Genomic DNA, 50,979 nt, shown 5'->3' on the forward strand with positions numbered 1-50,979 from the left:
CTCTCCACCTTTCAAATGCCGATCCGATGTTGATCCTGGTTTTATTACGAGCACGGTCGCTTTCTTTCTTTACTTCTTTCTTTTCAGCAGGTGTTCTCTTTTCCTGTGTTGTTTCTAACCTCCTAGCTCTTGAGGTTAACCGAGGAATTGGAATCTTTTCCACCATCACTCTTCCTTACTGCGCGAACTTCAGGCGTGTGCATGTGAGTGATTGTAATGTGCGCGAAGGGTGGCGTGTGCACGACCTGTAATTGACAGTCAGATGTCACACCCCCCTGCGCTGATTGGACCCGATGATCCGGGACGGGTGGATTTTTGCAAAACAAATCACATGCTCCAGGTGGAGTTAGAAACTCGGTTTTATTTCTAAAACCACTTTATTTATGTTGTTCTGTCGGATTATAGTGTCGAATTTCACTGAATATGTCCAAAAAATTGTTGCCGACGGCAGCTTTAAGATAATGTCTGTACTATGTAATGATTGTACAGTAAAATTAAATACAATCGTTGCTAAGTCTGCAGTCTGAACACACTTACCTCAGAGCGTCCGTTAACTGAATGAATTGAGAATCTCATCTGAAAATCCGATAACATCAGCAATTTTCATTCAAGCAGCTGATTTCTGTAAATAAATGTAAAACTAAATGTATATTGCAGCACAGGTTGAAGTCAGTATATACATTAACGACGATATGAGAGAAATAAATGTAAATTTAATATAAAACGTAAATAGCGCTCTGTGGCGCGGCAGGGTTTTGAACAAGGTCCTGAGCCGTAGCTGGGCGTCGTGGACAGACGCCGAATGGCGCCGCCGGTGTGTGTACACTCATAGAGAATAATGTGTTCGAATTTTTAAGACATGGCGCTGCGCTTCTCGTCCGGTGTGCGACCCCCTTAATGGTGATGTGGTTGTGGAGGAAGTAAGCATTTTCTCTTTTATTTCTAAATGTCTGTGTAATGGTATCTCCCCATATATTAATTAGGTCTAAAACCTCACTCTCCCTCCTTTGACTCGCTCCATCACTGTTCTCCATATCTAGTCAAGTTTTTAAGTTTGCTGTCTGTGTCTGTTGTGTCTAGTGCTAACTCGCCGACACATAAATGAGACAAATGTTGATGTAGATTGACGTAAAAGTCGCATCAAATCTGCCTTGGTTGTTCACACTGCCGACGCATTGAAAAAAATCAGATCTGGGTCTGATTCAGGACCACATATATATGTGGTCTAAATCTGATTTGAAAAAATCAGATCTGGGCAAGATTTGAGTGTTCACACTATCTCTGAAGAAGTCTGACCTGGTCACTTGACCCCAAAAAAATTGGATTTGGGCCACTTTTGCCTGCAGTGTGAACGGGGCCATTGTCTCAGACCAGAGCATGTGAGCGGAGTGGTAATATTTACTCTAGAGCGGAGAGCACATTTCTGAAGATTACGCGCCGCTCGCTCAGAACGCCCACAGTGGCGCACAAAAAAACGGAAAAAGTAATGATTGTGCATTAAACATTTGATTTGTTTATTAATAAACTAGTGTTTTATGAAAGTGTTGTCTGCAAAGATAAAGTTGAGGATTCTGACTCACCATCTTCGCAGTAGTGAACGCGCCTATAGAGAGAAATGCACACTTCATACGGATTAGCCTACATAAGCAGAGAGCAGCCCATTTCTTTTCGTTTTGAATTGTTAAAAAAAAAGACATTTCAGGCTTTCTATAGATATTCTTCTCAGGTCTGTGAGGCAAGTATCTTATACGCTGAGTTTCAGTTCATTTATGAGACGCGCTCCAGTTCACGCACCCGCACCTTCGTGTCCGGATTATATTGTGTACTATATTTGCTTCTCGTTTATTAATCCAGGCAATTTGTTGATGAAACATTGATCAAAATGAAGATACAATTTATACAAAACGAAATTCACTTTAAGAAAGGCTTTCTACAAAACAAAACGTAATATGTAGTCAAAATCAGGTGTCATTATAACTGACGGGAAGCACTGCGGACAAAAAATATCGGGGAAAAACATCTACAGGTACGCTGTAAATCAACCAGTTACCTAGCAGAAATATTAATTGTTAAGCCTTGCAAAATCTAATTTGTTTGTTATTTCTCAAGACCAACCTAGAATGTAAATAGGTTGTATTTTAGGCCTACAGTAGGCCTATTCTTTTCAGTTTTTCTGGGTATATACTTATTTTATTTCTGGTCTGAACAGAAAAATGAGACACAAGGCAACCAAAAACAGTTTTAAAAACCTTTGTAACTTGTCAATAGGAGACTGTTGGGCCCCAGATTTTGAATTGTGTTAGTTCAAAATAAAATACTTTCAGAACAACTTCAGAAAACCAGACACGTTTAACAAATTTGCCTTCAACAAAAATCATTCAACAAGAGTATTTTGTCTGGTAATTATGACATTTAACCAATATTTGAGAAGCGTGAAACACTATTTGACTGAAATGGTTATCAGAAATAATCTCAGAAATAATTTGTTATTTAAAAAAAAAAGAATAAAAGGTTTTGACTAAAACTTGACTAAGATATATTGAGTTTTGTTTTGACTAAAACTAGACTAAAATGAGGAGTCTTTTAGTCGACTAAAACTTGACTAACAAAAAAAGATATGTGAATGAATAAATATGACTAAAACTAACAAGGACATTTGGCACAAGACTAAGACTAAGACTAAATTAAAAATAGGTGCCAAAATTAACACTATATCATTGAGCCAATTACATTTTCAAACTGGGCAGGCCCAATCTTTCCTGTGCTAAAAGAGGATGGTACAGTCCGCACTTGTGGAGACTATAAGCAGACAATCAATCAAGCAGCGAAGGTGGAGACAAACCCTATCCCAAGAGTGGAAGATTTGTTCTCAATGCTGACGGGAGGCAAAACCTTCACTAAGCTTGATATGAGACATGCCTATCAGCAGTTGTTGCTGGAAGAGGAGTCAAAGCAATACGTCACGATCAACACTCACAAGGGGCTGTTTAAATATAACAGGCTGGTGTTTGGGGTGGCGTCTAGCCCGGCCATTTTTCAGAGAACAATGGAAAACCTGTTGCAGGGAATTCCAAACGTGGCAGTATACCTCGATGACATTCTGGTCACAGGGAAGACAGAAGAGGAGCATGTCAGTAACCTCGACCAGGTGCTCAAGAGGATGTCGAAGGCAGGTCTGCGCTAAAAAAATGCAAGTGTACATTCCAGGCAGAGAGTGTAACCTTCATGGGACATCAAATATCAGCCCATGGCATTTTTCCAGTGGCCGAAAAAGTCAGGGCCGTCAAGGAGGCCCGCAAGCCTGGAAATGTGTCAAAGCTTAAGTCATTCCTGGGGATGGTAACGTTGTACAGGCTGTTACATCATGATTGCCAGTGGAAGTGGGGAGGGGAGCAGGAGGCTGCTTTCACCAAAGTCAAAAATCTGCTGCAGTCAGCCAGTGTGTTAGTCCATTTTGACCCCGAGAAGGAGCTTACAGTGCCGTGTGATGCCTCTCCATATGGCATTGGGGCTGTTCTGTCACACATAATGGAGGAGGGCTCAGAGAAACCTATTGCTTACAAAAGCAGTGAAGGGTTATTCTCAACTAGACAAAGAGGGCTTGGCCGTGGTATTTGCTGTGAAGCGTTTTCACCAATATCTCTACGGCCATTCCTTCACAGTTTTCACAGACCATAAGCTGTTGATGAGCCTGTTCAGTGAGCATAAGAGTGTCCCTTCCATGGCGTCGGCTAGTATCCAGAGGGAGGCACTGACATTCTCTGCCTATCAATATCGTATAGTGTACAGAGCGGGGAAGGAGAATGCCAATGCGCATGCACTGAGCCGATTGCCACTTCCAGACACCCCTGTGTCCACTCCTCTGCCTCCTGAAACTGTTTTCTTGCTGGAAAAGTTGAGTGACTCTCCAGTGAGTGCGAAGCAGATCAAAGCTTGGACAGAAAGGGACAAGGTCTTGACAAAAGTCAAAAGATTCGTGCTACAGGGTTGGCCATCCATTGTTGCGGACGCAGAGTTGAAACCTTTTGAGAAAAGGAAAAATGAGCTCTCAATTCAGGATGGTTGCATCTTATGGGGTTCAAGAGTGGTGGTGCCTCTGCCAGGGCGAGCCAGAGTCTTACAGGAGGTCCACATAGCCCATCCTGGGGTTTCACGCATGAAGAGTTTAGCAAGGGCCTATGTCTGGTGGCCAAATATGGATCAAGATATCGAAAACAAGGTCCAACGCTGCAGGGAGTGACAGGAAAACCAGAAAATGCCCCCACCCGTTTCTCTTCAGACCTGGGATTGGTCTAACAGGCCTTGGTCCAGGTTGCACTTGGATTTTGCGGGTCCTTTCATGGGGCGTATGTTTTTGGTCATGGTGGATGCTCGCACCAAATGGCTGGAGGCACACAATTTGAAAAACATTACATCTGCTGTGACAATTGAAACACTGCGCCAAGAGTTTTCAATACACGGACTGCCGGATGTAGTTGTAACTGATAATGGACTGACCTTTACAGGAGAGCTGTTTCAAGAATTTGTCAAGAAGAATGGAATTAGACACATTCGTACAGCACCTTTCCATCCGGCATCGAACGGGCTGGCCGAGAGACCGGTGCAGACGTTGAAAACCGTTTTAAAGAAGATGTCAGGGGCAAATGTTGAAACTAACCTCTCTCGTTTTCTGTTCCAATATTGGATTACTCCGCAGACTACTACCGGCCTGGCGCCCGCGGATATGTTGCTGGGTCGGAAACCGAAATCTCACCTAGATTTGCTGCATCCTGATGTTGGGGAGAAAGTGAGAATCCAGCAAGAGAAGCAGAAAGCTCGGCATGACAAGCATGCAAGAGAACGGAGCTTCGGGGAAGGTGAGACGGTCTCTGTCAGGAATTCCGCCAGAGGTCAGCGCTGGTTGCCGGGAGCCGTTGTGAAAAAAAGGGGTCCCCGCTCATGTGTAGTGAGGCTGTCAGATGGACGTGATGTCCATCCTCATCAGGATGAGGTGAGGAGCCGTCATGTGGAGGAGCAGCAGGAGTGTGAGGATCAAGTGGAAAGGGCTGAAAAACGAGAGAACTCTGACATAACAGCTCTCTCTGTGCCACAGGGGGCACTTGTGCCTCCAGGAAGTGTACCAATCGTCCCTGAGGAAACTTCAGAGACTTTAAGGAGATCAGGACGCCAAATGAAAGCACCTAATAGGCTTAATCTTTAGGTCATAGTAGGGTTAATTGTTAAATAGCCTGTATGGGGATACTGAAAAAGAGACATTCTGTTTGGGCTGTTAAGGGTTGGTAATGTTGATTATTAGGGGGGAGAGATGTTATGATAATGGGTTATGGTACCTTTAAGGAAGGTTCTAGTATATGTTATGCTGTCACTACTCAAACCCTGTCTGAACCCTGTCTGAACCCTGTCTGAACCCTGTCTGAACCCTGTCTGAACCCTGTCTGAGCCCCGTCTGAACCCCGTCTGAGTCCTGTCTGTGTCCTACCGGATCCCTGTTTGGTGATGCCTTTTCTCATTAATTGCTCTTTATCAATTTGATCTGTATTCTGCCCAGTTAATCTGTTGCTGAAGGCTGGTCCTACCCCGCGTCCAGTCTCCCGCTGCCCGCTACTTTAACGTTGACTGCCCGCTGACTTCTGGTGTCCAGTCCGGGGTCTTCTATCTACCTGAGTTATTATTTCAAGAAGAATATTTCTGTTGAACTGCCTTCTGCCCGTTAAGTGGCCAATTACCTTTGTTACATTAAAGAGACATTATTTACCTGCATTTTGCGCTTGGGTCCTCTGTTTTCCATCTGATTCAATAATCTCGCCAGAACGGCCCCAGCGGAGGATAATCCTTTCCAGATGGCGGTCGAGCTTCAAGGAGCCATGCTGGGCAAGCATGAGCAGGAACTCTCTGCTACTCGGCACGCAGTGGACTCTCTGACTGCCCAGATGTCCGATTTGTCTCAGCAATTTTATTGTCTTCGCACAGAGCCTCCGCACTCCCCAAGGACCCCTGACGTTCCCGAGCCCAGGAATAATAATCCTCCCTGTTACGCAGGTGAGCCCACAGAGTGTTATTCATTCCTAACCCAGTGTGAGGTGTTTTTTTTCCCTCCAATCTTTCACTTATGCTAAGGACCGTTGCTTTTGTGGTTTCCCTTCTGACCAGACGGGCTCGTGAGTGGGGAACGGCTGTCTGGGAGGCTGAGGCGGAATGCTGTACTCGCTATGCTATTTTCAAGGAGGAGATGATCTGGGTTTTCGACCACTGCGCTCACGGGGTTGAGGCATCACGTCTTCTCTCAACACTACGTCAGTGAAGACGCTCGGCTGCTGATTTTTCGATTGAGTTCCGAACCCTGGTAACCACGTGCAGCTGGAACGAGCCTGCGCTGATCGCTCGTTTTGTGGAGGGACTCAACGCTGACCCCAAGGACGAGATTCTCTCCCAGGAGCTACCTACTCGTCTAGATCCCCTCATCGACTTGACCATACGCATCGAAAGACGCTTTGACCTACGCCGCTGGGCTCGGAGCATGGAAGCTGGTCTCTTTTCCGTCCCTGTCTCTGGTTCTTCTTATTCCGTGGTCCCTGAGCCGGAACCTATGCAATTGGGGGAAATCGCATCTCCGCCCCTGAACGTGAACGGCGAATCGTCAACCGCCTATGCCTATATTGCAGGTCTGCAAATCATTTCGTCTCACTCTGTCCGTTAAAAGCAAAGGCTCGCCAGTAGAGAGAGGTGTAGCAATGTTCAGGGAAGAAGGAGGCGGGAACCAGCGAACATTTAAACATACTTTATTTAAAATAAAATAAACAAACTAAAATACCGCCAGCAGCCCCTCGCGGACGACTGCTGGCTTACCCAAAATAAACATAACGGCCAGCAGCCCCTCGCGGACGACTGCTGGCTAAAATAAATCACAAATACAAAAAACAAAACTCAACCAAAATACAGGCCTGTTCCTCTCTCGATCATCAACGTCGTCACTCCTCCTTTATGCTTCCTCTCCTCAGTGAGAGATGGGAAACCGGTGTGCTCACAGGTGTTGCTCATTATCAATCGCACCACCGGCCTCGCGCCGTTCTCTCACGTCCCTCGGCCGTCCTGTTCGCCACATACCCCCATCGCCCCTCACAGGCCGGGGGGTACCCACGAGCCTGTGCCTACTCCCCCCGGCGGCGGCGATCCCTGGGGGGTATGGACCGACAAGCCGAGGCAAACGGAGACGGAAGCATGAGGAGCGACAGATCGAGAGAGGGGAGAGAGGAAAAAAAAATTAGTCCGGTTCCCACAACGCGCTGCCATCTGGTCCCCCACCAGCTGGGCAATCTCCTCCGCGGTGCCTGGCGGTGACGCTGGGTAGCCCTCGGTGGACGTCTCGACGCTCCTCCACCGCCTGGTGGACCGCGACGGCTCCTCGGGTGCCTTGGGCAGACGGTAGGAGTCCCCCGCTCCCTGCTCCTCCCCTTCGCTGGTGGACGGCAGCAGGCTCCGGCCCACGGCGAGCGGCGGCGACTCCTCCTCTCCCTCCCGGATGGCAGCCGCCCCTCCAATACCAGGGCGGCCAGCAGCGAGCTCGACCGTCCCACCGGAAACTCACTCCAGCGCACCGCCTCGAGCGTCCATGGCCTCGAGTCCCCCGCTCCCTGCTCCTCCCCTTCTGGCGGATGGCAGCAGGCTCCGGGCCACGGCGAGCGGCGGCGACTCGTGCACCATGCTCGATGGCACCGCGGATACCCCACAGCGGCGAGGACTCTCTGACAGCGCGTTCCTGCCTCTTCCCGGATTTCGGCACCAGTGTAGCACTGTTCAGGGAAGAAGGAGGCGGGAACCGGCGAACATTTAAACGTACTTTATTTAAAATAAAATAAACAAACTAAAATACCGCCAGCAGCCCCTGGCGGATGACTGCTGGCTTACCCAAAATAAACATAACGGCCAGGAGCCCCTCGCGGACGACTGCTGGCTAAAATAAAACACAAATACAAAAAACAATACTCAACCAAAATACAGGCCAGTTCCTCTCTCGATCATCATCGTCGTCGCTCCTCTTTTATGCTTCGGCTCCTCAGTGAGAGATGCGAGACCGGTGTGCTCACAGGTGTTGCTCATTATCAATCGCACCACCGGCCTCGCGCCGTTCTCTCACGTCCCTCGGCCGTCCTGTTCGCACCAAGAGGGTTACTGGCGATCGCTACTACATTAGGACCTCCGCCCAGAACCCGCACTACTTTTCCCCTTTTTCTATGGTGGCCTGGTTCTTCTGTTTCCTGCGTTGCATTAATTGACTCTGGAGCCGAGGGAAGTTTCGTTGACGAGTCATGGGCTCGCGACCAGGGGATTCCTCTGACTGATTAATTTTTAATTTTTAACTGTTAATTTTTCTCAATAAAGAAAATCTCACCTAATGCTATAAACAAAGACTACAGAGAGCCCTGTCAGCTGGTATTATTAAATGTTAAAGATACAACTCAAATATAATAAATATAAAAATAATGCAGTTTTTATTATTATAACTTTATAATATTTTAACGATATAAGTAAAAATATAATAAATATGTAAGAGTGCACATATTTAGCAAAATAGTAATTTATACTAATACATTATACTAATGTTTTTTTCTGAGGTAAATGTAATGTTATGTGACATTGTTCTCCAGCTGTTTTATTGACCTCTTTCCGCGGTTGAAAAACATCTGATTCATCGATATTATGTATGAGGCATATACATTTCGGTAATATGTACTGTATCTTTCATCATAGGCTACCTATTATTGTTCATTTGTGTTTATTTACTATTAACTATAGTAAAGAGAGATTATTAGTTCACAGTGCCGACCAGGCGCTACAGCGATCTATCAAGTCATATTTAAAAGCGGCAAAACGGTATTTATTGTTTGAATTTCGTAATAAAATTTACAGAATCTGAGAGCTGAGAATTTGTTTTATATCAAAAGAAACCTGCTCTGTCTTGTCTGTCGGTGTGAGTGTCCTCTTTGCTTCTCGATTTTTCTCTGCGTGTGAAAATAGATGTGTGGCGTGAGAGTGTGTGAAAAGTGTCAATTGTGTGAGTCTCACGCTGAATGCGTGAGTTGGCAGCTCTGTTATTCCTGGTCCAGTGGAGCCTATTCCCAACATGGCTGCCACCGTTTCAGAGTCTCATTCCAAGATGGCCGCCGCCATTCCAGTCTCTTCCCAAGATGGCCGCCTCCGTTCCAGAGTCTCATCCAAAGATAGCGTAGGATTACAAATTTTATTTAAATGTTTAATTTAGATTTCCAGTACAATAGTGTTTTATATTGAGAAAGTTTATAAATGATGAGACCAGGAAATCTCTGCAAACGGTAGGGGTTCCCAGCGGGATATTCCTGACTGTCCCGTCTCAGTACGAGAATTCCATGCCTTTCCTGTTCTTGTGTCTCACCGTGTGAAGACTCATGCTGATCAAGTTTGAACACCTGCTATTTTATTAATGAAACCGTTTGTCTTGGAGTTCTTGTCTCAGTACGAGAAGTCCTCCACCGTTCTGTTCTCATGTCTCAGCTCATTTACATGCTTTGTTCATCACAATGTTAAGCCCTGCCCCTAAATGTGTATAAATTGCAAGGGAATGTTTCTCTTAGTTAGACTTGACTTGATGAGGACTGCAGCTACCAACAGATCGTGTTTCTCAATAAAGAATCTTGCTGAAGATACAACCAAGTCTCCTGGTCTTAGCTTCTGAGTTCCTACACTTTAGAAGAAAAAGTTCACAACTAGTCACCACCGTTCCAGAGCCCTCTGCCTAGATGGCTGCCGCCATTCAAGAGCCTCGTCCCAAGATGGTCGCCGCCCTTCCAGAGCCTCGGCCAAGATTGCCGCCACCATTCCAGAGTCTCGTCCAAGATTGCCGCCGCCATTCCAGAGCCTCGCCCAAGATTGCCGCCGCCATTCCAGAGTCTCGTCCAAGATTGCCGCCGCCATTACAGAGTCTCGTCCAAGATTGTCACCGCCATTCCAGAGTCTCGTCCCAAGATGGTGATGACATCATTGTAATGCGCTCTCATAAGAGGCTATAAATAGATGTGAAACAGGTGTGTTTTCAGGACACTTTGTCTGAAGAGATGTCCTGAACACACCCCCAGTGTGGCAATGCAGTGCAGCAAAAGCTACTCTCAGTGCTGCGCTGACAGCCCTATAGGGAAGAATACACAACACTGCCACACTGGAAGTGTCTGGACCCCTCAAGGTTGTGTAGTGTGTGCACACAAACATGAGAAAGGCCTCAGGCATGAGGTTGGGATGGCGACTCAAGGGCATGGGGGCCCAGAGTAACATGAACATCCAAACTATAAAATCTGATAACTGATATACGGTTGAGAATGCAACTTTAGGAAGATGGTCAGGGTGAGGGTGCAAAATAGCTTTGACCAGGACGGGCCTTGCTCAGGACTCTTTGGGAGCAGAGCGATCGTTGGAAATTCATAAAGACACAGTCATGCCCATGCATGGGCCATGCTGTCGAGACCCAGGGGGCTGGGTCATTCAGAGAGAAGTAGAGGAGACATTACGCTCTTTCCTGTGAAGCGAAGAGGTCCACCTTTACTTAATAAAATCTTTCCCAAATTGGTTGGACTAACTCGGAATGGCATTTCCATTCCCTGTGTGTCCCAGCCTGACAGAAAGTATGCTCCCACATTTAAATTATATGGGGTGTAAATCACCCTGAAGGACAGGGACCTGTCCTGAGTCCAAAGCAGAACCTGCTGCACTAGCCTGTTCAGACGGGCTGAACGCAGCCCACCTTGGCGATTTATGTAGGCAACTAACGTAGTGTTGTCCACTCGCTCTAGGACATCAGAACCCTTTAACTGTTGGAAGAAGTACTTCAGGGTCAGAAATACAGCCATCAATTCGAGGCAATTGATGTGCTAATCGAGATGATGACCACTCCAGATCCCTTGAGCTGGGTGGCCATCTACGACCGCACCCCGCACCCTCAATTTTGATTATTAATTGATTCATAGAAATGTTAATTTCTGGGGTTGGGCAATAACTTTCTGTTTTACAGTACTACAAAGAGCATTTTAGTCAGCATCTAGACTCTGTTTGCAGGGCAGATAATCAGAATCAAATACGTATAGTGCACAAGTTTTATTAACTAAATCACAAACATAACTAATCTAAACACAACATACACACAATTACACATACGTGGGTAAAATGGTAAGTGACAGAATGAAACTGGAAGCAGGAAATGGAACTATGGAAAATATCCATTTAACTATGAAAAGAACCATCAGCTTATAATTTTTAGAGCACCTAATTAAATGTATACTTGCAGTGAAAGCATTTCGTGAAGTTCTTGAAGAAGGATTTTGATGGTTCCATGAGTATTCAATCGATTTCTTCTGCGTTGAATGAAGAAATGGTGAGCAACTGGAATGGTTTGTTTGATCATTCTGGTTGAAAGTTCTCTCTCTCTCTCTCTCTCTCTCTCTCTCTCTCTCTCTCTATCTCTCTCTCTCTCTCTCTCTCTCTCTCTCTCTCTCTCTCTCTCTCTCTCTCTCTCTCTCTCTCTCTCTCTCTCTCTGTGAGCACATGGCTGGTTGTAAGTCAAGGCCTGCTGCCCTGGGGCCTGGTGCGACCACGCAGGACAGCAACTCGAACGTACCGAGAAGGCCAAGAAGAGTTGATGGTTGCCCATTCAGTGATGGTACAGTTGCAGTTTACTTCTGAGTTGGAATGAAGAAATTACAGTCTGACTCTGTTGGGAGAGTGAAGGCATAGCAGGCCGTGGTAATGGCCTGCCGGTGCCCATGGGCCCCAGTGGGGGTCCCCAAAGACGCATCAACGTTTAAAAAACATTCAGAAATAACGTTAATAACTTAATGGGAATGTTAGTGAAACATTCTAAGAACATATTTTTGTTATCTGGGAATGTTGTTCTAAAAATGTTTTCTCTCAATATTATGAAAATGTATTTAACTATGGAAAGGAAACATTAAGACTGTTCCAGAAACATTATTTTAGGAACGTTTTTTTAGCTAACATTTACATAACTTTTACATAACTTTTTAGTGAAAGTTCTGGGAACGTCCCCTGTTAGCTGGGTAACTGGTTAAAGCAATAACCACCACACCTGTGTTTAGTTCAGTTCCACTTGTGCATTCATGTGAAACTACAAAACAATAACAAAACAGTGAAGAAATTAAAACCGAATGCATTTGCTTTTGAACAGCGTCTGAGAATCCTAAACTGGACTGAATAAATGGCTTGTATTTCAAAGCTAATGTTCAAAAAATAAATTATTCACACACAAAAAAAAAAAAAAAATACATCAGAGTGGGCGTCAGAGGGGTTGGTCCATCTGATCCAGACACTGTATAAATGAAAGGAGAGCAGAACAAACTCCTCATAGGAGGAGACTCAGTCATGGCCTATGAGACAGAAGATCGTGAGACTCAATGCTTTCCTGCCATCAACTCATCATGTATCAAGGGAAAACGCTCTAAATATGAATACAATATCATGTATGTGTTTGTATCATTCCTATCAGCATGGACTGTGTTTCTGAACCTGCTGGTGATCATCTCCATCTCTCACTTCAAGAAGCTTCACACTCCAACCAACCTGATTATTCTCTCTCTGTCTGTGGCCGACCTACTTATGGGACTTATTGTGATACCCATAGAGGGCACTAGGCTGATTGAGACGTGTTGGTACTTTGGAGACACTTACTGTAGACTGTTTATGATAATCCTTGGATTGGTCTTCTCAGCATCTTTCAGTAGTTTAGGTTTAATTGCTGTTGATCGTTATGTGGCTGTGTGTCACCCTTTACAATACCCACAGAAAATAACCACAACTAAAACTTTAGTGAGCATCGGTCTGAGCTGGCTTTCTTTTTCAACTTATAACACTATCCTTGTAATTTATAATGGATATTTTGACACTTCACACAGAACAGACATGTGTTATGGAGAGTGTTCGGTTACGGTGGGTTTTGCCTGGAGAGTTACTGATCTGTTCATGTCTTTTATTTTTCCATGTACCCTGATCATAACGTTATATTTGAGGATATTTTATGTTGCACGTCAGCAAGTGAAAGTTATAAACTCTCTGATGAAGGGTGGTAAATGTGTAATGGAAGGTTCAGTAAGGAGAAAATCTGAGCGCAAAGCTGCTCTGACATTAGGAATTATTGTGACAGTTTATCTGCTGTGTTATATTCCGTACTATATCTGTTCTATGTCAGTAATTTCTTCCACAACCATAAGTTTTTTGACATGGGTTGTGTATACAAATTCAGGTCTGAATCCTCTGGTCTATGCTTTATTTTATTCCTGGTTTAAAAATACTGTTAAAAACATCTTAACTCTTAAAATATTTCAGCCAAAATCCTCTTTGGTCAACATTTTTACAGAATATCAATTGTAAGTAAACTGGTAAAGCTGTCACTCATGAAGGTAGATATAATTATCATTGTCTAATTTATCTTTGTAATTTTCAAAACATGTATAGCTCATTTAATTGAGTATGTTTGCTGTTTACATCTCAAATGCAGGTTTTGTCAGAATTGAACAATTAAGCAAACTTCGTTAGACACACATTGAAATTAAGTGACAAAATTGTTCATGAATTGTGTTGCATTGGATCATTAAGTTAACAGTATAAATCCTCAATCTACTGGAATAATGAAAAAGGTAGATAGTATGTACTTTATACTTTCATTAGTTATGCCTCATCTGTGTTAGCATATAGGAAAAACACAATTACAAAAAAAAGGACAGTCATATAGAGGAGTGGTTGTCAACTTTAAACCTGGAGTTGTCCAGCTCTGCACAGTTTAGATGTCTCTCTTATCAAACCTGATTCAACTTGTCCGCTCATTAGTAACTCAGCTAACAAAAATTTTTGTGGAAAAAATCACCTTTTTTTTTTTGTGTGCGAACATTCCAAATAAGTTATGAAAACGTTATTTCTAAAAGTTTTTTTTAATCGTTCAAAATGTTTTTTTAAGAAATTGTTTTAATTGGTTTATGTGATTATTAGAGAAACATTCCATTCTATCATTAGCCATTTCTTCTTATTCTTCTTCTTCTTCCGCTCTGGAAGTCTATGGTAGCCCATAGAACCGCCTGTGGGAAAGTTATGAAATTTGACACACTGATAGAGGACGGTCTAAACCGTCACCATAGCAAATTTGAAGTCAAATATGGGTCATCACGATGCCCTGAAGGACCCTGAGAAGCTCTGGAAAAATGTAAACACCCTGGAAAAATGTGTCAACATCTCGAGTTGCCATCTGGCTCTGCACCGGTTTTGACCGTTGCTGCAGGACAAGCACATACTGTATTGGTTCAGACAGACAACACTGCAACGGGTGGTTTACATTTACATCGCAAGTACCATCATAAAAGCCGCTATGGGCCAAATCTTCCACAAGATTTTTTTTTTTTATGTTGTTGTAAATGTAATTGACTTTAATACTATGATAGTTGCGGGTTTTTAAAAAAAAAAAACTTTTAAAACAAGTATTATGTAACTGACCCCTGAATAGCGAGCAGCCGCATATTGCATCAGTGCATTCACAGTGTGTTTAGATGTGTTGCATGCACACCTCTAATGAATCTCAATCTCATCTCACCCTCAGGTGCACATTTACTCAACAGCAAACCATAATTGACTTGTCATCAGGAGTAAATGAGACACTTGTCATTGCTTGTTTTACTAATCAACAGCTTCAAAGAAACTGGTAGCCAGGCAACAGACAAGTGACCAATCCTGAGTGGAGATTTCACTCCATGCATTCTACCAGCACTGCTTCCTACTGTTTCCTTCCTTTTTCTGCTGTGTAACAAGAAAGGGGATATGTGCCACCCAATGGTCAAAGTTGACACACTGTGCATTAGAGGGCACCAGCAGAAAGAAAAAATATATTGTTACAACCAAAAGGGAGACCACATGCAACAATTCTAAATGAAACATTTATTTTAATGATGCATACGCACAAGCTCAAACGTTGGGTATCTGGTGAAAAGTCAATCTCCCCTATTGAGATTGCGCAAGCAATTTTAATTAGTCCAGGATAAGCACAAGTACAATTTTGATGAACAAAACAACACACGTCTCTTCTCTTTATGTTGTAAACAAACACAGCATCCACTCATGTGTGAGTTTGCTCCTGCGCATACGTCATTGTGTGACAGGTAGCTCGTGCTCCAGACTGGTATGAATACGCTCTGGACTATTTGCTGAGGCTGTGGATTACGTGGAAAAATATTGTATATAGTTTTCAGTTTCTTGCATAGGCCGATTGTTTCGCTACTTAAGACCTCAGTGCATCGTCAAGAGGAATGGGTATTAATTGACCCATGCTCTGTGTGGCCAAAACATTTTTGGACTAAAACCCAAACTCTCCTGTGTCACCTCCAGGCTACGAGCATCAAGACAGACCCTCTTCCCAATCCTGATTAAAAATTCAACATAGTAAGTGCGTAACAACGACTTCAGAGACTGATGAAAACGCTTTGACGCAGCTTGACTCAAAGCGTCATATGCACAAGACTGGTTCTACATTCTAGATGTAAAACTGGTCCTTCAATCGCTCTGAATAATCTTGAGCATACCGAAAATGGAAATAAATTGGTTTAAAGCTTTGACCACAGCCTTGGTAGTCATCTTACACAGGGGATAAATCGTGGGATAACGCATTGTTTGGAACATTACTGTAAGCAAACACGAGTTTTTTGGAGGCAATGGCCCAGGCCAACACAAATAATTATGTGTACAAAAGGTTTATTTATTACTGGAATCGGGCACAACAGCACAGGTTTTAAAGCCTGATTGGGTTTACCCAACATCTAGCAGGTCACTATAGCAATAGCAGCTACAGCAAGTTAAAATATATGCAGCAACATCTTTTTTTAAAGTTGAAGCCAATAGAAATTGCCACAAAACCCTGTGATAAGTTTTTTTCCAGTCCCAAAAGGCCGGCAACATCTCTATGGGCAGCACTTAAAGAGATATTCACCCATAAATGAAAATTACCCCATGATTTACTCAACATCATCAAGTCATCCTAGGTGTATATGACATTCTTCTTTAAAGGGTAACTAAACCCTAAACCAACTTTTTTTAGTTAATGATCTGTAAGAATGGGGCTTTATTAGTGCTGTTCATTGATTCGAGTAACTTTTTTGACATTTGGGTGTAAAGTGTTTTAATTTTACAATATATGGTGTAAAAACGTCTGAGTGCTTCCCTCTTCAGGTTGAACGGTGGCTACTGCAGTTGAATTTTCCTATTGGGTGTTTGCGGTGGTACGTGACGTAAGGGGCGGGAGGTGACATAAGCAGGTTCCACTTCACCACGCCCTTGGTACGAGTTTCGTCATATCCACTGTAGAGAGTCAGGAGTTGGAATAGCAAGTATTGAAAACGATCAGGATAGAGTATTTAACTGCCCTCGGTTCATCCCCTCTATCTCCGCTGGGCTCCGCCCACTTTTCCAGCATTTTTCAAAAATTGCCAGTGGGTGGAGTCAGGCTGTGACCATGGGTTTAGTTACCCTTTAACTGTGACCGTAAAGGGTTTGCTATCCTGTGGCTCCCTCTGGTGGACAACATTAGTATTCATCTCTGAACCGAATTGACATACAGTAAATGTCTGATACTTTTTTTTAATGATTACATTTTTTAATGATTATTTTATTACTGATAATATTGCCGCATCAAACTCAAATTCACTGATTCATGGTACCTTATTTCATGCTGTAACAGTTGAATTTTAAACTTCCATTTTGTAGCTAAGCAGTAAATATACATTATTATATCACTAGTTAAATGGTTATTTAATAATTACATTCAGTCCTGCATGAACAGATTCGGTTTGTTTGCAGATTCGATGTGCGCTCACGCTCTCTGCTCACGCACGCGACTTCGGGTGCGCGTGCGTGCATATTAGTGATTCGAATTTGAGTTGCTATGGCGACGCGTGTTATGAATTCTGACTGCAAATATCAACACTTTGATCGCTATCTGTTGGTTGAGAGACGAGGCGAATTCAGAGACTTTTGCTGAATATTTTCTGAGCTGATCTTGATATTTTGAAGCTGTTTGGAGGATTTCATAGAGGAGACTTTTATTCTAGAAGGAGATGGGATAATATAGCTAACGTTACATCGTTTTATTTTTTAAAAGTTCATATTATTTCTGAGGACTCTTTAATTGTATTGTTCTTTTCTTATTTTAGAGGGAGTTTGGAGGTTTTTTTTTTTTTTGGGGAGGGGTATTTCTGAGGGGAGGGGTATTTCTGAGGAGCATTGTATTTTATTGTATTGTATTTTGTATTGTTTTTATTGCAGTTTGAAGGAGGATGCCAGGCCCGTCCCAGGCACAGAGCCAGGAGCTTATTCCCGGATATTTAACACCTCTGTCTTGTGAGTTTGTTTCTGTGTCCACAGGTCCGGCTGACAGGGAGAGAGAGTGGCAGAGAGACAGCCAGCAGAGCCCAGATGATGGACGTCCGTCCACTTCCTCTAAACACTCTCGCAGAGGTCCGGCACTGAAGAGAAAGCGTCGTTCTAGCGCTCAGGTGTCCGACTCCCATCAGAGCGCATCCTCAATATCCAGCACCCATGCGGCTGAACACCATCAACCCGTTAGTGCTGGTGCTGAGGAAGATGAGATGCCAATGGGAAAGAGGAGGAGGATGGAGAGTTTTGTGAAGCTTCATTACTGTGACTGGAGCGGCATCATCTCAGACCAGAAAACTGCACCGATAACTGAGAGAAGAGCTGAGGGTAAATCAAATGACCATTGGAGATTATCAGTGTCATTAATTACCATATATGACCACACTATATTATATCAAAATACAACTGAAGTTTGATCGAGGCAATAATCAGATTTATTTTTTATTCCAAGACATGTCATGACATATTTAAACAAGGATTGTTTAAAAATTAAAACATTTTACCAGAAGAATAGCCATAATATGAGTATCCAAAGCTTAATAATTATAATTATTAGTTTGAAACATGCTTTTGTTTGATATTCCCTGCTTTAGATCAGAATGGTGTCCAGTCCAGTGCCTGTGCTGCAGAGGATCATGGTCTTCAGGAAGCTGTATCCAGTGGTGTTGAAGATCAGCAGGTTCAAACCCCTCCAGCTCCAGTCCATCACAGTCCAGCACTTCTCCAGGAATGGTTTAAGGTATTGGCCCTAATAAGCTACAAATGAATTTGAATATTAACATTTGGAAGATTTTGACACCTTTTTGTGCATTTGTTTTAAATGTTCTTTGTTTATTGTGATATGGGAATAAATCAAGGTCAAATCTCTTGTATGTGCTCTATGTATATCATCAGCCTGTTAGTGAGGAAAGTGCTAGTCAGGAGAGACAGAGGAAGAAGAGTAGTTGTGTAGATCTGCTCTGTCTTCACTGGAGTTCTGGAGAGCATCTCTCTCTTCACAGCAGTGGCTCAGGTCAGGCTCAGAAAGTGGAGGATCAGACCACTGCAACCCTTAGTGAGAGACACGCTGAGGGTAAATCCAGTGACCAGTTGAGAATGTGGAAATGCTCTGTTTATTAGTGCTCTACATCATAAAGTCTACATCATTTTCAGCTAGATATGAGTATCCATTAATGGAAAAGTGTCATTCATGGGAACTTAATTAATTAAGGGAATTGTTCTGTTTCCTTGGATGAAGTGCCATTAATTACCATACGTCACAAACTCACACCTATATCAAAATCCAAAAGTTTGATCAAAGTTATGATTTTTTCCAGGACTTGTCTTAAATATTTAAACAGAACTTTTATTTTTTAAATCAGAGGATCATGGTCTTCAGGAAGCTGTATCCAGTGGTGTTGAAGATCAGCAGGTTCAAACCCATCCAGCTCCAGTCCATCACAGTCCAGTCCGTCCAGCGCCAGCTCACAACAACAGAGTGGACGTGACAACTGAGCGTGAGTTTACGGCCATGACCTCAAACATTGAACTCACTGCTGTCCATGACACTAAAATGAATCATCTTTTTGCAGACGACATTTTGAGCCGGTATGAAATGGGCAGAATGCTTGGTGAGGGATCATTCGGCTCTGTTTATGAAGGGAAACGCTTGGAGGACGGCCTTGAGGTATCGCCATTTTCTTACAATATTTACCCAACAAATTATTTTGTCTCACTATATCCATTTCAAGTCTTTTTGTGGATATTTTTCCACTATTTACTGCATTTTACATGTTAGAAATGTAACAATGTATTTATTTATTTTTTGTTGATCAGGTGGCAGTGAAAATTGCCAGAAAGCCGCAGAACATGAAATACATCTACATTGTAAGTCGGCTACACTCACTATGTGTTTTTCAAATTAAAATATGTAAACATAATGACAACACCTTCATATAACAATGATCTTTGTTCCAGCCTGGTCATCCCGCACGCTTCCCATTAGAGGTCGGCCTATTAACCCTTGCTAATAGCGGCCCCAAAGTCTCCGAGATCATTGAGCTGCTGGACTGGCAGGACCAGCCTGACCGATATATCATGGTCTTGGAGCGTCCCTCACCCTGTGAAGATCTGTGGGATTTCTGGAACGGTCACGAAGGCGTCCTAAATGAGGACACAGCACGGTTTATTATGGCACAGGCAACAATGGCGGCTCAGATGTGCTGTCGCCGTGGAGTGTTTCACCGGGATATTAAGCTGGAGAACCTGCTGATCAACACAGAAACTCTTGAGGTCAAACTGATTGACTTCGGGTGCGGGGATCTCCTGCAGGAATCTGGCTATGAACGATTCTGTGGTATGAATTATGAATCAAACCTGTAGTTTGGGACTTAAGTTCTAGTGACTAGTTCAATCGGTGTCATATAAACCATATCTCACATTTGAGTCAGCATTTTTTTTAAATTAAAAACACCAGATGTTTTTACCACATGCTACGGTATTTCATGCTATGGTACTTACCCATCAGACAACTCTTTTTCCTGCAGGCACTCTAGACTACCGCCCGCCTGAGTCCTGCACAGAGGGCAAGTACCACGGGAAACCAGCGACTGTGTGGTCTCTGGGAGTGCTCTTATTCCTGCTGGTGTGTGGACGCTTTCCAGAAGCAAGAGACAGGCAAATGATGGATGAAGACATCTGGTCTGAGCCGGGCTTGTCCAACGGTAAGATGGCATTCATCACAACAAAGAAGACCAACAACTGTCATTTAAATCATACAAAACAAAGAAATTACGAAAAAGTAACACCAAAAGATAGATATTGGATAATACAAGCATTTTTTTGTACTTTATAGAATAGTCGAATCTTACAGCTTAACACAAAGACAGCAGGTGTAAAGTTGAAGGTAATAATCTGACTCACTTCTGTCGTTCTGCACAGAATGCTGCCTCCTGATCCGATCCCTCCTGAAGGAAAGCCCAAGACAACGCATTTATTTGAGGAAAATCCTTCGACATGAATGGTTTAAGGTAATGAGCCTAAGATCAGCTACAAATGATTTTGAAGACTATATTCACATTTCATTTGAGAGATTTTAAAAATGTTTTGTTCTAATTGTAATCTATGACTGTAACCTTTTGTGTTTGCTTGTTTCAGGTCACAGAATAAGACATGAAGAGGAATGCCAGAAGTTCCTGTGAAAGCTGCTTCTGCCACGGCCTTCTCCAAAGATCCTGCACCGGATCCACAGAGTCTCCAGTCTTCGGCTGCTTCCTCCTTCTGCTGTGCATCTAACAGCTGATATGAGGCTCACACAATGCTTTAGATACTTTGTCCGGCTCCTTGTTTTGAGGAAGGAATATTTTCATCTAGAAGTATTTGGTGACCACACATGAAAACGCAATGTAGATAGTGTAAATGATATTACAAATCTGTTTGTTATTGAGGGCAAAGTTAACTTTATATTTTTATTAAACCTTTGTACTTTGACTGAATTGTTGGCTTGTCTGTTTGCTATTCTACAAACTTTGTATTCTTGTATAATGGCTGTTATTGTTCATTAACCATTATATTTCAATAAATAATATTTTATATAAACAATATTGGCGTACCTGATTTTGAGAAATGGTGTGTGTGTTCGACCACTTAACACTGTGATTACTATCAGGATATGACGAGCTTTCAACCAGCATAATAAAATTGTATAGCAATTGTTGTAGACAATCACCTATTGCTCCTCAGCATTTTCCAAACACTTTTATCTTTATATGGAAAACCTTCTGTATTCTTCAGGAGGGGCAGGTCCTCTATCCACCTTATTTTTATGTACATAGCAAAAATGTAAAAGTTACATACAATTAAATTATAATAAAATCCATAATTGATACATATGGGCCTATACAGGTTTCTAGCCTATATATACATAGAAAAACAGAACAGAAAATGTGCCTTTTTTTTTAAAAAAAATTCATTATTTTTCATATATTTTACCTTTATTCTACACTGCTCTGTCCCTCCTTGTAAAAACGGTCTGATGGTTTCCTGGTTTTATGAAGCCAGTCCCTCAAAATTACGCAATGGCCTCAGGGTGGTTAGCTAGCCCAGTGTGTTGTGATTCGCTAACCGTCTAGTGCACGTTTTTCGGAAACGTCACACCCCTTACCTTTACCGGTAGGTGCTTTGGTGTATTATAAACAATGGCGTCAATAAAACCAATCGGAATGTGAAGATGATCGAGCAGAACCTGCTCAAGAACGGCTGTTAAACGACGTTTCAGAAAGGTTTGTTTTTTGTTGTTGTTGTCTCATTACTTTTTAGATACACTGTTATTTAATTGTACTAATTATTATAGTATTACAATAAATAAGCTTCATAAACAAAAATTTCATAGAATCGTTCGAACAAATTATACTACAGTCCTCAAAGGGATTTAGTAAAGACTGCAGATCTGTAGTGATCGTTACTGACTGTATGGCACCGTTACTTTTGTATTTTTAGAACGATTGTAGCCAAATATCTGTCGCCAGAACTATTAACCCAAAATGAACACTAAACATTGGCTTTACTACAGTAACGTTAGCCAAATCAAACACAGAACCATGTTTTGCATGCCTGTAGATAAACAAGCATGTAGATCAACAATACATAAAAGCTCTAATCAAAGAATAATTTACACTAATTCCAAGTTCGCTGTTGAGATTAAAAAAAGTTTGTTACATTAGGTGTTTGTCGGATAACGTTAAGCATGAATGAGCATTTAACAAACTGGTTTGCAGAGCCAAACAGCGTTGTCATTTGTTTACCTCCTTGCTACAGCGTACAATTAACGATACGAACTATTACAGGAAAACACATCGACGAAAAATAAATCATAGCCTATACTTACAGGTTGTGGCCCGTAAACAACAGCTTCCGTTCTTAAAGTCTTAAACTGCTCCGTCTTTCAGGACAAGCCGTTGTGCGAATCCTGCATTGAACTCGCGAAGATTGTGGAAGCTTTCCTCCGTAAAATGTGCAGCACAGAGAGCGAGATTTGGGTAATAATTATGAGGGACCGAGTTAAAAATAGATTTTAACCATTGATTACCGTTTCGACGGCATTGCGGCAACAACACTCCCCTACTATACCACAACAACTCTTCTCCGAAGCAATATAAAATGGCCTCGCCCCCCTTACTTAGTATTCTCGAAGGAGGGGTTTATGTAAATATTTGGGGTTGGTGATGTCAGCAACCCTGGAGGAATGTCGTGTCGTCCCATATACGCTTATTTCACGCAGCCGTTATTTTGAAATCGAAAGCGAGGCTCCGGTGGGAAGAACCCCGGAAGTACAGATAAACAACAATGCATTGGACAACCAACCTGCAGCTGCTGCCGCGATTTACACTTTTGGATGTTAATATCCAATATAGGATATGTAGATATAGTTCGTTCCTGCTTCTTTTTTTAATTTCTGGAGAAAAAAAAATTGATAAATGATTTTCACAGTATATAGTCTAAAGTATGAAAGAAATGTATGTATATTTATAGAATAACTAATTTCTACATTAAACACAACAATACGCCATCGCATTCGCAACTCTCCTATGATTAAAGGCGACACTTCCGGTTTTCTTCCCACCGGAGCCTCGCTTTCAATTTCAAAATAACGGCTGCGTGAAATAAGCGTTTACCGGCCGTTTACTGTAGTCCTCAGAAATTGATTTCTTTAAAAGCAAATATCTCCCTTTACTTTGAACTTTAAGCGCTGTAACTTTGCAGATGTTGTTTATGCTCAAACAGCAACATTACACACTAGCTAAAGTTAGAAAAGTGAAATCGTGTTTTACCACCCCTTTAACAGATAAAATTGAGCAGAAATAATTGGGGGAAAACATTTAAAAACCAATATTTATGAGTAATATTAACTGTTTTATAATAATTTAATAAATTAATTTAAACTTTTTTATTTCCTCTAAACATACCCGTCAAGTATCCCGTTTTGGCCGGGAAAGTCCCGTATTTAACCCTTCTTTAACCTATTTAACCCTTTAGCATCTTAAAACCTGTTTAAACCGTTGCCAGTGCGCCGACACACTGAAGCGTTTTTTGTTTGTTTAAATAGTTCAAAGTTACTATCAGATGTAATGTTATTACCTTGACAAACTATACATCATTAAAAAGATATAACACTCAAGTTTCAGTATTTGACCACTATTGTATTCTCAGCAACTTTGAAGATGTTTCATACAAAATAAATTTCTAATAACTTTACAAAACTTTGTAGCTATTAATAAGTATTTTTTCATTATGACAATAATTAATTCTACATTTAAAATAAACTGCCAGGTGTCAGCTTTCAAATGAGATCATACTTATTTTAGTGCAAAGTGTTTATGAACTGTAGGCTATCTGTTTCAGTTTGGGAATGCCATTTCTGAGGATTTTTCTAAAGTGGGGTTGCAGCCTAACAGGTTACAGAATGCAAAGTCTGCAACAAATTTGAAAAATAACTCACTAAAAGAGTAAAGAAAAGTTATGTGACATGTAAAGAAAAACTGTAAAAGAAAAGTTATGTTAAAGTTATGTTAAAGCAATGTTAAATGAACAGAAAATATGCAAATAAGCCTTTAAAATAAATGCTCTTCATATATACCCTTTTGTGTTTTCATTTAAGCTATAACACTTGTCTGAAAATGTAAGGGATAACGTTACTGGAGCTTGGTTGGGGTGGTGGGACTGCTCGCGGTGGGCGCCGGAAAATTTCCCTTATTTTCAAATCCAAAACTTGACAGGTATGTCTCTAAACCTTATGTAAAATATTCCATACAACCACCAGTATATATGACATTGGCCTTTATTGTCGGTGAGTACAGCAATACAGCATATTTTAAACTGTTTTAACGTCATGTATACAATATTGCCTGCATTTAAACTAATGTAACAAACATTTTAGAAGTAAAAAATTATACATTTAAACATTCAAGTGTAATCAACCGGTCTTTTATCCCATTTCCACGTATCAGTGCTGGTTCTCGTGCCGGAGATGCTCTGCGGGTGAAGGGTGTCTACAGATATGAAAAAGTTAAATTGTCTCATTGCTTTTTAATGTCACCTTATATGAAATTTAAGACCAAACCTGCAATGAAAATACACACGTAAATATACCCTCTTTCCTCTTTCCTTCTTATACCCTGAGCAAAACATTGTTAAACATGAGTGGAATACCAACACCGAAACTGACCTACAGGAAACCAAAAGATGAGGCAAATGGGTGATCAAGAGGGGGAGAAGAACATTAACATATTCTCCTCAATGCATGTTCAAACAATACCTAGATTGTACAGTACATTAGGATACTTAATATGTCATACTTTTTGAAGTACTAGTAAAGAGTTTTGCCCATATTTGCTCAGCCCTACAAGTGCTTAACGTTTTATTTTTATTTTATTTTATTTTGTGTTTGGTGTGTTGGGCGCGGACTGGTTAGCAGTTGAGCTGCATGTGGGCGTACCGAAGACTAGGGTTGAGTATATAATGTTTATGTATTAGATACGGGGTGGCTTTTTTTTTCTTGCAGTTGAAGTGTGATCTGTTGGATCTGGTGTGTATTATCTATTTGTTTGTTCAAATGTTCTTTTAGTAACAACAAAATAAGGCAAAAATGGAATTGTTTCAGGATTTTTCAATTGCTCCTACGATGGGAAAATTAAAGGATGTCTTTCCAAAGAGCAATTATTTAAAGTAGCTGAACATTTTGATTTTGAATTAGCTTTAACAAAAAGTACTAAGGTAAAACCTCTATGAGAGGCTATAGAGGAGAAATTGGAGAGATGTTAATTTTATCTTCAGAGACACATTCTGAAGAAGAGTTGACACCTGCAGGTATTTCGACACCTCATGCGTTGTTAGTGCCTATCGGGTTAACATTCGAGCTACAGTTGGAAATCCTTAGTATACAAAATTAAGAACGTGAATTAGATAGACAACTTGAACAACAGAAATTGAAAATCCAAGAGCGAGAACAAGAACGAAAATTTGAAACATTTAGAATGCAACAAAAAATGGAAGAAGTGAAATCAGCACAGGATGCAGAACGGTTAAGATTAATCGGACAAGGAAAGCTTTCTGGTGGTAATGTTGATTCCTTAAATGAGCAGGAAACTGTGGGGGCAAGTGGAAATTGAATGATGGGTTTAGTCAGAGACAATTTATGTAGAGACATGCCACTTCCTAAATCCTCAATACAAATATATCGGGAAAACCCGTAACGCCAAAGATGGCGGTTGTATGCACATGTCCCGCCCCTCCCGCTGGAGAGCCAATCGTCTGCTTTTAACAGTCAAGCCGGGAAACATTTAAGCCTATCGTCTGGTTCCACTGACGCATGCGCACAGTTGATGTTTGCGACAGCGGAGACGAGAACCCTTGCACATGCGTAGTAAATGTATAACCTGTGGGGGAAAAGGCGTATTAAACCTTATTTTGGGGCAAAGTCATCAAACTTTTTCAGCGATTTTTATCATATTTTTCTGCTGTTTCTATACATGCAGTTTTTATGTCCAGTGAAACTGCAGTTCTGACTCTCTGCCCATTCATTTAGAAAGGAGCCTGGTCTTGTTAGTCCGAAATAACTGCCCGGAGGTGTTGCCAAGATGGCGGCCGAGTGGCAGGACTTGCCTAAAAGGACTTTGGTTTAGTACAGATGATTAAACTCTTACCTAAATTCAATGACCGAGATCCAGATGTGTTTTTTCTCTGTTCGAAAGCTTGGCTGAGTATAGGGCTTGGAACGATGCTGAACGTACACTCTTACTACAAAGTGTTTTGGAAGGTAAAGCTCAGGAAGCTTTCATCTCACTTTCTTCTGAAAACCGAAAGAACTATAAGGTAGTAAAAGAGGCTGTGTTAAAGGCATATGAACTTGTCCCTGAAGCATATCGGCGACGTTTTAGGGGATGGAAAAAGGACGAGCGTAAAACACACGTTGAAGTAGCAAGGGAATTGACAAGTCTTTTTAATCGTTGGTGTACATCATTGTGTGTTAGTACATTTGAAGAGCTTTCTAATCGGAGCAGTTTAAAAACCTTGTCCCAGAGCGTGTCGCGATGAATGTAGTAAATGAAGGTGACAACGGCTGCTGAGGCTGCCATTCTTGCGGACGAATATGTACTAATTCATAAAATATTTTTGTAAAAAGCCAAATATTAAAAAGCATTCAATTTAATTTGAAGATACCGGCAGAAACCCTGCAGTATCTGTGTTTTATTCATGATACAGCACAACCTCTCGTAGCCTACCTTAATGCTTATTTCTATTCATTTTCTCCTTCAAAAGAACTGTATTTCTCTAGCTCTTTGACGGATGTCAATTTTGATTTCTTGGATATTGTCTGCTGCTGATAAGAAAAGCTCACTGTATATTGTAATAATAAATAGCATTTGTGACAGCAATGATACTTTGAGATATGTGATGATTTATAAATATGTACGTGTGTATTTTCATTGCAGGTTTGGTCTTAAATTTCATATAAGGTGACATTAAAAAGATGGTATAAAAAGTGGTAATTCAATTTAACTTTTTCATATCTGTAGACACCCTTCACCCGCAGAGCATCTCCGGCACGAGAACCAGCACTGATACGTGGAAATGGGATAAAAGACCGGTTGATTACACTTGAATGTTTAAATGTATAATTTTTTACTTCTAAAATGTTTGTTACATTAGTTTAAATGCAGGCAATATTGTATACATGACGTTAAAACAGTTTAAAATATGCTGTATTGCTGTACTCACCGACAATAAAGGCCAATGTCATATATACTGGTGGTTGAATGGAATATTTTACATAAGGTTTAGAGGAAATAAAAAAGTTTAAATTAATTTATTAAATTATTATAAAACAGTTAATATTACTCATAAATATTGGTTTTTAAATGTTTTCCCCCAATTATTTCAGCTCAATTTTATCTGTTAAAGGGGTGGTAAAACACGATTTCACTTTTCTAACTTTAGCTAGTGTGTAATGTTGCTGTTTGAGCATAAACAACATCTGCAAAGTTACAGCGCTCAAAGTTCACAGCAAAGGGAGATATTTGCTTTTATATTTGCCTCAATTTCTGAGGACTACAGCAAACGGCCGGTAAACGCTTATTTCACGCAGCCGTTATTTTGAAATTGAAAGCGAGGCTCCGGTGGGAAGAAAACCGGAAGTGTCGCCTTTAATTCAATTCAATTCAATTCAAATTTATTTGTATAGCGCTTTTCACAATACACATTGTCTCAAAGCAGCTTTACAGAAATTGCATTTCGGAAATGTACATAGAAAAATACAGTTAGTTAATCAAGTATTAATTTATGGCATAACATATCGCCGGCTTTGAGTCGTCTCTTCACAGGCGTCGAGTCGTCTCTTCACAGGCGTTGGGGCATCTGAAGTCTCCGTGAGAGGCTGGATACAAACTGGAGCTGACGAACGCTATTTACCTCGGGACTAGCGTCCCGAGATAACAGCAGAAAGGCAGATGGGAAATAATTAGCATAGCTGATGTTCATAATGTTAATGCATTCGAACTGATTCAGCAGTATCAAAGGTTAAGCATTAAGTGAATGCTTGGTTAAAGAGATGCGTCTTTAATCTAGTTTTAAACTGGGACAGCGAGTCTGAGTCTCGTACAATATCAGGAAGGCAATTCCAGAGTTTAGGAGCTAAATGCGAGAACGCCCTCCCTCCTTTAGTGGACTTAGATATCCTAGGAATGACCAGAAGCCTCGAATTTAGTGATCTTAAAGAGCGCGATGGATTGTATGGCGATAGAAGGTCTGTTAAATACACAGGAGCTAAACCATTTAGGGCTTTATAGGTCAGTAGGAATACTCTGTAATTGATACGTAACTTAATAGGTAACCAGTGTAGAGATGATAAAATAGGTGTTATATGATCATATTTTCTTGATCTAGTAAGAACTCTAGCAGCTGCATTTTGCACTAACTGTAGCTTGTTGATTGAGGATGCAGGACAGCCAGCTAATAAAGCATTACAGTAATCTATTCTCGAGGTCATGAATGCATGAACTAACTTTTCTGCATCAGAAACAGATAGCATGTTACGTAGCTTAGCAATGTTTCTAAGGTGGAAAAAGGCTGTTCTTGTAACATATGAAAAATGATTTTCGAAAGTCAAGTTGCGGTCTAGTATAACACCCAGGTCTTTTACTGTAGTGGATAAAGTAACAGGACATCCTTCTAAATTAAAGTTGTATTGTAAGGGATTTTGTGGGTAGTTTTTTTGGACCAATAAGTAGTACCTCCGTTTTATCTGAATTTAATAGCAGGAAATTACACGTCATCCAGCATTTTATATCATTTAGACACTCTGTCAATTTAGATAAGTTAGTGTTTTCATCTGGTCGTGATGAGATATATAATTGAGTGTCATCAGCATAACAGTGGAAATTAATTCCATGTTTTCTTATAATATTACCAAGTGGGAGCATATATATTGAGAATAGCAGAGGGCCTAACACCGATCCTTGCGGCACTCCATAGTCTACTGGCGTTATCTTTGATTTTTCCCCATTTAAACAGACAAAATGGTAACGGTCTGATAAGTAAGATCTAAACCAGCTTAATGCCTGTCCCTGAACACCAGTGTAGTTTTGTAGTCGATCCAGGAGTATTTTATGATCTATAGTGTCGAACGCAGCGCTTAGATCGAGTAGAACTAGTATTGAGATACAGCCTTGGTCAGAAGCTAAAAGTAAATCATTTGTAATTTTAACTAGCGCAGTTTCTGTGCTATGATGCGGTCTGAATCCCGACTGGAATTTTTCATAGATATCATTTTCTTGTAAGAAAGAGCACAATTGAGCGGACACAATTTTTTCTAGTATTTTAGACATAAATGGAAGATTTGAGAAGGGTCTGTAATTTGCTAAGTTATTTGGGTCTAATTGCGGTTTCTTAATGAGAGGTTTTATTACTGCCAGCTTGAATATTTTTGGAACATGACCTAAAAATAAAGACGAGTTAATAATATTAAGAAGAGGCTCTTCGACTACAGGTAACACTTCTTTCAGTAGTTTTGTGGGTATTGGATCTAATAAACATGTTGTTGGTTTAGATGCAATGATAAGTTTATTTAGCTCTTCCTGTCCTATAGTTGTAAAGCGGTGTAGTTGTTCTAGAGGGGCCATAATTGAGGCTGAATCATAAGACATCATAGAGGATTGTATATTTACAATTGTGTTTCGGATGCTTTCTATTTTCTCATTGAAGAAATTCATAAAATCATTACTACTATATTGTAATGGAATATTTTGCTCTGGTGATGTTTGTTTATTTGTTAGTCTAGCCACGGTGTTGAATAAAAACCTTTGATTAAACTGCTAGTCATTTCCTCTAGTTCATCTGTTTGTTTGGGTGCACTGCGCAGCTGAGATAGATCAGGTAAGCTATTTGAGAATCTATCTATAGTGGTTGGAAGGATTGTTCTGCCTGGTCTATAACGTGGCGCAACGTGACAAATTTCAGCAGTACGTATTATACAAGTTACCATGTAATGATCAGTGAGATCATCACTTTGCGGTATAATATTTATATCAGTTGGATTGGTTCCATATGATATAATTAAATCTAGTGTATGATTTAGACGATGAGTGGGACCACTGACGTTTTGCGTGACCCCAAAGGAGTTTAATAAATCTGTAAACGCAGTCCCTAACGCATCATTTGTATTATCTACGTGTATGTTAAAGTCTCCAACAATTATTGCTTTATCGACATTGACCAATAGATCTGAGAGAAAGTATGCAAACTCTTTTAGGAAATCAGCATAGGGCCCTGGAGGTCTATATAGGGTAGCCAAGGCTAGAGATAATATGGATTTGTTTCTTGCATCTAAGAGCGTAACATTTAGCACAAGTACTTCAAACGAATTAAACCTGTGACCTGTTTTCTGAGTAACATTAAGAATATCTCTATAGATTGTTGCAACACCGCCGCCACGACCGATCAGACGGGGCTCATGCTTATAACAGTATCCTGGTGGAGTAGACTCATTTAGACCGAAATAATCATTTGGTTTAAGCCAGGTTTCAGTAAGGCAAAGTACATCGAAACTATTATCTGTGACCATTTCATTTACAATAACCGCCTTAGGTGTGAGCGATCTAATGTTTAGAAGACCTAGCTTTAGAAATTGTTTTTGTTCACTGATATTTAGATTTTCTGGTTTAATTACAATAAGATTTTTGCTAGATCCTACACTAGATTTATTGTTTGGCCTCACTAAGCGAGGAATAGACACAGTTTCTATATAATGTTCTACACTACTTATATCAATTAAGTTGGGACAGCAAAGACTGTGATTTGGACTTTGACTTACTAGTCATATGGTGTGTAACGTCTTGGAGATGTTGTCCGACAGAACAGCCGCTCCGATTCTGCTGGGGTGCAGGCCATCAGCACGGTAGAGCCTAGGTCGCTCCCAGAACAGATTCCAATTATTTACAAAGAGCAGTTTCTGTTCATTACACCATGACATTAACCATTCATTTAGAGCAAATAATCTACTGAACCTTTCTTGTCCTAGTCGGTACGTGGGAAGCGGTCCAGACACGATGATCGTTGCTTCAGGCGATGTGCTGCGAACCGTCTCGATCAGGCTTCTGTAGTCCTTCTTCAGAACCTCCGTCTGCCGCAGCCTGATGTCGTTCGTCCCCGCGTGTAGGACCACAGCTCCGACGCGCTCGTTACCGTTCAGGATCTCGGGAATCTGTGCAGCGACATCAAGAACACGAGCACCAGGAAAGCAGTGAGTGCGCACCTTACGCTTACCTGAGGTAGCACGGACATGACGGACCATGGAAGTGCCGATGATCACGGCGGCGTCACGTTCCGGCTCGCGAAGAGGGGAGAAGCGGTTCCGGGTGGAGATCTCGAAGACCGGGAGGGGGGGGGAAGTCCTTGGTCTGGTCCTGGCTCGTGTCTTCCGCTGTGGGATCACCCAGGGTCCGTGGTGTTGCCTCGGTGCCGGAGTGAATGAAGGCAGAGATGATCGCGTCCTCCTGGGCAGAGAAACGCACGGAGTAGACGAAGTCGGGGTCAAAAAGTTACTAACCACTGACTTGTGAGCATCGGCGCGTGATGTTTCAAGCGTTGATCGCCGATCTCGCAGCTCGGCTTGCTTCACCAGCAGAACGCGGATCTGTTTCTCCACCGACTCCAGCTCCAATCGTACCGAAACCAGCTCGAATGTGTCCTCACCTGCACTCAGAGGTAACGTTAGACACACATCCGATATGTTCGCCATTATAACAGATGAACAGTAAATTAGTAGTGATACTACCAATATCACTACTAATTTAGGACTGAAATGATGGATATAACCCGTATCCTTTCAGTCAAACGGGTGTAAAATGAGAGGGTCGATAGGCGCGAGGCCACGCGTGAAATGCTAGCGGGCTAAAGGCTAGTAGCCGAGATTCGGAAAGTTGGATCTAAGTAGCGATATCAAAGCAATCCGATTGTTTTTTATAAGGAATAGTGTCGAGGATAAGTTCACATGATATAAAAATAGAAAGTGCTTGTTTATAAATGAGTGGTAAAGAAGAAAATCAGGGATTAATGATTCAATTCGACGGAGCTCCAAACACAAACACAGATCGCACGCGCATGCGCAAAAAAAAGGCCTTTAATCATAGGAGAGTTGCGAATGCGATGGCGTATTGTTGTGTTTAATGTAGAAATTAGTTATTCTAAAAATATACATACATTTCTTTCATACTTTAGACTATATACTGTGAAAATCATTTATCAATTTTTTTTTGTCATAAATTAAAAAAAGAAGCAGGAACGAACTATATCTACATATCCTATATTGGATATTAACATCCAAAAGTGTAAATCGCGGCAGCAGCTGCAGGTTGGTTGTCCAATGCATTGTTGTTTATCTGTACTTCCGGGGTTCTTCCCACCGGAGCCTCGCTTTCGATTTCAAAATAACGGCTGCGTGAAATAAGCGTATATGGGACGACATGACATTCCTCCAGGGTTGCTGACATCACCAACCCCAAATATTTACATAAACCCCTCCTCCGAGAATACTAAGTAAGGGGGGCGAGGCCATTTTATATTGCTTCGGAGAAGAGTTGTTGTGGTATAGTAGGGGAGTGTTGTTGCCGCAATGCCGTCGAAACGGTAATCAATGGTTAAAATCTATTTTTAACTCGGTCCCTCATAATTATTACCCAAATCTCGATCTCTGTGCTGCACATTTTACGGAGGAAAGCTTCCACAATCTTTGCGAGTTCAATGCAGGATTCGCACAACGGCTTGTCCTGAAAGACGGAGCAGTTTAAGACTTTAAGAATGGAAGCTGTTGTTTACGGGCCACAACCTGTAAGTATAGGCTATGATTTATTTTTCGTCTATGTGTTTGTAATAGTTCGTATTGTTAATTGTACACTGTAGCAAGGAGGTAAACAAATGACAACGCTGTTTGGCTCTGCAAACCAGTTTGTTAAATGCTCATTCATGCTTAACGTTATCCGACAAACACCTAATGTAACAAACTTTTTTTAATCTCAACAGCGAACTTGGAATTAGTGTAAATTATTCTTTGATTAGAGCTTTTATGTATTGTTGATCTACATGCTTGTTTATCTACAGGCATGCTAAACATGGTTCTGTGTTTGATTTGGCTAACGTTACTGTAGTAAAGCCAACGTTTAGTGTTCATTTTGGGTTAATAGTTCTGGCGACAGATATTTGGCTACAATCGTTCTAAAAATACAAAAGTAACGGTGCCATACAGTCAGTAACGATCACTATAGATCCGCAGAACTAAATCCCTTTGAGGACTGTAGTATAATTTGTTCGAACGATTCTATGAAATTTTTGTTTATGAAGCTTATTTATTGTAATACTATAATAATTAGTACAATTAAATAACAGTGTATCTAAAAAGTAATGAGACAACAACAACAAAAAACAAACCTTTCTGAAACGTCGTTTAACAGCCGTTCTTGAGCAGGTTCTGCTCGATCATCTTCACATTCCGATTGGTTTTATTGACGCCATTGTTTATAATACACCAAAGCACCTACCGGTAAAGGTAAGGGGTGTGACGTTTCCGAAAAACGTGCACTAGACGGTTAGCGAATCACAACACACTGGGCTAGCTACCACCCTGAGCCCATTGCGTATTTTTGAGGGACTGGCTTCAAAAAACCAGGAAACCATCAGACCGTTTTTACAAGGAGGGACAGAGCAGTGTAGAATAAAGGTAAAATATATGAAAAATAATGAAATCTTTTAAAAACGAAGCATTTTCTGTTCTGTTTTTCTATGTATATATAGGCTAGAAACCTGTATAGGCCCATATGTATCAATTATGGATTTTATTATAATTTAATTGTATGTAACTTTTACATTTTTGCTATGTACATAAAAATAAGGTGGATAGAGGACCTGCCCCTCCTGAAGAATACAGAAGGTTTTCCATATAAAGATAAAAGTGTTTGGAAAATGCTGAGGTGCAATAGGTGATTGTCTACAACAATTGCTATACAATTTTATTATGCTGGTTGAAAGCTCGTCATATCCTGATAGTAATCACAGTGTTAAGTGGTCGAACACACACACCATTTCTCAAAATCAGGTACGCCAATATTGTTTATATAAAATATTATTTATTGAAATATAATGGTTAATGAACAATAACAGCTATTATACAAGAATACAAAGTTTGTATTCAGACAAGCCAACAATTCAGTCAAAGTACAAAGGTTTAATAAAAATATAAAGTTATAAAACTTAACTTTGCCCTCAATAACAAATAACAGATTTGTAATATCATTTACACTATCTACATTGCGTTTTCATGTGTGGTCACCAAATACTTCTAGATGAAAATATTCCTTCCTCAAAACAAGGAGCCGGACAAAGTATCTAAAGCATTGTGTGAGCCTCATATCAGCTGTTAGATGCACAGCAGGAGGAGGAAGCAGCCGAAGACTGGAGACTCTGTGGATCCGGTGCAGGATCTTTGGAGAAGGCCGTGGCAGAAGCAGCTTTCACAGGAACTTCTGGCATTCCTCTTCATGTCTTATTCTGTGACCTGAAACAAGCAAACACAAAAGGTTGTAGTCATAGATTACATTTAGAAGAAAACATTTTTAAAATCTTTAAAATGAAAATGAAAAAATCATTTGTAGCTGATCTTAGGCTCATTACCTTAAACCATTCATGTCGAAGGATTTTCCTCAAATAAATGCGTTGTCTTGGGCTTTCCTTCAGGAGGGATCGGATCAGGAGGCAGCATTCTGTGCAGAACGACAGAAGTGAGTCAGATTATTACCTTCAACTTTACACCTGCTGTCTTTGTGTTAAGCTGTAAGATTCAACTATTCTATAAAGTACGGTCAGAAAATCAGAAAAAATGCTTGTATTATGCAATATCTATCTTTTGGTAATACTTTTTCGTAATGTCTGTGTTTTGTATGATTTAAATGACAGTTGGTCTTCTTTGTTGTGATGAATGCCATCTTACCGTTGGACAAGCCCGGCTCAGACCAGATGTCTTCATCCATCATTTGCCTGTCTCTTGCTTCTGGAAAGCGTCCACACACCAGCAGGAATAAGAGCACTCCCAGAGACCACACAGTCGCTGGTTTCCCGTGGTACTTGCCCTCTGTGCAGGACTCAGGCGGGCGGTAGTCTAGAGTGCCTGCAGGAAAAAGAGTTGTCTGATGGGTAAGTACCATTGCATGAAATACCGTAGCATGTGGTAAAAACATCTGGTGTTTTTCATTTAAAAAAAATGCTGACTCAAATGTGAGATATGGTTTATATGACACCGATTGAACTAGTCACTAGAACTTAAGTCCCAAACTACAGGTTTGATTCATAATTCATACCACAGAATTGTTCATAGCCAGATTCCTGCAGGAGATCCCCGCACCCGAAGTCAATCAGTTTGACCTCAAGAGTTTCTGTGTTGATCAGCAGGTTCTCCAGCTTAATATCCCGGTGAAACACTCCACGGCGACAGCACATCTGAGCCGCCATTGTTGCCTGCGCCATAATAAACCGTGCTGTGTCCTCATTTAGGACGCCTTCGTGACCGTTCCAGAAATCCCACAGATCTTCACAGGGTGAGGGACGCTCCAAGACCATGATATATCGGTCAGGCTGGTCCTGCCAGTCCAGCAGCTCAATGATCTCGGAGACTTTGGGGCCGCTATTAGCAAGGGTTAATAGGCCGACCTCTAATGGGAAGCGTGCGGGATGACCAGGCTGGAACAAAGATCATTGTTATATGAAGGTGTTGTCATTATGTTTACATATTTTAATTTGAAAACAACATAGTGAGTGTAGCCTACTTACAATGTAGATGTATTTCATGTTCTGCGGCTTTCTGGCAATTTTCACTGCCACCTGATCAACAAAAAAACAATGTTACATTTCTAACATGTCAAATGCAGTAAATAGGGGGAAAATATCCACAAAAAGACTTGAAATGGATATAGTGAGACAAAATAATTTGTTGGCTAAATATTATAAGAAAATGGCGATACCTCAAGGCCGTCCTCCAAGCGTTTCCCTTGATAAACAGAGCCGAATGATCCCTCACCAAGCATTCTGCCCATTTCATACCGGCTCAAAATGTCGTCTGCAAAAAGATGATTCATTTTAGTGTCATGGGCAGCAGTGAGTTTAATGTTTGAGGTCATGGCCGTAAACTCACCCTCAGTTGTCACGTCCACTCTGTTGTTGTGAGCTGGCGCTGGACGGACTGGACTGTGATGGACTGGAGCTGGAGGGGTTTGAACCTGCTGATCTTCAACACCACTGGATACAGCTTCCTGAAGACCATGATCCTCTGATTTAAAAAATAAAAGTTCTGTTTAAATATTTAAGACAAGTCCTGGAAAAAATCATAACTTTGATCAAACTTTTGGATTTTGATATAGGTGTGAGTTTGTGACGTATGGTAATTAATGGCACTTCATCCAAGGAAACAGAACAATTCCCTTAATTAATTAAGTTCCCATGAATGACACGTTTCCATTAATGGATACTCATATCTAGCTGAAAATGATGTAGACTTTATGATGTACAGAGCACTAATAAACAGAGCATCTCCACATTCTCAACTGGTCACTGGATTTACCCTCAGCGTGTCTCTCACTAATGGTTGCAGTGGTCTGATCCTCCACTTTCTGAGCCTGACCTGAGCCACTGCTGTGAAGAGAGAGATGCTCTCCAGAACTCCAGTGAAGACAGAGCAGATCTACACAACTACTCTTCTTCCTCTGTCTCTCCTGACTAGCACTTTCCTCACTAACAGGCTGATGATATACATAGAGCACACACAAGAGATTTGACCTTGATTTATTCCCATATCACAATAAACAAAGAACATTTAAAACAAATGCACAAAAAGGTGTCAAAATCTTCCAAATGTTAATATATTCATTAGTAGCTTGTTAGGGCCAATACCTTAAACCATTCCTGGAGAAGTGCTGGACTGTGATGGACTGGAGCTGGAGGGGTTTGAACCTGCTGATCTTCAACACCACTGGATACAGCTTCCTGAAGACCATGATCCTCTGCAGCACAGGCACTGGACTGGACACCATTCTGATCTAAAGCAGGGAATATCAAACAAAAGCATGTTTCAAACAAATAATTATAATTATTAAACTTTGGATACTCATATTATGGCTATTCTTCTGTTAAAATGTTTTATTTTTTAAACTATCCTTGTTTAAATATGTCATGAAACGTCTTGGAATAAAAAATAAATCTGATTATTGGCTTGATCAAACGTCAGTTGTATTTTGATATAATATGGCGTGGTCATATATGGTAATTAATTATATTCTCCAATGGTCATTTGATTTACCCTCAGCTCTTCTCTCAGTTATCGGTGCAGTTTTCTGGTCTGAGATGATGCCGCTCCAGTCACAGTAATGAAGCTTCACAAAACTCTCCATCCTCCTCCTCTTTCCCATTGGCATCTCATCTTCCTCAGCACCAGCACTAACGGGTTGATGGTGTTCAGCCGCATGGGTGCTGGATATTGAGGATGCGCTCTGATGGGAGTCGGACACCTGAGCGCTAGAACGACGCTTTCTCTTCAGTGCCGGACCTCTGCGAGAGTGTTTAGAGGAAGTGGACGGACGTCCATCATCTGGGCTCTGCTGGCTGTCTCTCTGCCACTCTCTCTCCCTGTCAGCCGGACCTGTGGACACAGAAACAAACTCACAAGACAGAGGTGTTAAATATCCAGGAATAAGCTCCTGGCTCTGTGCCTGGGTCGGGCCTGGCATCCTCCTTCAAACTGCAATAAAACAATACAAATACAATACAAAATACAATACAATAAAATACAATGCTCCTCAGAAATACCCCTCCCAAAAAAACAAATAAATAAATAAAATAAAACTCCGAACTCCCTCTAAAATAAAATTAAAGAGTCCTCAGAAATAATATGAACTTTTTAAAAATAAAACGATGTAACGTTAGCTAGAATATATTATCCGATCTCCTTCTAGAATAAAAGTCTCCTCTCTGAAATCCTCCGAACAGCTTCAAAATATCAAGATCAACACAAGAAAATATTCAGCAAAAGTTTTTGAATTCGCCTCGTCTCTCAACCAACAGATAGCGATCAAAGTGTTGATATTTGCAGTCAGAATTCAAAACACGCGTCGCCATAGCAACTCAAATTCGAATCACCCGAAGTCGCGTGCGTGAGCTCACATCGAATCTGCAAACAAACCGAATCTGCAGGACTGACTGTAATTATTAAATAACCATTTAACAAGTGATATAATAATATATAATTACTGCTTAGCTACAAAATGGAAGTTCAATTGTTAAAGCATGAAATAAGGTACCACAAATCACCTTATCAGTGAGTTTGAGTTTGATGTGGCTATATTATCAGTAATAAAATAATCATTAAAAAATGTAATCGTTAAAAAAAGTATCAGACATTTCTGTCAATTCGATTCAGAGATGAATACTAATATTGTCACAGTTAATAATAATTAAGTTATAATGCTAACTTTGTTTTAAATGGTTGATACAAAAACTTTTAGATTGTTAGATTTATTCAGATATACAGAAAAATAAATGTACATACAATGAATATGTAATATAGTGCAAAAAGTTATTTTCTAGAGTTATTGTTTCTAATTGTCTGAGTTAATTGAATGACTTTTATGAGGTAAATGTAACATTGCTCTCATGATTTCTTAGTTTGAGTGATTACATGAGACAAGATTAGTTTATTCATGATAGTTTATTTAGAAATGAGTAAAAAGGAAGAAATGGTATTCAGTAAGGAACCGCTGGAACTGAGGAGCTACATTTAAATGTCAAAATGGTATTTATTGTTTAAATTTGATAATAATATTGACATAATTTGAAATCTGAAACTTTATAACAAAGCACAAAAGCAAATTGTGATTTATTGGATAGAAGATGCACTACAATGTTCTGTTCGTTCAACAACTAAAAATGACTGACTAAAAGATTGATTCTTCGAATTTAAGAATTGATGTTCCTTCATAAAAATAAGAAGCGGATAAAAATGAGAATTAGTTATTTTTACCCAGCCCTATTTTGAATCAGTATTCATATGGATCACGCAAAACAAAAACGCAGATCAATTATATTTGGTATAATCAGCAGAGATTTATTGTGACGCTTTATCTGAAGTAGAATGACTTATAAGTGGAGATCAGTGTTGCAGTTTTACCAAATAATACTGCGCAGGAAGAACATTTAGCGAATACCATTGAGTCAAAAAAGCTTACGAGCAGAAGTTAAGGAAACCTGATTTATAGTTTGGAGAATTATGAGCATGAGAAGGGAATTAATAAGCTAATGCTTCTTCCTACTCCTTTTCGGACATGTAGGCTATAAGTTAATATAGTTTTATTTTTTTAATATTGTTTTTTTTTCCTGTTTTTTTTTTTTTGCTTTCTGTTTTGAAGAGTACTTGTTTGTTTTTGTTATTTAGTTTTTATTGTTGTTTTACATGTCCGAAATAAATAAATGAATAAATTTAAGTCATATCATGGTTTGCTAAATTAGGAATGTTTTTTGGAGTTGCAATATTGAAAGGGGGTTATTATTCTGTTGTGTACTTCCCATATTAACATCACTAGTTGTCAAAACCACAGTTAAACAAATGGAAATGCTGAAATATCAAGATAAGGAAAACTAATTTTAGAAGGCAACCAAATCATATATTATTAAGATTGGGCTTATAAACTAAATTGATATTTACAAACATCGGATGTTGATTCCAGTACCTGTAATGAGGACGAAGAAGATGATTGATGAGCCAGACCCGGTGTGTGTGTGTGTGTGTGTGTGTGTGTGTGCCTAACCGCTCCCCAAGGGTGACGCTCAGTGTCTGGGTCGAAGAAGATCTCTACACCACAAGAACAACTTTTATTAGTATAATGGATTTGTATGTTTGACATACTCTACATAACTGTGATAATAACAGGCAATGCTGAACCAAGTGTATACACACACTTATAACAATGTTTAAGTTTTGATTAGGGAGTGAAGAATCTTTTACTCTGTCCATTGAAAGAAAAGGAAAAAACAACTAAAAGAAAGTCAGATGTATGGAGAGAGAGGTTGGGTTCTTGTGCTCCTCCGGAGTGTGTGGCATAATCTAGTCATTGAAGGAGAACGGGCGACTCAGTTTAGTCACTGGCAGCAGAACTGAGCAGCTGGATTTTGCTCTGGAAAAGGAAAGTGAAAGTGGGGCTTAAATGAGGAATGTAGAAGATTTCATTATTTAGAAAATAAGTAATTCAGCTATATATCTGTACACTATTATTTCCTCTGACTTTGGTTTGACTTTCTGAAGCCTGAAGAAAGGCCTGAAATGTTGCAGCAGAGAATTATATTCTAGTGTCACATGGTACAAAACCATAACCCGAAAATATCTATAGGGTGTGTTACCATCTTTGGGAAAGGATGTATGGTATATATGAGTGTGAGCTGCAGAAGGTGCTCGGCTTGGTTGTAAAATAAAGTCTAATATTTCTGGCATCAAAGATCTCAGAGAAGTGATTTCATAAAAGAGAGAAACCACACGAGGTGGAAGTCACAGATGTGGAAAGCATTGTTGCTCTGGGATTTGGTGCTGGAGGACATTAGCTGACCCTTGCAGTGTCCAGCCTAATCTGGTCCTGTTGGGCGAAGCACACTGCTCCGTGCGGATGATCGAGTGGAGATGATCAGAACTATAAGCAACAGCGGCTGAACCTGGGAAAGGCATGAAGACGCAGTGCTTTGAGATGCTGGTGTTTCCTTTGCAGAAGGGGAACTGGATGTGAATGTTTGGCCAAGCCCAGATTTTCAGCTTTAAACGAACACGTTATCTTGAACCTTTTGCTTGGCTGAAATGCTGGGGACAGAGTGAAAGATACTCTTGTTCAATGTTCAGTTTATTTATAAAGCACATATTAATACAACCACAGTTGACCACAGTGCTGTACGGGACAGAGCAAAATAATCATAGAATCACATTCAAATTCTATATCATTACAACACAGTCACAGATAAAAAACAGAAAATCAACGAGGATTAAATAAAAACCTGTACACCACTAACACAAGACTCATGTATGATGTAACGGTAGAATAAAAATAGGATTTTAAATGTGGTTTAAACTCTCTGAGAGGAACACTGGCGGATGCAATGAGGTAAAGCATCCCACAGCCGGAGCAGCACAGGAGCGTCTCCTCTAGTTCTCCAGTACGGCCGCTGCACAGGAGCGTCTCCTCTCGCTCTTCCGTATGGCCGCTGCACAGGAGTGTCTCCTCTCGCTCTCCCGTACGGCCGCTGCACAGGAGCCTCTCCTCTCGCTCTCCCATACGGCCGCTGCACAGGAGCGTCTCCTCTCGCTCTCCCGTACGGCCGCTGCACAGGAGCGTCTCCTCTCGGTCTCCCGTACGGCCGCTTCACAGGAGCGTCTCCTCTCGGCCTCCAGTACGGCCGCTGCACAGGAGCGTCTCCTCTCGGTCTCCCGTACGGCCGCTGCACAGGAGCGTCTCGTCTCACTCTCCCATACGGCCGCTGCACAGGAGCGTCTCCTCTCGCTCTCCCGTACGGCCGCTGTACAGGAGCGTCTCCTCTTGGTCTCCCGTACGGCCGCTGCACAGGAGCGTCTCCTCTCGCTCTCCCGTACGGCCGCTGCACAGGAGCGTCTCCTCTAGGTCTCCCGTACGGCCGCTGCACAGGAGTGTCTCCTCTCGCTCTCCCGTACGGCCGCTGCACAGGAGCCTCTCCTCTCGCTCTCCCATAGGGCCGCTGCACAGGAGCGTCTCCTCTCGGTCTCCCGTACGGCCGCTGCACAGGATCGTCTCCTCTCAGTCTCCCGTACGGCCGCTGCACAGGAGCGTCTCCTCTTGGTCTCCCGTACGGCCGCTGCACAGGAGCGTCTCCTCTCGCTCTCCCGTACGGCCGCTGCACAGGAGCGTCTCCTCTCGCTCTCCCGTACGGCCACTGCACAGGAGCGTCTCCTCTCAGTCTCCTGTACGGCCGCTGCACAGGAGCGTCTCCTCTCAGTCTCCTGTACGGCCGCTTTACAGGAGCATCTCCTCTCGTTCTCCCGTACGGCCGCTGCACAGGAGCGTCTCCTCTCAGTCTCCTGTACGGCCGCTGCACAGGAGCGTCTCCTCTCAGTCTCCTGTACGGCCGCTGCACAGGAGCGTCTCCTCTCGCTCTTCCGTACGGCCGCTGCACAGGAGCGTCTCCTCTCGGTCTCCTGTACGGCCACTGTACAGGAGCGTCTCCTCTCGGTCTCCTGTACGGCCGTTGCACAGGAGCGTCTCCTCTCGCTCTCCCGTACGGCCGCTGCACAGGAGCGTCTCCTCTCGTTCTCCCGTACGGCCGCTGCACAGGAGCGTCTCCTCTCGCTCTCCCGTACGGCCGCTGCACAGGAGCGTCTCCTCTTGGTCTCCCGTACGGCCGCTGCACAGGAGTGTCTCCTCTCGCTCTCCCGTACGGCCGCTGCACAGGAGCCTCTCCTCTCGCTCTCCCATACGGCCGCTGCACAGGAGCGTCTCCTCTCGCTCTCCCGTACGGCCGCTGCACAGGAGCGTCTCCTCTCGGTCTCCCGTACGGCCGCTTCACAGGAGCGTCTCCTCTCGGCCTCCAGTACGGCCGCTGCACAGGAGCGTCTCCTCTCGGTCTCCCGTACGGCCGCTGCACAGGAGCGTCTCGTCTCACTCTCCCATACGGCCGCTGCACAGGAGCGTCTCCTCTCGCTCTCCCGTACGGCCGCTGTACAGGAGCGTCTCCTCTTGGTCTCCCGTACGGCCGCTGCACAGGAGCGTCTCCTCTCGCTCTCCCGTACGGCCGCTGCACAGGAGCGTCTCCTCTAGGTCTCCAGTACGGCCGCTGCACAGGAGTGTCTCCTCTCGCTCTCCCGTACGGCCGCTGTACAGGAGCCTCTCCTCTCGCTCTCCCATACGGCCGCTGCACAGGAGCGTCTCCTCTCGCTCTCCCGTACGGCCGCTGCACAGGAGCGTCTCCTCTCGGTCTCCCGTACGGCCGCTTCACAGGAGCGTCTCCTCTCGGCCTCCAGTACGGCCGCTGCACAGGAGCGTCTCCTCTCGGTCTCCCGTACGGCCGCTGCACAGGAGCGTCTCGTCTCACTCTCCCATACGGCCGCTGCACAGGAGCGTCTCCTCTCGCTCTCCCGTACGGCCGCTGTACAGGAGCGTCTCCTCTCGCTCTCCCGTACGGCCGCTGCACAGGAGCGTCTCCTCTCGCTCTCCCGTACGGCCGCTGCACAGGAGTGTCTCCTCTCCTTCTCCCGTACGGCCGCTGCACTAAGTGTCGAGTTATCTGGGGATTTTGTGCATCAGTTTCTGCTTCTAACTGGAAAAGAGCATCAGCCAACCACAGAGGACACGGGGAACGAGTTATGGCGGGAGGTTGGTCTGGTGCGGTAGTCGCTCTGTTACTTTACACACTACTTCTGAAGTTTATACCTACCGACAAATATCAATCCACCTAAACAATCTCTCAACAACAAATATGCGAATATTTTTCACATCAATGACGAATTAATTGCTCACAGGATTTATCGGGATAAACAAACAAACAAGATCCACGGCGCCTTCGGGTACGGGGAGTACACCTTGGCCATCCTTTTTATAACCCCAAATCGATACAACCGCAGGGTGAAAAGAATAAAAACAACATGTAAACGAAAAACCAGTCATGGTGTGATAATAGCCATATGTTTGCTTTTGTCGGGGGACATTCATCAGTGTCCTGGTCCAACCACAAATGGAGCAAGTATCTCTGACGTTTCTACACGCAACTCTACCTCAGCTCAGGTATGTAGTATTGTCAGAGACTACTCATGCCCCAAATTCACACAGCAAACTTACCTTTTCCGATGTGCACTCTCCCCGAGCTCCATGGAGGATCCTGAGGGTTTTCAGCGGCGTCCTATTAACAGCTTGACGCACCCTGGGGAGACCGGTCCTGGCGGGCGTCTGCAGTTGACCACGGGGAAAGCCCGGGGAAAGCCACCCACACCACAAGAGGCCTCTTCTGCTGTAGTCGACGGTGAACTCAGCGCTACCCTCTTCCAGTATTCCAATCCTGGCCCTCTGAACACACCGGAGGACATGACAGCCATCCGGTTCCTGATGGAGGATCGTGCACCATTTAACTCACCAGCGGTAAAGCCATCATCACCGGGGAGACTTGCTGTACTGAGTACATCTCCAGCTCTCCCCAGGAGCAACACCGGCGGTGACTATACGCTCGTGAGTACATTCAATGTCCAACCGAGTGACAAGCACCGCAGGAATTCATCAGACAAACATGTGTACAAGAAAAACAAGCGTGGGGAAGTAAACAGAGCCATCCGTAAGAACCGGAAGTGGAAAGTTTTTTCACCTGTAAACAACTCAAGGATTATCTGAGATCCGAAAGCTAAGCCAAAGGGCATATTAGGCGGCCACCAAAACATACGGAGCTTAAAATCCAAAAGTGATCAAATAAATCATATATTACTAGAGTCTAATTTAGACTTCCTCTGTTTAACGGAAACTTGGCTTCACGATAACTCTCCGTCCGCTGTTCTAATAGTTCCGGGTTATGATATTTACCGGAGGGACCGAACTGTTGCAAAAGGGGGTGGAGTTATGATATATGTAAGAAATACCATCCATTGCAATGAGATTCAATTGCAAAATCCAAGTGGTCTAGAATGTGTAGCCATGAATATGATTATCTCGCCTCAGATGTCCTACACCATTGTGGTAATTTATCGACCACCTTCCTCAAACATTAGCTTTTATAAAAACCTTAAGACTTTATTATGTCAATTTGATTTGAAGAAAGAAATAATCATAATGGGTGACTTCAACTTAAACTGGGAAGATAAGTCCTCAAGAATGAAGCTCAAGCAAATTTCTGATGGTTTTAATCTGGTTCAACTGGTTAAAGGTCCAACAAGAATAACAAACAGCACCAGTACTCAAATTGACCTTATATTCAGTAATAGACCGGAAAGGATCACAAAATTATTTAATATGATAACTGGGCTATCAGATCATAATATGGTGCTTATATCAAGAAAACTCACTTGCAGGCGGGTTACGGACGCTGGCAATAAGGAATTTTTTGGCATACCGAAAAACAAACAAGATGACTTCAAGGCAGCCATAAAAAATATAAAATGGGAGGAGTTACTTCCTGAAAATGATTTAGAAATGACCAGTCAAATCTTTACAGAAAAATTGCAATCTACAATCCACGAATTTTCAATTAGAATTAAATGTAAAAACAAGAAAAAGAGTCTTCCCTGGATGAATGAGAAAGTTTTAAAATTAATGAAGGAGCGGGACAATGCTTTAAAAATATCCATAAAATCAAAGATGTCCATTGATAGGTATAACTTCGTTAGCCTAAGAAACACAGTAACTAGAGAACTGAGAAAAGCAAAGGCGGACTTTTTCATTATAATTGCTGAAAATTCATATGGTAACTCAAAAGCCATATGGAGTCAGATTAAAATATTAACCGGTCAAAACATTAGTATAACTAAGCCACTTGTACTAAAAGAAAATGACACAATCTTGAAGAGTCCGACTGATGTGGCACAGGCCTTTAATCAATACTTTGTTGAGTCAGTAGATAGTATTGCCCAATGTTTTGCAGTACAACAAAATAATGCACTTCCAGCGAATATTAGGGAGCCAGCATTAACACTAAGACCAGAGGATGAGGTTGTAAAAGTAGTCACATCTCTCAAATCCTCAAGGGCTAAGGATGTCTATGGTATGGATACACTTATGCTGAAAGAGATTAATTCTTCAATAGTTACCCCACTAACACATATAATCAATATTTCACTGGCTCAAGGAAGGTTTCATGGAAGCCTGCTGTCTTGACCCCTATATTCAAAGGCGGTGACCCTCTACTGACTTCCAACTACAGGCCCATCAGTGTTGTACCTATAGTATTGAAAATATCTGAAAAACTGATTAACAAACAAATCATTGACTATCTCAACAATAGTTCCTTTCCACTGCATCCAATGCAATTTGGATTCAGGGCTAATTACTCGACAGAAACAGCTACACGTTACATCATAGAAAAAGTTAAGGCATCACTGGATAAAGGCGGGGTTGTAGGGGCAGTGTTCCTTGACTTAAAGAAAGCATTTGACACGGTTAATCATAGCATCCTATTGTATAAATTACTGAAATTAAATTTTCAATCTTATCAAATCCTATCTCTCACTCCGCTCTCAATATGTTAAAATTGGCAACTATAAATCGAACCCCCTATGTCTTTCAACCGGGGTCCCACAGGGCTCCATACTTGGTCCAACCCTCTTTAGCATATACATTAATGATCTACTCGTTGTATGTGAAAATTGTGATATTATAATGTATGCCGATGATACAGTTATTTTTACTCATGGTAAGACTGCTGCAGATGTTGCTATCAAACTAACAGAGGTTTTAGTGTCAGGTCACATCTTGGCTTAATCAATGTTGTTTGCAACTGAATGTTTCAAAAACAGTTTGTATGTTTCTTTCCAAAGGCTCCCACATAGACGCAGAACAAGACATTTCCATTTCAGGACACAGATTAAAAATTGTCTCAGAATACAAGTATTTAGGACTGCACTTAGACTCTAATCTGTGTCTAAAACCCTAAATAAAGAGGGTCTGTAATAAAGTAAAGTTTAGTTTGGCTAATTTCAGGTATATCAGAAACCTCCTATCAACTGAGGCAGCTAAGGTATATTTCCACTCATTGGTTCTTTCCCACATCACCTACTGTTTGATAAGTTGGTCCAACGCACACTCTACAGCCTTAACACCACTGAAATCCTTATACAAACAAGCACTTAAAATTCTAGATAAAATGCCATTTCGTTACCATCATTGCCATATCCTAAAAAAGTATAATCTGCTTAGTTGGGAAAACCTCATAAAATACAGAAATGTCTGCTTAGTTTATAAGATCATGCACAGTTTAGCTCCTCCTCCTTTGTTTGGCCTTATTAATTTTAAATCGAATGCAAACAGAGTTACAAGAGGAGCAACTAGGAGGGACTGCACAATTCCGCTCAAAAAAACCCACATACAGTCAGGCCGTCTTTTCATTTACAGCATCACATCAATGGAACTCAGTACCACCATTAATTAGAGAGTCCCCATCTTATTACTCTTTTAAGATTAATGTTAAGAAATGGCTTATTGAAAATCAACACTGTTATCACTGACGCTGGTCCCATCTATCAACAATAACTGTATCATCTATTATCAAATGATTTTTTCTATTTATTTATTTATTTTATCTTTTATCTGCTCATCTTGTTTACTCGATTATTTGTGATTTTAACACAGTCTAAATTTTTACTTTGTATTTATTGTATAAATAATTGTATTGTACTATAACAGTTTTAGGATGCCGAATAACATCTGGCAAGGGGACTGCCGATGAAAACTAGCCTGTGGCTAACTCGGGTACGCTTACATTTGTTCTGAATGTTGATCACTGTACATTGTACCTTTTCAAATAAACAAATAAATAAACAACTCAAATCTCTTCCAGCTCTTGCATTTGTAAATTCTGGCAGGTTAGACAGTAATCGCACAGTTTGCCTCAAATGGATTCATTACCCAGATAGCAAGCACAGTTGGGCCGATTCCGGCTGAAATGCATCAGTGTTGGCTCACTGTCGGCATCGGTGAACAGTTAATGGGCCAGATCCTTGCCGACTGTGCATAACACATCTGGCTGACTGACGGCTTTTTCTGTATGGGCCAGTATCGGCTGAAAGCAGTTGTACTGGTGTCAGGTCCATCGGTGTAGCTGTGTGTATATTTACCATCCACATCTGGGCCAGAGGAAGTTGTTTGAGTCCGTTGTCAGTGTGTTGGAACAGTTTTGGGCCGGGGACCCAGCCAGAACTGGGCCAAAATTGAAGCAAGGATGAGACCCAGAGGTGGGCCAGACAAATTTTACTATCTGGGTAAGGTTGATAACCTTAAAGAGAAAAAGAAAAAGAAAGAAAAGAAAAGGATACATCATTACTTCTGATTATACTTTCAAATGTGAACAGATACAATGTTAGAAAAAGTAAGTAGAAAAAACTAATGGTCAGTTTTTATAGGGGATGTCCCATAAAATGGTTTGATATGAGTTTTGCTACTGTATGGGACGTCCCGTATTGAAACTGACTTAGTTTTTTCTACTTATTAGAAATGAGGTCTTTATGGGTGTACAAATCGGAATAATGTGACATATCTCCAAAAAGCTGCAGTAAAATGGTTTGATATGAGCTGATTATACTGTGGGACGTCCCCTATAAGAAATGGCCATTAGTTTTTTCTACTTATAAGAAATGTGGTCTTTATAGGCCTCTGAAGTCGACTAAAGTGATGTATCTCCAAAAAGCTGCAGTAAAATGGTTTCAAATGAGGTGTGCTTACTGTTTGGGACATTGAATTCTAGAAACTTTTAATATTGTAAAAAAAATATATGAAAAAAACAAAAGAGGTATTTAGAAAGAGTGTATACTTTATTTTACTGCTTTTTGCAAATAATTATGCTGTAAACCTCTACATAAAAATGATTGAGATGTGACCTATAAAGAGAAAAAAAAACATTAGTCAAAGAAATACACAACTTGCAAAGACAACGAGTAAATTAAAAGGATAACAGAGTAAAGTAGGGGAGAACCGGGGCGAAAGTAACACGGGACGAAAGTAACAAAGCGATTTTCTCTGAGCCCTGACTACATTTGCGTTTCAAGCTATGACAGCAGATTCAGCACGCAGCCAGTGACGAAGCCGCCAAATATCACGTGATTTCATTTCATCATTGTTTCCCACCGATAGGTCCGGAAAGCTGTTTTCGAGTACGGTAAGTACTGAAGCGGTCCTTCTTTTCTATTTACAAGTTGTTTTTCTCTTTTCATGTGTCGCATTAATGATCAATCCACGGGTTATTTAGTGCTGCAACACACACAGACAAGTTTGCCTTGTCAGAGTTTTTCAGTATACAAGTAATTCGGGTTTAAATGTCAGGAGTTCCAGTCGGGACGAAAGTATGCTAATGAGGTGATTTTCTCTGTGTTGCAGAGTGTATTAAAAAATGTTTATGTCATATTATACCAACAGAATATGCCATGAGTGAGGGTCAGAAAGACAGACAGAGGTCTAATTCAGCTCTGGTCACATGAAGCATGCACTGAGGGTGCAGAACATTATATCTGTCACAACTAAGGCTAATGCCTTTTTTATGTTCTTTTTTGCTTGGTTAGTTATGGTGTTATTTCTTTGCTGGTTTTGTTTCTAGGTTTCACTAGAGGAACGTTGAGGAACAGCTGATTTCGGTATGTCACCCTCACATTTTATCTCTCACATTTAGGTTAGCCATACATACCTTACATACAGACCAAATCTTTTCCACCTCCACCAATGAAATGCAGTGTTTCCATCCATATGTTTTTATGCACAGTTTGAATTTTGATTATTTTATGCTAATTTCGTTAAATTTTCATATTGTTCATACGGTTGAATGTTTTATAAAATGGTTTGAAATTGCCAATAAAAAGATATTCTAATCAAATCAAGTGTGTACTGTCTTATTTTTTAAACATTTGATGAAACTGAAATTTAAAATGAAAATGTAATTTAATTATTTTTTTTTTGCAAAGCTAAAGGACAAAATATGTTTGCAGTTACATATTAACAAAGTCAGGTATATTTGATGAAAACAAGAGTAACACAAAAAAATCTAGCTTGTATTGTTCTGTTACTTTTGACCCACCTGTGTGTTACTTTCGTCCCTACTTACGGGGTCGAAAGTAACAATATGCAACTTATGTTCTAAGTGAAATTATACTTAAGTCAGTCGACATTTGTACAAAATACCACCTGGTATCGATAGACCATACTTGTGAGTTATTGACCACAGCAAAAATATAGCTCTGTCTAAAACAATATATTTTAAAAAGATGTTTTTCTGAAAAATGGTACTTTCGCCCCCGCTCTCCCCTACAAAAACTCTCGAAGTATGGCATCTTATATCGTCTCTCGCAGAGATATAGATAGATTGATAGATAGAAAGATAGAAAGAAATATTAGATAGAAAGAAAGAAATATTAGATAGAAAGAAAGAAATAAAGATTAGATAAAAAGAAACAGAGATAGATAGATAGATAGATAGATAGATAGATAGATAGATATGTTAGAAAGAATGAATGAAAGAAAGACATATTACATAAAAAGAAAGAAAAAAAGAAAGAAATATTACATAAAAAGAAAGAAAAAAAGAAAGAAATATTACATAAAAAGAAAGAAAAAAGAAAGAAAGATAGGCCTATATATAGATAGATAGATAGATAGACAGATAGATACTGATAGTTTAGGAATAAAGAGTCTATCATCTGGCGCGTCTTTTAACTCTCATTGCAACGGCTTTTGAATAGGCCCTATCTATAAATGTATGAAGGTAGTTTTGTTTCTTTATTATTCAATCAAAAAATATATTTTCAATTAAAAAAACCTTCACTTCAATAAAAGAAAAACTTTTCAATCAAAGAAAAAAAATATTTGAATCCAAAAATATATTTGAGACTCAAAAAAATGAATTTGAACACTGCTTTTCTTTGATTGAAAATGTTTTCTTTGATAGAAGTCAGTTTTGTTTTGTTTAAAGCAACCTTTTTAATTGAAGTAACATTGTTTTTTGATTGGACCATATAATAGGTAGGACATTTGTGTCTTTATCATTCAATCAAAAAAGAAGTTGCTTCAAACAAACAAACAACAGAATCAATAAAAAAGTCACTTCAATGAAAAGATAAACATTTTCAAATATAGAAAATCGTTTTTGAATGCAAATAAAATATTTGAGACTCCAAAAATTGCATTTGAACACTTTTTTTTTATTGAAAATGTTCTCTTTGATTGAAGTAATCTTTTTTGTGTTTGGGCCATACATGGGTAGGACATTTGTGTCTTAATCATTCAATTCCAAAGAAGT

General features: G+C 41.1%; 4 protein-coding genes across 4 annotated transcripts; 3 read left to right on the forward strand and 1 right to left on the reverse strand.

Annotated features, from left to right (window-relative positions):
- Nucleotides 1-12,354: 12,354 nt before the first annotated feature.
- Nucleotides 12,355-13,404, forward strand: LOC143755803 (trace amine-associated receptor 13c-like). Its single transcript, XM_077247141.1, has one exon. The coding sequence runs from the start codon at nucleotides 12,355-12,357 to the stop codon at nucleotides 13,402-13,404; it is 1,050 nt and encodes a 349-aa protein (XP_077103256.1).
- A 3,141-nt stretch (nucleotides 13,405-16,545) lies between these two features.
- On the forward strand, nucleotides 16,546-18,929 carry LOC143755335 (uncharacterized). The gene is made up of 3 exons (XM_077247102.1): nucleotides 16,546-17,769; nucleotides 18,036-18,181; nucleotides 18,804-18,929. The coding sequence occupies exons 1-3, from the start codon at nucleotides 17,343-17,345 to the stop codon at nucleotides 18,927-18,929; spliced, it is 699 nt and encodes a 232-aa protein (XP_077103217.1). The 5' UTR covers nucleotides 16,546-17,342.
- Nucleotides 18,930-18,991: 62 nt separating this feature from the next.
- On the forward strand, nucleotides 18,992-20,960 carry LOC143755835 (serine/threonine-protein kinase pim-3-like). The gene is made up of 6 exons (XM_077247143.1): nucleotides 18,992-19,108; nucleotides 19,258-19,308; nucleotides 19,399-19,777; nucleotides 19,968-20,144; nucleotides 20,362-20,450; nucleotides 20,578-20,960. The coding sequence occupies exons 1-6, from the start codon at nucleotides 18,995-18,997 to the stop codon at nucleotides 20,587-20,589; spliced, it is 822 nt and encodes a 273-aa protein (XP_077103258.1). The 5' UTR covers nucleotides 18,992-18,994; the 3' UTR covers nucleotides 20,590-20,960.
- A 13,280-nt stretch (nucleotides 20,961-34,240) lies between these two features.
- On the reverse strand, nucleotides 34,241-37,807 carry LOC143755771 (serine/threonine-protein kinase pim-2-like). The gene is made up of 10 exons (XM_077247139.1): nucleotides 37,310-37,807; nucleotides 36,904-37,049; nucleotides 36,575-36,752; nucleotides 36,149-36,283; nucleotides 35,979-36,073; nucleotides 35,788-35,838; nucleotides 35,322-35,697; nucleotides 34,952-35,128; nucleotides 34,636-34,724; nucleotides 34,241-34,519 (listed from the first exon to the last, which is right to left on the reverse strand). Exons 1-10 carry the CDS (start codon nucleotides 37,734-37,736, stop codon nucleotides 34,508-34,510), a joined length of 1,686 nt encoding a protein of 561 aa, XP_077103254.1. The 5' UTR covers nucleotides 37,737-37,807; the 3' UTR covers nucleotides 34,241-34,507.
- Between the last annotated feature and the right edge of the window lie 13,172 nt (nucleotides 37,808-50,979).

Source organism: Siphateles boraxobius, unplaced genomic scaffold, assembly GCF_051911475.1.
Source record: "Siphateles boraxobius isolate OS27281-9 unplaced genomic scaffold, OSU_SipBor_1 106, whole genome shotgun sequence".
Lineage (NCBI taxonomy): Eukaryota > Metazoa > Chordata > Actinopteri > Cypriniformes > Leuciscidae > Siphateles > Siphateles boraxobius.

Coding starts and splice junctions, on each gene's coding strand:
- LOC143755835 (XM_077247143.1), top strand. CDS start 18,995: ATGAATCATCTTTTTGCAGACGACATTTTGAGCCGGTATGAAATGGGC. Junction 19,778..19,967: donor TGGCTATGAACGATTCTGTG/GTATGAATTATG, acceptor TTTTTCCTGCAG/GCACTCTAGACTACCGCCCG. Junction 20,145..20,361: donor TGAGCCGGGCTTGTCCAACG/GTAAGATGGCAT, acceptor CGTTCTGCACAG/AATGCTGCCTCCTGATCCGA.
- LOC143755335 (XM_077247102.1), top strand. CDS start 17,343: ATGCCAGGCCCGTCCCAGGCACAGAGCCAGGAGCTTATTCCCGGATAT. Junction 17,770..18,035: donor AACTGAGAGAAGAGCTGAGG/GTAAATCAAATG, acceptor TCCCTGCTTTAG/ATCAGAATGGTGTCCAGTCC. Junction 18,182..18,803: donor TTCTCCAGGAATGGTTTAAG/GTATTGGCCCTA, acceptor TTTTTAAATCAG/AGGATCATGGTCTTCAGGAA.
- LOC143755803 (XM_077247141.1), top strand. CDS start 12,355: ATGAAAGGAGAGCAGAACAAACTCCTCATAGGAGGAGACTCAGTCATG.
- LOC143755771 (XM_077247139.1), bottom strand. CDS start 37,736: ATGCCAGGCCCGACCCAGGCACAGAGCCAGGAGCTTATTCCTGGATAT. Junction 37,050..37,309: donor AACTGAGAGAAGAGCTGAGG/GTAAATCAAATG, acceptor TCCCTGCTTTAG/ATCAGAATGGTGTCCAGTCC. Junction 35,839..35,978: donor GCTTGGAGGACGGCCTTGAG/GTATCGCCATTT, acceptor TTTGTTGATCAG/GTGGCAGTGAAAATTGCCAG.